The following is a 72,089-nucleotide window of genomic DNA, read 5'->3' as shown; positions in this document are numbered from 1 at the left end:
ACAGATAATCTAGAATATTTTGTGGGGTTTTTTTTAACCTGCATGTTTTAATTCTTACAAAAGTAAGAAACTCTCCAGGGCGATCTTTTGTATTTGATGTAGGGTTTGGATAATCAGCTCCCTCGAAATGAGGCTTCTGTAACTTACCGACTTAGTGGCTCTAGAAATGGGCAACATTTGTGTTTCTGCAAGTAATTTATAATTACAGTAACTTACAGTTAGAGTTATAGTAACTTATAGTTGCAAGGTCTCCTATGAAACTTTTCTGATTTTAATTTCCAAACAAAGAATCTAAAATCAGAACTGCAATTTAAGTCTAAATAATAAATGAACTAAAAATATAAATCAAATAATCTCAAGACAAACCTGATCTTGTCAATGTTTGATGAAGCCATATATCTACACTGAATCTGCCAGAGAACTTGCTAAAGGTTAAGGTGGTCAGAGAATGCTCACTGTTCTGATAGTACCATAGCACTAGAATACTTCCCCGTGCCAGTTGTTTATTTTTAAAAATTCTGTCCCCAAGAAATTCAATTTGATAAAATCTAAAAAATAAAGCATTGACTAAATTGCATGTCAATAATCAACACTTAATTTGGTGTGTGGATGATTTGCGTGAGACAAGGACTCGCTATATAGTCTAGGCTGGCCCAGAACTCAGTATGTAGACCAGGCTAGCCTCAATGTGCATGGATGATATTGACTGTATTGGGATCACCTTCATGTGGAGGTCACCTGACAAATTCCTTTACAGATATCTATTGGGTAGATAATCACTTAACTAGACCATGACTTATAATGCCTGATTGGGAACCTCTTGCTTTGCAGGTTCCCTAACTGACAGCTCAAGTCCAAGCATCCTGACTATAGAATGTTGGGAATAAAAAGGTTGGGCTAAAGGAACACATATAATTTCAGTGGAGGTAGATGACACTAGTACTGAAAAAGAAAACTTAGATTTATCCTCTGGAATGTGCTGAAGAAAATACACAGCATATAACACTGACCAATGGAGAGTCCATTCATAGAGACTGTTGCTGAAGTACAGAGGAAACAGAAGTGAGTCACTGTCACCCCTCACCTAACACCCACAACACCTTCCACATACTAGCCAAAGAGCCATTATGTACTCCATCCTGACCATCCTGGGTAGGAGGGTCAGAATGCTGCTGTAAGCACACTGGATGAAATTTTCACTTGTTCTTTATTGTGCTCAGTGACTCACCTGGGCTGTCTTTTATGAGAAAGAGAAGGGGGAAGACAGAGAGAGGGGGAAAAGAGGGACAATGGGAGAGAGACAGAAAATTTCATTCTCTAAAACAGGGAGAGGAAAGAGGGTATGAAGAAGGTTCACTATGGAAATAGACATCAGAGATTTTTAGTGACAATAGGAAAAATGATTATAAAATGAAAAAGCTGACGTATGTTCCCTTTGTGTTTTTGTATTGAACCTCAAGAAAAAGAGGACAACAAAATTAATAAGAAAAAAAACTATTGAGACAAGGTTTGTTCATGTAGTCCTGGCAGGCCTGGAACTCACTGTATAGACCAGGCTGATCTCCAACTCACAGAGATCCACCTTCTTCTGCATCCAGAGTGCTGGGATTGAAGTCATGCACCACCATACCCAGACCATAAAAAGATAATTGTACATATATATGCAGAAGAGAGGGAAAGGCTTGGTAGTCTCTAAGTCTACTCCTTTCTACTCACAGTTTGCAGATCAATGGAAGAAGCAAAACCAGTTCTGATGGAATGTTAAGAAAAGTAGGAATTGACGGTCGCTGAGGTATAAATAGTCCCTGCCACATTTTTCTTGGCCAATTACAAGTGTTCTTGAAAAGTAAAGTGAACTCAACCAGGACACGTTGGGTAAGATTGTGCTGGTAACTAGGAAAATCTTATCAGATGTTATTTGGAGAGTGAAATAAGTTACACATTAGGAGATTATAGTTAAATATTACAGAGATCTGGAAGAAATATTATGCAAACAGCAGGTTATATTTTACACCTACAGCTACAACTTGCTTGGATACATTCTGGAACATGGTGGTGATCAAATCCTTTTAAGACTATCTGAGTAGGTAGTTTCAATTTTTTAGGGCTTCATTATTACCCTTTTCTTTATCCCAGTTGATCCTGGTTATGGATTTTTCTGTTTGTTTTCATTTTGGTTTTGGCTTTTGTTGTTTTGTTGTTTTGTTTTCTTTTGTCCACTTGGTACATGATAGGCCATCTGTGAAAGGGGAACCTTGGTTGAGGCCTCATCAAAACTGCCTGTAGAGGAGTCTGTGTGGCATTTTCTTAATAAATGATTGGTGTAAGGAGCTGAGCCCACTGTGGGAAGCACCACCCCTGTAGAGATTGTGCTGGATTGTACAAAAGAGCACACTAAGCCAGCCATGTAAGTAAGCCTGTAAGCTGCAGTCTTCCATAGATTCTGCCTTAGGTCCTACCCCAGGTTCCTGCCTAGAGTTCCTATTCCAACTTTTGTTCATGATGAGGTATAAGTGGTAAAATAAAATAAACTCTTTCCTGCCCAAGCTGCTTTTGGTCATGATTTTATCACACCTACACAGAGAAAACTAAGTCACCATCTGTGCTGGCTAGTTTTATGTCAACTTGACACAAGCTAGAATTATCTGCAAGGAGGGATCCTCAATTGAGAAAATGCTTCCAAAAGGTCAGACTAGAAGCATTTTCTTAATTAGTGGTTTATGGGGAGGCCATTGTGAGTCATGCCATCTCTGGACTGGTGGTCCTGTGTTATATAAGAAAGCAGGCTAAGCAGGCCATGGAGAGCAAGCTAGAAAGCACCACCTCTCCATGGTCTCTGCACCAAATCCTGCCTCCAGGTTCCTGCTCTGTTTGAGTTTCTGTCCTGACTTCCATCCATGATGAACAGTGATGTGGACAGATAAACCAAATAAACCCTGTCCTTCCCAAGTTCCTTTGGTCATGGTCAACAGCAACAGTAGCCCTAAGACACCATCCTCCTGTAACTACACCTAGTCTGTTGCCACCATTGCAAAAAGCAGATCCTACCAATGAAGGTTTCAGTAGTTTTTATAAAATCATTGTATATATTAATTTATTTTCCAGTGCCTTCTTAGTGATATCCTTCCACCCCTTTCCTCTTCTTTGATGTAGATATTACCTGCCTTCAGCTTTCTACAATAATGGGCTTTTGTTCAAGGCCTGTTCTTCTCCCATCTCTCGGCCCATTTTTCAATCTTTTGTTTCCCACATGCACTTCTGGTAGGTAATGATTCTCAGGTTCCCATAAACACAGAATTTGACCGCGGGAGAGATTCTTATTCTGCTCATTGTACAAATCTTTCCTGGTAAGAGAATAGAACACAATCTAAGGGTAATTTAAGCTTCTAACATTGAGCTTGTCCCATTTTACATAATGCTTTAAACTAAGGAAATATTTGTAAAATATTCCAGGTTATGAGGCAAGCATACTATGAAACATGGATATCAATGGTAGAAAACTACTTACCAAAATAAACAGCTCAGCCAAGACTTTCTGGTCATGTTACTATGAATGTCATAGAAGTGGACAAGACTTTCTGGTCATGTTACTATGAATGTCATAGAAGTGGACAAGACTTTCTGGCCATGTTACTATGAATGTCATAGAAGTGGATGCTTTCAGGGTCATAGACGGATAGAGCTTACGAACATGGACAGGATGGGAGAGAGGGAGACACACCACTTGGAAGAAAATGCAAACAATCTATGATACTGTGATTGGCAGAAGGTACAACACAATCCTCCTTTCACTCATGGGATTTTTACTAAAGTTTAAAAATACACGGAGAGAGATGAATAGGTTTATCCCAGTTCATGAGAAAATATTTGCAATAAATACAAAAAAAAATTAAAAAACTGAGGTTCATTATTTATGAAGAATTTCTTCAAATGAGTAAGAAAAACAACTAACTCCATAAGAAGGAGCAAAACTTGTGACTAGGTAAATATACATAATAAATCTCAGTGAGTATTCAGATTTATGGTGATCTTTCTCTTTAAAGACCACTCCCATTGGGGTATTTAAGCTGCATCCCAAAAAACAAACACATGGCTTTCTGGTCTCTCCTCCATGTCTCCTCTCTGGGGAATCTGAAGAATCGCCCAGGAATGCTTTACCCACTAAATTGGGGCTTTTCTAATTCAGTTTGATTTGGTCTGATTTGGATTGCTACGTCAGTGGAGAGGCTTGTCAGGACACACAAAAAAACATCATCTGAGGGGGCATTGATTTTTTTCCCCACTGGCCCAGGGACACATGGTAGGAAAACACTCCTCTCCCCAACACCTGCTCTCTGCCAGACTAAGATCAGCTTTTGGCTGGGTAAGTTGCTCTTTTTAAGTCATTGCCTAAGAGGCCCTGGGCCTCTTCGATTTTTGGGGTGTCCTGCCAAATATGCAGCTGTGCCAGGCCCCTGACCCATTTTGGGGCAAAGGGCTGCCTTTGTTCCATGGACCCCTTCTCCAGAAGATGTTTTATTGAAGAGAATTTCCCACAACCTCCCGTTTTTTTTGATCCAAGACCTACCACAGTGGATGCATTGTGCTAGGCTTCGGGTCCCTGACACAGACCTGTGAAATGGGCACTTGCCATTCAAAGCCTGATCCCCAAATGCCCCTGTGATATCTTTTACAAAATCTGTTTGTATTGGGGCTATCTGATACCATTTGTCCTAATAGTTTGATTTAAAGGTGGCTTCCTGAGACAACCACCTTAGAATTTTCCATCCTCCGCGATCTTGAAAATTTTTGTAGGCTTGGAGGTAATTGGACAGGACTGCCCTACATCCATGTTTTTTTAGTTCTGTGTTCCTGCCCTCCCTCAGAGGCCAATGTCTCACAGTACTGTCTTGTTGGCTAGGGTCATGGCACCTCCAGATTCCCACCTACCTGGGAACTGGGATCCTGAAAATTATACTCCGACTATGCTGCCAGGGACATGGCCACCTCCCACACCTCCCCCAAACTCTGCCTACCCAACCCTCTCCTACTGGGTCACAAATGGAAGCCCAAATCCCTCCTCCTTACCCTCCTTCCTGTCCTCCCCTCCCTCACTACTCCCCCCATCTCTCAATGCCTCAACCTACACCCTGGTTCCCTTTTACATACTGGCCTAATACCCCCAAATGTTCCCCAGTTTCTTCTCATACTCAGTTTTGCCCTCCTCTGCCCTCTCCGAGAGGTAGCTGGAGCCAACAGAATTCTCCAAGTCCACGTGCCCTTCTCCTTTCAGGACCTCTCACAAATAGAAAAGCAATTGGGTTCCTTCTTTGCTAATCCTTCTGTTTATATCCAGGAGTTCAGTTATCTGTCCCAGGCCTACGATCTGACTTGGCAAGACCTTTATGTGATCCCGGCCTCCACCCTCACTCCCGAGGAATGAACTCGAGTTCAGGCAGCAGCTAGGCAGTGTGCAGACCAAACCCACCTAATAGACAACACAGTCCCTGTGGGCGATGTGGCAGAGCCAGCTACACAGCTTTACTGAGATTACCAATCAGGTCAAAATGGCCGCCAGAGAAGAGACCCCATGATTTGTTGCCTCCTCCAAGATATGGAAATGGTCTCATACCAAGTTGTGCATTTTGATAAGCTCCAAGAGATGACACAGCTTAGGTGACGAAACCCAGCCATTTTCCTGAACAGGTTACAAAAGACCATGGTTCAATATACTTGCCTTGACCCAGCTTCCCCAGCCAAAGCCATGGTCCTGGCCACCCTTTTCATTTCTCAGTCAGTGCCAGATATTAGAAAAAAAATTTTTTTAAAGGCTGAGGAGGGTCCCCAAACTCCCCTACCAAGAAATTGGTGAAAATGGCTTTTAACATTTTTAATGCTCAAAAAGAGACAGCTGAGTCTTCCCGACAGATGAGGCTGCCACAGAAGGCTATGCTCCAAGCCCAAGCCTTAGCAGCTGCTCTGAGGCCACCAGGGCCCCCACAAGGGGGATAAGGGAAGTCAACCATGAGGCTCCATCCCACCAGAACTCAACCCAAGTCAACTCTACCAGAAGCCTACCTTCAATGCGGCAAGCAGGGCCACTGGTCACAGCATTGCCCTGACCCCCAGCTGCCCAGGAGGCCATGCCCTGACTGCCGACAGCCTGGACACTGGAGATCTGAATGCCTCCATTCAGGCTCATCCTCTATGCCATGCCATGGAGGTTCAGCCTCACCAACATTGGCAATCCGAGACTCTTCTGGCCTTGGAACTCCTAAGTCTGGCAGAGAACCGACACAGCCCAGACCTGCTGACTCCCATTGCCCTCTCTGAGCCTATGGTGACGCTGCAGGTAACAGGTAAGTCCATTGACTTTCTTCTGGACACAGGAGCTACCTACCTATTCTGTTCTGACATCTCACTCAGGTCCTACAATTCCCTAGCCAATTTCTGTCACTGGGGTGGACAGGATCCCTCCCCTCCCATTTAAGACCCTGACACTTGCCTGCATTCTTGCAGGGCGATTCTTCTCACACTCTTTTCTGGTTATACATGTTTGCCCTGCACTTCTGCTTGGTCGCAATGTTCTCAGACACTTTGGGGCCACATTCACTTTGGCCACCACACTCTCCCCTGAGTATTTCACAGGAGGCCCTCCAGTTACGTCAGCCTCTGCACCAGCTTTGAGAATACAAACCCAGCGAGGATTGGCAGTGTCATGGAGCTCCTGTTGGAAGCTCTCAACATCTCCTAGAAGCTCCACATTCCCTGTCACCCACAATCCTCAGGAAAGGTTGAGAAGGCCGATGGACTCATCAAAGAGCCAATGGACTCATCATCAAACAACAGCTCTCCATTGAACTCTGGTTATCTTGGCCCTGCCTTCTCCCAATCACTCTTAACCTGTCAGTCCACCCCATGCTCTCCTACAGGCCTGAGCCCTTTTGATCTCCTTTATGGAAGGCCCTTCCTCCTCAATCATCATCTCCCAGCCCAAACTCCCCCACTGGCCAGGTACCTCCCCTACCTCTCCCTTCTGAGGTCCCCTTCTTTGTTCAGATACTGACAACTATCTCCCTGCCCCAACACCCACAGACCCAACTGCCCCTGAGCCTGTCCCACCCTCCCCAGGGGACAGAATACCCCTCAAACATCTAGCTCCTAAGTCTCTTGAGCCCAATGGACAGGACCTTATGCTGTGATCCTCACCACCCCCTAGGGCTGCAAGCTCCTGGAATGGATATCCATGTTGATACCATCTCTCTAGGCTCAAGCAGGCACCTATTCAGGATACATGGTCTGTCCAGCAGCTGAGAGTCCCAGGCCAGCCTGGTCTATACAGTGTGTTCTAGGACAGCCAGAGCTATTACACAGATATACCCTGTCTTGAATAACTGGCAGGGAAAAGGGATGCTGAAGAAAATAATCAAAAGAAGTTTTCACAACACAATTAAAAATAACCAAGGGTTATGTATCGTTTCTTCTGGCCGTCTTTAATCTACTTCCAAACAAATTATTTCATACAAGTCTTAGATCTCCACATCTGAAAGAGAATTACAAATAATCTGAGACTGCTATGGAACAAAGGAGAAGGAAGGAAGGAGCTGTAAACAAATTGCCCTTGGGGCTGGAGAGATGGCTCAACAGTTAAGAGCACTGGCTGCTCTTCCAGAGGTCCTGAGTTCAATTCCCAGCAACCACATGGTGGCTCACAATTATCTATAATAGGATATGATGCCCGCTTCTGGCCTGCAGGTATTAAAATCCATGACTAAGAGAAAGTTGCACATTTCTCTAGTCAAGGACACAGGCACAAGGAGAGACCACTACTTCCCCCAAACCTGGGGGAGTACATGAAGTTCTGGAGACACATCCAGACAAGGTGTGAAAGGCTGCTTGCTATTCAGGGATTAGAGTGAACCATTCAGTGCATTCCATCATAATTTATTTCTGTTCCCTTTCACTGGATACTCTATGTTGTGAGTGTAATTGATCAAATATAAAGAAGACTATTTTGGTTTGGACCTTAAACATCCCCAAGTCAAAGGCTTGGTTGCTGGGCTACTACACCATTGTGACATGGTGTAACCTTCAGAAGGTGGAGTCTGAAAGGAAATACCATCGTTGGAAGCAATGTTCTTGAAGAGTATTTTGGAACCTCCCAGTACTTCTTGCCCTTTTTTTAGCTTCTTGACCACCATAACGGAATAGCTTTATTCTTTTACATACATGATCTGTCTCATCATGGATCCAAAGTGAGGCCTAAGGACCAGAAACTGAAACAATGCACCAAAATAAATCTGTCTACTTCTTAAGTTGATTTTCTCGGTACCCCGCCACAGTGATAAAAAGATGGCTAATATGAGACAGTGATCCTTGGAGTGCTGTTGGTGGTCTTGGCAATATCTGATGATGGAGTTTAACTGTCTTCACAATTTCTCATGAGAGGAGTCTGGGGAAGTTTGGAGAAGAATATTGTAGAACTTAATAGGTACTTCTTGTGGATGCTCAGGGCATTTGAATAGGACAGAAATAAAATTTACTGGGCTTACTGCTAAGGGTTTGACTTTAGTCTCAGAGGGGACTTTGGACTTAGACCTCTGAGCAAAACTGGAACTGTTGACATAATGACTCTTGGAAATAGACTATTTGGATTTTGATTTAAGAGCTGGATATGAGTCTTTAACAGACTAGTGCCAAATGCTATGGCTTTTGATCTTGTTTTCTCCTTTTATTGAATAATTTTTTTTCTCACATAATAAATCCCCTCTCTGTTCCTCCCAGTTCCTCCCACCTCCCTACCCATACAGATCCACTCCCTTTCTATCTGTCATTAGAAAACAAACAGGCTTCTAAGGGATACTAATAAAACAGAATATAATAAGATAAAACAAAAACTAACACAATAGAAGTGGACAAAACAAAGAGAAGGAAAAGAGCCCAAGAGAAAGCACCAAAGTCAGAGACCCACTCATTTGCACACTCAGGAACCCTATAAAAACACTAAATTGGAAACCATACTGTATGCACAGAGGTGCAAAGGATATGGTTTTTTTAATTTTAAATGTCTCCCAAAGGTCTATATGCTGAGTGCAGTGGAGGCTTGAGCTGGCAGGGTGTGGAGCCTAGCAGAAGGAAGTTAGGTCACTAGGGGTGTGCCGTTGCAAGGAATATTGGGAACTATGGCCCCTTCTCCCTCTATTTTGCTTCATGTCCCCTATCAAATGAGCTGCTTTGCTCCACTAGTGACTCTTCAGTGTGATGTTCAAGTCCAAACCAAAGTACCAGCCAACCTTGCAGTAAAATCTGAGACCATGGGCCCAAATTCACACTTACTTTAGGTTGTCAATTGGGTAGCTCACCATTTTGCCACAGTGACAATACGATGATATGAATAAAAATGACCCCAATTATCTCATACATTTGAATGATTGGTCTCTAGTTGGTGAAACTACTTGGGAAGGAGTGGGATCTGTGGTTTTGTTGGAGGAAGTATGTCACTGGGCATGGGCTTTGAGGTTTCAATAGCTCATGCCATTCCATTAGTGCCCTCCCTGCCCTCATCCCCTGCTAACGCCTCATGCTTGCAGATCAAGATGTATCTCCCAGCTACTGCTCCAGCACCATACCTACCCGTCTGTTGTCATACTCCTTGCCATGGTGGTCATGGACCCACCCTCTGAAACTGTAAGCCCCAATAAATGCTTTCTTCGGTATACAGTAGCAAAAAAGGACTGTGACAGATGGAAAGCTTATGATCAGAAACATGGCATAAACCAGAATGAACCCAAGAACATTCCCCACTCAGTTACTGACAAGCTTACTGCAAATAAGGGGAGTTTCAGTGAATTGCAATCAGTATACACAAACAACTATCATAATTCATTTTCCTGTCCACAAACAGAATACAATACAGCTCCATCAGTCAAAACATAGTAAGATTAAAGCCTGGTTTTCTCTTTTGTGGCCCTCAAACTCCTGGGAACTGAGCAAGGGGCAAGTGACTCCTGAAAAGGGAAGAAAAACTGTGGTCGCCACTGTTTACACTGTGTTCAGTTCTATTCTTAGGCCTGATTGGTGTTTTCCAAATGATATGCTTAATTCCAGGATTGTCACATGAAATTAATGGCATGAGTAATTTTCATTTGTTTTACATAGATGATACACAAGTGGTTCATCCATTCAATCATTTCGAATTATAATAAATCTTAATTATATTTAAGTTAATAAAATAGTATCTGCTATGGAATTATAGATCATTATGTTTATGTAGTATTTATAATAAATGTATTTATATCTATCTAATAGAGATTTAAAATATAAGATTTGACAAATAAAATGTCTAAATATTTCCATTACCAGAAAAGGGAAGAGAAGGGAAATAGATTGATTACCTCCAAGACTGTGTCCACAATGGCAATCATCTATTAAATTTCATGTTATTAAGTATTTTTCTTTTCATTCACATGTCTGTATATTCACTGCAGTCACTCAATCATCATAGTAAAACAAAAAAAAGCAGAAACTTTGTTCCACAATGCTAAAAACATTTTGAGGTAATTTTTGTTCATTCATTTTACAAATATCTTAGAAAATCAGTAAAATCTCAAATAAATGTTACCTTTCAGTTACATGAAATGATTTGAATAAGTCATTAATAAAAATTAGTTTATACTTTCTTTTATGATGGAATCTATTCCTATATGTAAGGTGTATTTCCTTTTCATAATATATTTTTATTTGAGAATGGCATACACATACTTTGACCATAATCATACCCAACTCCTAACTCCGCTCAGGTCCACCCCAACTCCTTACAACCCCAACTTCATGCCCACCCCGCTTTTGTAATTTAATAACTCATTGACTCCAAATTGTATTGTTCAACTAGTCCTGGGTCTGGAGCCATTTATCAGGGAATGGCCTACCTACGGGGAGCCACACCTTTGGAGTGCACTATTGCCTACACACACTCTGGAAGCCATCAATTGTCCACAGCCCCTTCAGTTAGTGGTGGGGGCTTGTCGGTGACTTTCCTCTCCATGCTAGTGTTGACTGGCTTGAACTTGGGCAGGCAACCTCAGCTGATGTGAGGTCCTGACTGCAGCTTCACCCTGGTCCTCTCCCGGCTCACAGTCTTTCCGTCTCCTCTTGAGCCTTGATTCTATAATAAAGCTATCCCACTTGCAGGTGAGCGCTCTGCTGACACCTAAGTGTCTGCATTTCCACTAGCTTGAGTTTCTATATTAAACTTCTGCAAGAAGAAAAATCGTCTAGGACGTCTGAAAGCTGTACGGATCTATGGGTGAACCAGCTTTTTTTTTTCCCTAAGTGACTGCTCCTCTGTGTTTCTGTTCTCTTGGGGCTACCACCCTTATCCAGTGTGTGTCCAAGAAAACACCCTTTATCATATCTCAATTGCAATGAAGATAAAAAGGAGAAAAAAGTCCTTAAGACAAAACTTGTACCAATTACCATAAAAAGTATCCATATTTGTATCTTTTTTTCTATTTTGTGTGTGTGTGTGTGTGTGTGTGTGTGTGTGTGTGTGTGTGTGGTGTGAGAATGAGAGAGAAAGCAGGAGAGACCTGTGGCGGTCAGAGGAAAACTTGGAGCAGTCTGCTGCGCCACCCTGTGGCCATGTGATCACACCCAGGTCATCAGGCTCAGCAGTAGATGCCTGCCTCATCTCACTGGCCCACTTCTAACCTAACTTTCCATTTTACTTTTAAGATTCCAGACTTTGATACTCACCTTAGTTCCTTTTGCTGCTGAAGCTACCATGGATGAATGCTTTAACCGCTAGGTGGCACTCAAGAACACCGCACGCTGAAGACCATTTACTCCATTTGGTTGATAGATGGCGATAGTGTCTTTGTATGGTCAAAATATTGCATAGTCACATTACAATTACCATGAAGAATAGACCTTATGCTTAGAATGGGGGTCTCTATCATGAAAAAAAAAACCTAATACTGTATTTAATCATATGCTATCTCAGAGTGAAATTCAGATAGATCTCATTTCTGTTAGAATCTAACAGAAAAACAGACATCTTTATTTTCATCAAAATAATATAGATTAATAAAATGAAAAGAAACCCATATTCCATAGCTCCAATAGAAACAATGCTGTCTCTTTGATAGGTACCGATATCCTTGAAGCTTGGGGACCTGTGTGACTCGTGTGTTCACGGGTTTCTTTGTTAACAGAGGTGTCTTCTGTATCTGCTGTTTACTTGCTAATGTCCACAACACTCAGTTCACCTCTAAGGGAATACTAGATTGTTTATTCTGAGCCAAATATGAGTTATCATCACTCAAGAACAGGTTGTCACAAATGACATTCCAACACAGAAGCAGTTACATGAATTTTCTATAGTCACAGAACAAAAGAAAGTTACAGATTATTATCAAATACATTAGTGGGGTGCCAGGTAGGTAGGTTGCAGCAAAGCAGGGAGATGTTAAAAAGGTTTTAGGTCTTACCTGTAGGCAATTTTAGTGATCTGCTGATATAACATTCCCGAAGTTGTACCCTATGGAGATCCAGGAGGGGTGACAAATGGCTACTAAGATGACTAACAACAATCAAAGCAAGTTTGGCTTTGGATCTACAACGTTCCAGCTCTCCACAATTGCCAAGTTCTTATAAGTCAGTTGGTCTTGTAGAAGCTTTAATATAGGTGTGGGTTTTGTTTTTAGAAACCTCAGTTCCTACTAATTCTCACCCTAGGAGCCACTCCCAGAACTGAGTCCAACTTAAATCTAAGACTTCAGCTCTTTCATTGTATTTAATTTTTCCATAAACAGTAAAGACTGAAGCTCCATGATTACCACCATGGAGAAAGGAATTATTTTCTATCCAATCATCTGAGATTCTCAGCCCATCATAAAGACAGAGTATGCTAAACTTAAAAGCTGTCCAGTGTTAAACCTCCAATCAGTAAGCATCAACACAATTTCAGTTTCCCCTTCCTAATAAACCCATCTTCCTGGGTTCCATGAGGTCACAGGCCTCCAGGGGAAGTTTAGTGTCTGCATGTCAGCAGAGGCAGATCTTCCTCTCTGCCCTGACTTCTTGATCTTTGTTGACCTTTATTAATGTGCCTTATTCTACCTGGACAATCGCATAGTGTCTTAGATAACATTGACAACCACATGTAGCCATGGAGCTTGCCTGGTACTCTCATTCAACACGCTCAGTGGCCTCTTGATTCCGGTCATATTCTCTTGTAGATGCCCTTGACCTTTTTAATCATTTAAAAGAAACATGGGAGCTCTGGACTATGGAAAAACAGTTCTCAGCCATAGTGTATCTGCAACTCTATTATTTGGGCTTTTCTCTTTTACAATTGTGTGTGTGTGTGTGTGTGTGTGTGTGTGTGTGTGTGTGTGTAGTTGAGGATTGAACCCAGGGCCTTTCGCTTGCTAGGCAAGCACACTACCACTAAGCTAAATCCCCAACCCCCTTTTACAATTTTTAAATTGTTTAAGTTGGGGTCTAATTTACACACTATTCATGAGTGCTAACCACTGATAGAATTTGTAAAATATGTATTTGTCAACCCAGATTTCTAGTTAATTTCCTCTACCTCATAGGCAATATGTACTTTCATTTTAACATAGTATCTCCTGTTCTAAAACTTTATATAAATGGCATCATTTTGCTGCACATACTGTGGAGATCAATCTGTTTCTAAATGTGACCTAATGTGTTCCTTTCATAGTAGTATTCTACCCCATAAAAATAACACGGTTTCTTTGTTAACGCACCTGCTGATGACATTCAGCTTGTTTCCAGTTTGAACTTTTCTGAATAAATTTGCTGTGAATAGTCTTGAATTGAATTTAATTTGGGATTCCTAAGTCTCCTGCAAAAAGAAATACTTACCACTTGTGGCCCACAGAGTCGATGACTGGTCAGTTTCCATCCCACCGTGCTTCATGCCAGCGTCCTGCGGGCAGTCACTGCTGCTCCACACTCACCAACGTCAGGGCTGGCACTAGTCTAAATTATACATTTTCTAATGAAGGTGAATGTACATTATTTTCATTTCATCTGGATTCCTTCACTTTCCTGATACAGAAAGCCACAAGCAATATGACCTAACAATACTAGTAACTTGGGGAAAAAAACAACACACCAATATGCTGTCTTATACATATATATGAAACCAAAAGCAATAAAAGATATATCTGTATAGGAAATCCTTAAGTATTACTAACAATACATTTAAAAGGTGTTCCACATATAACAGAATTACTATAAATCCAATTATTATGAGTCTGTAAAGAATCCTTTGCCTAGGAAACTGATGAGACATGACAGCTATTTTATTAAATGCTGAAAACTCCTAACACATGTCTGAATATGACAAAGTGAAACCTTTCTTTTGGTTGTACAGTGATTATGTTCTAATGCTATCAGTAATTACTAAAACTGCAATGTAAGCTTGGGTACATATGGACATTCTGTGCTCAGCTACATATGGACTGTTCCCAGCAAGGAATACCCAGTACATTAGAAATCTGTGCAGGATTTGTGACTCCTAACCACCGTGCTTACACAAGGGGATGACCAGAAGTTGTTGGAAGCATTATCAATGCTGTCCAGATTCACTGGCTCCAGCACAGCTTGGGGTCAGAGAGAAGTCACTAAGGACACACACTGAGAACCATCCCAACGAACCTGCCCATTGGTTCTACCATCATTTCTTATTGATTTACCATGGCACTTTATTTTTGTAACTTTTCCTTACCTAAATTTTTAATACCACACTTAGTGAACTTATATGAAACAAAGATTAAAATGTTCCGAAGGACAGTTTTTCTTGAAAAATAGTTACACAAAACCCAACAGCTATAAATCATAATTCAAACAAAAAAGCAGGCTGGCCAGATGTGGTAGTACATTCTCTTATTCTCTCTGCATTCAGAGAACTGAGGCTGGAGGATTGCAAATTCTAAGCCATCCTGGGCTACACTATGAGATCCTACTTTAAGAACTAAGGTATCCACAATAAAAAATAAATAAATAAAATAAAAACTAATAATAAGAACTGGATTGCCTAAGTCTTGTTTTATAAAACATCTCAGTTTAGTGCTAGGTATATAGTCCAGAGGTGCAGCACCGCTCTACATGTAGAAGGCCCAGGGTTTGATTGCAAGGACCATTAAAAAATTACCTAATTCAGCCGGGCAGTGGTGGTGCACGCCTTTAATCCCAGCACTCGGGAGGCAGAGGCAGGCGTTTCTTTTGTGAGTTCGAGGCCAGCCTGGTCTACCAAGCGAGATCCAGGAAAGGCGCAAAGCTACACAGAGAAACCCTGTCTCAAAAAACAAAAAACAAAAAACAAACAAAAAAAAAATTACCTAATTCAAATTCCACATCCACTAAAACTTCTTTGCTTCTCAGAATTCTTGTAACTCACTTTCTATAATTTTTCACATACTGCTTGCCCTTATTGTTTATAAACAGAGAATTATATCCTAAGAAATTAGATGTGAAAGCAGACAATGAACTTGATTCATGACTTTATAGTATCTAGTAGCAGTTTACATAAACCATAACAAGCAAGCAGTAAGGACTGGTTGGCATGTACTTTTTAGGTGACATCTTTCCACAGTTCAGCTGCAGTGTGTAGGTGTTATCACTAATACTGTACAGACCAAACCTAGGAGGGGGGGATATATACTCATTATACACACAAAATCCATACCTAGCAGGCATATTATCAGGATTCATGGTTTATAGAGTTGGTTATTCCAAGGCAGTGCTCATACTGAATTCTTGCTCCCCAGACACCTGTTACTCTCCGATCTTCTCCTGTATTGTGCACAAGTTCTAAGCCACTGCAGAGTCCTTAGGATTCAGAATTTTGCAGATGTGCCGGGAGGGCTCAGCTGGGACATCAGAACTTTCCGCTGTATTCAGGTAAACAATATCCTCAAGGTCTTCAGACACTTTTTTCTGCTCAGCACCTATATCCTCTCTATACAGCAGATGAAGGCTGACTCTATTCCTTCAGACCCTGACAGGGTCAACAGATGCTTGTGTGTTTGCTGCTGAGCTAGGGGACTGCCCAATTCTTGCTCCAATCTTTTCTATTCCAAGAACTGACTTGGTTGGCCTAGTAAAAAAAAAAAAGTGTCTCTCTATATCTTGTTCCCTTTGTTCATCAGACTATCCAGTGGACCACTTATCACCACAGGAGTTACTACCAAATTAAGAGCCAGGTAATAGTAAAGAAAAAACATTGATTAAACCAGTGTTATAAATACTAGCTAAAGCCACCAGTAATCATGATAATGGGATTAGAGGCAACCGTGGTAGTGGTAGTTGCAGATGATGAGTTCCATGGCTATCATGGAGGACCATTTGACATTGCAGAAAACATCATGGTTCTTGAACTAACAGTGATGGCCACGACAGAACCAATCTTAGCTGCAGACAAACTCAATATAGACTACAAGGAAAGTGTGCAGGCCTCTGAGACTGCACAACACTGAAAAGAGTGGACCCATACCCTGACCTTCTCCATCAGGGAAGAAGTGAAGTCCTGGATGGAGAGCTGCTAGACTGCAGCAGCCTGCTTTAAGTCATGGCATTAGGTGTTTCAGATTGGGTGTAAATTGGAAACAGACTGGGGACTATTCAAACTGAGCAAGGGAGAGGTCAATGAGACAGAGGCCACGGTTGATGAGTTGGGTACCCAGGACATCTCCATTCTGTTTCTCAGTTATTCAGAATTGGGGCTTTGCAGCTACAGACAGGGATGAAGGGCAAGAGTTGTGCCAAGTGTGGCTGAAGGAGGAGCGCAGCACCCCCTGCTCGGCAGTCTTTCAGGGTTTGCCTAGGTTGGGTGGATTTTGATACAATGCTGGCAAAAAGGAGAAGGCATACACTTAATTCTTTATCGTAATTAAAGGTAAAGACCTGTGGAAATTTTCACTGCTAAGTACCCATCTTAGGGCAGTTGATCAGCTTTTATTTCTTTTGAATTCTGTAAGTATGTGTGGTGGGGGTGAGATCAGGATCTCCAATGATTGGACGAGGGTGGCAGACCCCCTGAAGCTGGATACAGGTGAGCTGCTGCAAGTGGGTACTGGGAACTGAACTCAGGTCCTCTGGAAGAGCAAACAAGAGTTCTTAACCACTGAGCTTTCTTTATAGGCTTCAGGTTTTTTTGAAAAATGAACTGTTCATTCTCTTCCCCTTCCAGAAAAACTCTAGAGGTCATTAATCCAGTTCTCACCATTTTCCACCATGAGACAACTATGGTTCCTTTTTAAAAACCTTCGCATGTGTATAGTGTGTATTATGTTGCAGAGTATTATTTTAACTGTGGAAAGGTGTGTTACATTGTTTCTGCTGCCTTTGTTCATGATGGAAAGATGTGTTACATTTGTTTGATTAAAAAAATTAACCTGGAATCAGGAGGCTGAGTCAGCAATTAGCTGACAGGAAGTGGTAGGGAGGAGCCAAGTGTAGTGAGGGTTCTTTGGTGAGGGCTGAGCAGGACAGCCCTTTTTTCAGGAGACACGAAGAAGCAGAGAAGGTTAGGTACTTGCTCTTCAGCCTGTCTGAGCTAGCAGATTCCACCTCAACCTGTGAGTTCTACAGAAGGACTGGGATTTAGATAGTTTCCTTTAGCAGCCATGACAGAGAAGGTGCCTGAGGGAACAGAGCTCCCACTGAGCCGCGGTGTGGCCCAACTGCTGCTGGGAGCTGTGGAGTTGCAAGAGCTGGTTGGGGCAGCAGCTGCTTAAGGTGCAGCCACTGTATTGAGTGCAAGGCAACAGTATTATTCGGATGTGCATGTTCATTGGGCATGCGAATGCCACAGCACATGTGGGGAAGCCAGAGAACAATCATGGCTGTTAGTCATCACCTCTACACTGAGAACTCCATACAATTAGCTGGTAACAGCAAGTGACTTTAACTGAAATGCAAAAACCACCCAGCGATCACTTTCTACTTTCCCACCACTGATTCTGATGCTGCTGCTGTTAAATCTAGATAGTATCAGTATACTGGTATACCATGAAGTAGTTTTGAAGCTCTGCTTTCTGTTCATATCTTAGTCCTAACCTTTTTAAGAAAAAATTAAAATTTCGAAGATGTTCTGATTACAGTGAATTCCACTGCATATTTGTTTCTCTAAGATTCTTTGTCTATGATTCAAAAGCCTGATGTTCCACACAAAGTATTTCCAACGCAAATGTTCTCTATGTCTTTGTGCAAGGAGACAAAATCAAGAACAGTAACACAAAGGAGTATCCAATAGAACACCCCTCTCCCCAGTTCTGGCAGACTCCTTTAGAAACAGCACTCACTACTTCTCCTAACTTGCTATTTTTGCAAGGCCACGCTTTTCCAATAGTAATTCTCAGTCTGCCCCTCTTACTCCCTCTACTTCCTTTCTACCTACCTCTCCTTTGGTTCAGTATTCCTGAAATAATTACCTGGAAACTTAATGGAGTTTAACATCGATGGTTCAGGACCATGGACAGTGCCACGGTGGCATCCTGTAATGGGCGCCAACTGAAAAGTTAGTGTATTATTAAACACATTTGTTGTGGTGCCTAAGAGTGGGTAAGGTTCTAGTCACAATAGTAAACTCCTGCATTATTTTGCTTCATCGACTAGAAAAACATTAACACTACCACAAAAGACAAATGGCTCACAGCAGTTCAGTGATTACTGAACAGATCTTTTAAGTGTCTGTCCCCAGTAAAAAATTGGAAAGCAAATCTGTGTGCTTTAAAACTGCACATTTACAGTGTCGATGCCATTACCAAAAGTTGGGTCAAGGATAAGAAGGGAATGTAACTTCACTCTTCTCACTGGAGAATGCAAAGTCAGTTCTAGATATAAAATGAAAATTAGCATAGGCCATTTTTCTTTGATGATAAAAATAAAATGCCCTTTGATGAGTGTGTCTTCACAAATGAACAATCCCTCTGGCCATCTTTTGATACTAGTGAACTGACAAGGGGGCAGCACCCTGACGACTCACTGTCTTTTTGGCAGTCAGTGTCCGCTGCTCCAACAGCGGCTAAGCGGCAGACAAGCTAATGCCACCCACTTGTGCACACACTGCATGCGCCGCTGCTTCTGAAAAGCTTTTCCCACAGTGCACGGCTTCTTCCCGTTACTCAGGGTAAGTGGTGGTCATCCTGACACATACTCCTGCCCTGCTTTACTCTCTACACAGAGTAGTTAGTTAAAGACAACCACTTCAAGTGACGCCAGGCAGCTCACTCCCTTCTATCTGCAGCCTGTAGCCGCAGCAACGGCTAACGTAACACACAGTAACAACCCACAGTCACCTTACTTCTAGAACTCATCTTTGGCTGCTTGACACACAGTTTGTGAAGTATAATGAGCTCCTCTTTTCAGTGAGATGACACCGACCCCGTCTTTGAGTCTAACCTCAACTGGAGAATGTTCAAGTAACCCTTTACGTGCTGCCTCAGATCACCACTTCCTCAGCTTACCCCTGAGGATTTTTGTGGCAAAGAGCATGAAGGGATGAGGACTCAGGAGCCTTCTTCAAGGATGTGGGTGGAAACAGAAAGCCGATTTGAACTCTCAAGAGAATTCTCATTCTTCCCATAAGTCAGACATTGCTCTTCTGTGTGGGTCCAGTCATGAATTTACCTTTTTATCCTACTGATATTGTTATATCACTTGGCACAAATAGAAAAATCAAACAGAAGTTTTCCCACATGTAAGTGGTCACATATTGCTTCCAATGCCACTGGTCAGGCTGCTGCACAAGTGGAATCATGGGCTCATTCCTAGAATATGAATCCAACTGTGATTTACATTCATGTGACTAATCTTGAAGTGTCATTAGAACTAGCCAGGCTGTCTTCTTATCAATCGCTTTTCCCTACAGTCCGGAATGACCAAGGTGGAAACCCACTTCAGAACCAAACAAAATATTGAACAGTCTTGTAAAGCACGTGAAGGGAGAGGGACGCCATGGCACATCCAGGTCAGGGACCTGACCTTGGCAAGGATTCTTTGTTGCTTTGCTAACCTTAATGGAACAGCTTCTTCCAGGTTCTTACTCATATAACACAAACTTTTGGCTCTCTCTGCATAGAAATTCTGAGTTATTGCTGCCAGCTGGCATCAGGGCCAACCAAAATATTCTCAAAAAGTATTAAATCCCATGATAGTTTTATTATAAATAGTTTGATTTTACTCATAAATCTCACTCCTAAAATACCTGTGAGATCGATACTCCATTTGTAGGTACACGACAGACATATTTTTGCTACTTGGAATAGCACAAATGATTTCCACTAGGGTCAAGTCAACCTTATAAAACTGTAGTGAACGGACAGCTTCCAGGAAGCCTGGCTCTCCTACCTGATACCCCCCCCCCAAACGATCTCAATTTAATATGAAGACGACATCCCATACACATGTATCTGGATGTATTTCTCTTCCAGTAACCAACAGTCCTAATAGACCCTTTGGACTAGTTAACTGGCAGGGGACACACTAGTCCTGGTAGGACAACCCAACAGCTCAGTGCTCAATCAGGAATGTATGTTAGAACACCTCTAGAACTGCTATAACAAGACATCTATTTTTAAATCAGATTGGGACCCAGTTTGTGGATCTAACTGGAGAAGGGCCCAGGGGTGCATGCCTCAAAACCCTCCGATTCTGACTCAAACACTGCCACCATTGTAATAAAGTCTATTTATTCCTCCCTACATGATATTTGAGCTCCTAATTTTGTTAAGACTCAAAATTATTGTGCCTTATTATTGTTACTGTTGTATTCACTGGAGTCTTCTTGTAAGACACTTGGAACCCAAACTAGCCATGGACTCCAACATAAAAATCCTGAGTTACTCCAATTCTTCATTTGTAAACCCACACATGTACAGCAGCAGCCTACGTGTTACAAGGGGAGGGCTCTCTCCATCACTAAATGATTTTAAATATCCAAACTGTTCATCAATAAGAGGAAGTAAACATTTTATATTTGAAATTTTATGGGCAGTTTATTAAGTTCAATGTTGAAAGCTATCAGAAGAATATTCTCCTGAAAAATATGTTTTTTTCTTAGAAAAAAATGAAAGGAAGATCCAAACCCTCTCAGCATAGCCACAGATGCTGTGGCAGTCATGCCTCTCCGGAGTCAGGGACAGTCTGTTAGTCTGAGTCGCTTCCTGGGGCCACAGGATTGTAGTCAGGATCGTCCTCAGCATCCTCCAGTTCCAAGTCATCCATTTCCTGGAACAAGGACTCATCCACCTCCACATTGTTCCCGGCTGTGAAAAGCAAGACAGTCTCCCCTTACACTCCAGAACACACAACCATGGTGTATGTGTGTATGTGTGTGTGTGTGTGGGGGGGGGGTGAGTGGTGATTTCCAGGCTCCTAGTGCGAATCTTTCCTAAGTTCATCAGCAGAGACTCTGACAACCCTAGAGCAACTCCAGTCTCCATGTTCATTGTGTAAAGTCTCGCTATTTTAAAAAAAGGCTCACAGAACACTTCAATGTAGCATGTTTCAGCAGAAAACAAGGCTCACTGTCTTCTACACAGTGGACCATCACTGAGCCCAGCCCCCCAGATCATCTCATCTAGTGGTGGCAGATACACATATCTGCTGCACTTCTTAACTTTCTGTCAGATACCTGTATACTTGCCTAGTTCCCTTTACACACAACAGAGGGCAAAGGTTCTAATGTGGAACCCTATAAGCAGCACTGGCCAGGCTCTGCCTCAGCATCACTACCCTGAGACGGCCTGAGGAAGATACAGTACGATACACAGCACTCCCCGATCTGTACAAATGTTATCTTCCTTTCCTCTCAGAGTCTAGCTTACTGACATTCAATCCAGAAGAATATAGCCTGCCTTGAGCAGTTCAGAACTAAAACTATAATGTACCAAGTCCAGGCCAAAGAACAACTGACTGACTTAGGAGGAAAGCTTCTCAAATGTCTTCAGGGAACACCTAACTCCACCAAGAATGAAGCAATTCTAGACGTCTAGAAAAAGCAGAAGAAAAAGTAAGATCTTCATACTTCTACGAAGAAGACAAGATTCTCGAGGGAAAATACCTGGAGGTGACTGACACAGGCAAGGCCAGACTGAGAGACACTGGCGAGTCTTTTTCCCCTAGCGAAGAACTTCAAAGTTTTATGATTAAATAGGAGAAAAAGATTCAGAGGCTGGAGAGATGGTAAGAGCAACTGGCTGCTCTTCCAGAGGACCCAGATTCAAGCCTCAGCACCCACATTGTGGCTTACAACCATGTGTAACTCCAGTTTCAGCAGCAGGACTGGCCTCTTCTGGCCTCCATGGCAACTAAGCACACATGCAGTGCCACACACATACATGCAGTCAAACACTCATACACACAAAATAAATCTTTTTAAAAAAGGAGAGAAGTTCACAGAAATGATTAGAAGGCTACAATAAAAGTTCAGGCAAAAATAATAAAGCCTTCAAATAAGAGGAAGAGATTGCTAGGAGACATTTCCGAGGCAGACTCGGCAGGTCTCTTTGGGAAATCTAGAGATAAAGAGCTACCTTGACCTAAGAGAAGAAGAAAGGAGTCAAGAATAAGTGAAGCCAAGCACGGTGGAGCACACCGATAATTCCAGCACTTGAAGTGCAGAGGCAGGAGGATCTCTCCAAGTTCAAGGCTTATCTACACAGCAAGTTCCAAGCCAGTCACTGCTATACAGTGAGACACTATGAAAGGGAGGGAGGAGGGAAGGGGGTTCAGTTCCTAACACCACAAAGGAAGGGCGAGGGTAAGGGCCAGTGAGTGCCCGTGTGAGGTCTAGAGGAATGGTTTAGTAGTGAGCCCCATCAACAGTGCCTACCCTTCTCCAGCAGATAACCAGGGCACGTCTGAGAAGCCAAATAGACAACTCCAAAGGACAGGGTAGACATGAGAGAAGGTTAGGGAGACCTACAACCCTAAGAAAGTGCGACTGTGACCAGGCGTGACTAAGCATGGCGGCCAGTCTGAAAGCACAAGCAGGCCAACAGTGGGGAGGCAGGCAGTGGTCCCTGCTACCCTCTGTTGGGCACTGTGGAAGCCGGGAAGGGCAGTCCTGTAAGCATCTGTGGATGGATGGGCAGCTGGAGATGCAGAAAGAACAGAGGAGGTAAGGGAGGAGCACAGGACAAGATGTCCCTACAACTGCACACACCGGAGGAAGGGCCGGCTGCCCAGCAGGGGATGCTGGGAGTTCCACACCCGAGGCTCCTCTAAACCCAGAGCAGATTGTGGATTCAGTTCTCCAACGTCTCATACAGACTTGAGGAAAATGTCACCTGAGCTATGCTGTCCCAGTTTTCCAGCTGACAAAGGCTCGTGTATTATATATAACCGCCACCCTGAGAACACTTAAGTCATCAGAAAACGTAAAAAACACACATCGCTATACAATTTAAACATTTAGATAGTGTATAAATTGATCATCTATTAGAACTTATCTTCAAAATGCCATTTTTAACAGGTTTGAAAGGATAAATTTCCTCTCCATAGGTTAAAAGACAACACGTTATACCCACGAGGAAGTCTAACAGTATCTTACCGTCCTCCAGGAACTGGATATCAGATGTGTCAAGATTATGATCTGTTTCAAATAACTGTTTCCCTAAAAGAAATAAATATGCTTAATTCAAATGGCACAGCATCCCTTCATCCCCTGCAATCACTTCAAAGGGTAAGGGCTCAATAAAACAAATCTGAACATCTGTATTTCGGGGAATTTCAATAAATTTATGAATTTTGCAGTAGCTTAGAAGTTAAGACCTGTATTCACACTAAAACAGAAAAAATGAAAAACCTAGGCTCCTCGGGCCTGGAAAACTATGGGTTTGATTCTCTCACTCTGAAGGCTTTTGATCCTCAATATTCTTATTCCAGGATCCAGAATACAAATCAAGACTCACCAATAGAAAACAAAGATGCCGCACACACAGTTACTACGATTTGTGTGTGAAGAGATGCTTGTGTACTACGGCAATCTGTCCTGGTCACCTTTGCGGTCAGGGACAGGCATGGGGTGCCCCGGGGTGAAGGAGTGAGTGACTATACCAGAGAAGCAGCCATACCACTAAGTTTATTTTTCCCGGCTTGTTCTTCTTCTTTCATCCGTTTCTTTTTAATTTCCAGGAGTTCTGCATCAAACTTGGCCTTCCAACTCAAGAAATTCTCAATCGTAACAGGAGTGCCATGGAAGAGTTTCTTAGAAAATAAAGGACACAAGCACCCTGTCAATGAGGCAGCAATTTAACAAACAAAGCAGGGGGAGGGGGGTGTTTGTCTTTCAGATACACACAGCCACGGAGGTGGGGAGCACTACTCATTCCTGCCTGGACCAGTTCTCTTTAGATACACACAGCCACGGAGGTGAGGACACTGCTCATCTCTGCCTGGACCAGTTCTCTTTAGATATACACAGCCACGGAGGTGAGGACACTACTCATTCCTGCCTGGACCAGTTCTCTTTAGATATACACAGCCACGGAGGTGAGGACACTACTCATTCCTGCCTGGACCAGTTCTCTTTAGATACACACAACCACGGAGGTGAGGACACTACTCATCCCTGCCTGGACCAGTTCTCTTTAGATACACACAGCCACGGAGGTGAGGACACTACTCATCCCTGCCTGGATCAGTTCTCTTTAGATACACACAGCCACGGAGGTGAGGACACTACTCATTCCTGCCTGGATCAGTTCTCTTTAGATATACACAGCCACGGAGGTGGGGACACTACTCATTCCTGCCTGGATCAGTTCTCTTTAGATATACACAGCCACGGAGGTGGGGAGCACTACTCATCTCTGCCTGGACCAGTTCTCTTTAGATATACACAGCCACGGAGGTGAGGACACTACTCATCCCTGCCTGGATCAGTTCCCTTTCTGCTTACTCTGCAGAAGTCAAATTTTAAAAATATTCCTCTTCTAAAAATTAAAAAATAAAGACACTATGCAATGCACTTCCTGAACTCGCCATCATTATTTATCATTGAGAAAGTTCTTGGTTGTATTATGTTTGGGCTACACATCAGCTTACAACACTGCCACCCATCACTCTTACTTTACTTGGCGTTGGTCTCTGTATAAGTCGGAGCTCCCTGTGCCAGGGCTTGATAGTTCAATACTACACCCTGGCGGCTCAAGTGGTTGACAATTCTTGGTCTCAGTGAGTGAGCTTTATCAGTCTCTCACTTGTTACTCACAATATGTCACCAACCAAAATCTCACTCCTAGTAAAATTTACTTATTACTTTCACTATTGTGATTTCCAAAAGCAGGTTGCTAAAATTATCAGAAAAAAAGAAAAGATAAATATCAAATAAGCCAACAAAGAGATGTGAAGAAAATGAAAAGATTTTCAAGTATACCTTCTCTGCTTCTTCTGCTTCCTTTTCTTTCTGTTTCTTTTCTTCCTCTCGTCTGGTTTTTATCTGATCGACAATCTCATTTAACTTTTCCTGAACGGCCGTCACGAGAGTGAAGATCATCACCATGCCAAGATTTTCCTCAGCCTACATAAAACAAAGAGCGGTGTGGAGAAACACACTCCCCGGGAAATAAAAGCTGCCCAAAGAACCAAAGTCTAGTATAATTACTGAACCCCGTGTTTAGAACATGATTCCTCACTCAGTTATACCATATAGTTGGATAAGCGAACATTGAAATTTGAGTGCAATCCCAGCACTTGTGAGATGGAAACAAAGGATCAGAAAACCTTGGCTACATAGGGAGTTCAGGGCCAACCTGGGCTACATGTGCCCCTGTCTTTAATGACTAAGACGTGGTCACAGGAAACAAGGAGGTATTGTTGTTCTAAAATCTGACAATATAGACTTCAAACCAAAGCTAGTGGGAAAGATAAAAAAGGGTCATTTCTTAATGATGAAGAGAATTTCAAGAGGGCATGTATGTCCAGAACACGGATGGGTACATGCAGTTTTATAAAAACAACTACTACTAGATGTAACATCAAAGACTAATCCCAGCACCACAGAGTGGAAGACTTCAAAACCCAAAAAGAGTTGCGGGGTGCCTTGTGGGTGCTAAGAACCAAACCCACGTTCTCTGCAAAGATCCAATTCTTGTTTTGTCGGTTCTATGTATTTTGTTTTCACTTCATTTATTGTGGCCCTACATGTAATGACTTCTTTCAGTCTACTGATTTGGGGTTTGGGTTCTTCGGTTTCTATAGCTTTGAGGTATCTTTTACATTATTTGAGATCTTGCTTATTTCTTAATGTAGATAAAGCTATAAACTTCCATCTTAGGACTGTTCTCATATTCTATAGGGTCTGGTAGGTGTTTTAATTTTCATTTGTCTCTAGGAATGTTTGTATTTCCCTCAATTTCTTCAAGGGCCTATTAATCACTCAATAGTATATTGTTTAATCTCTATGCATTTGTGTGTGCTCTAGAGTTTCTCTTGCTGGAATTATTTCAGTTTTCTGGTGTATTTTGAGACTTGATCTATGTGCAAATGAATGATCTGTTTTAGAGACAGTTCCACAGGATGCTAAGAAAACGTATATTCTTCAGTGTTTGGATAGAATGTTATAGAGATATCCTTTAAGTCTATTTGATCTATGATATCATTTAATTTAAATATTTCTCTGTAACTCCAGCTCCAGAGGGTCCACTACCCACTGCTGGTTTTCATAGGCACAGGTATACACACAGTGCAAATACATATATACAGTGTAGTGCTGTAAACCTGGTCTAAAGCCCATGACTAGGGAGGTCACAGATCCTAATGGAGAACCTACTCAGCTAAAGTTAAACAGTCTTCTAAGTATTTATGTTTGTACTTATAGACTAATGCTGTTCCCAATCTTGGAGAGAATCATAACTGCCCAAAGTGCTGAAAATAAGTGACTGCTGACTCCTCATCTCTAAATGGCACATGTATATCAGCCCATTCTATCAAAGTTCAGGGACCATCATGGAAAAAGTTGTGGAAAGAGTAAGAGCCAGAGGATAGAGAGGTGTTCTGTGTCTTCTGAACATGCCATGCCATTGAGCTCACGAACTCATGACAGCTGTAGAGACATACACAAAATCTGTACTAGATCAAACCTGTCAAAATCCCAACATTGAAGGTAGAGGACACAAGGCCCCACCCTCAGCTGAGGAGCTGATAACTTCTAGGAGAAAGAGTCATTTTTCTTCGGGGTATGGCCAATGGTGGGTTGCCCATACTCCGGTGAACAGCCCCTAGCCAGGTGAACAGATAACACTAACTGGTCTTTGTGAATTCTTTGAAGGAAGGGCTAGAGAGTTGGTTCAGTGAGGTTAAAAGCAAACTCCTCTTCCAGAAGACCAGAGTGTAGTTCGACACCCCTACATCAGACAGTCACAACTGCCTCTAACTCTAGCTCCAGGGGGACCCAACACCTCTGCAGGCACCTGCACTCCACGCACAGGGACACACATACATACACATAATTAAAAATAAATCTTTAAAACAAGGAAAAATGAAGAACGGGATGTGAAGGTTGGAGGGTTTTGGTAAGAGAGGGTCTGGGGTAGCATTATATACATGCATGAACTTCTCAAAGAATAAAAATTTTGTCTTTCATAAAGATGCTTTGTGGTTGTATATCATGAATTCTGATTGGTCAATGTACTATTTACATACATTTACAAACATTTTCTAGCCAACATTTAATACTAAGGCCAATAAAATATGCTACTATAAAGCAAAATTATTACCTTACCTGCAATGCCAGTAATTTTAAAATGTCGGAGACATCATTATCTTCTAGATTTTCCTGGGAGAATATTTCATAAAGGGGAGCTTCATCAGGGTATTTTTCACTATATGTAAACTTGAGAGTAGTCTGGACAGCTAAGGCACAAGATAAAAGTTTAATGGAAATACATTAAAAGTATATAAAAGTAATCAGTGTTTCTACTGTCAATAATTTATAAAAATCAGTAAAAAGTAGTACAATAGAATTACTAATTTAAACAACAACCTCAAAGAAATGAGTGAAACAGATCAAGGAAAGGCAGAAATCCCTTCCTGCCCACAAAACATATTTACCACCTAGTGGCATTTAACTATACTGCATTTCAGAGGACAGACAAGATCATTTTGTAAAAAAATCCTGGCAAACAAAAACTTAAGTAAAAATAATATTAGCACATGTTTTGTTTTGTTTTGTTTTTGAGACAGGGTTTCTCTGTGTCGGCTTGGCTGTCCTGGAACTCAAACTAGTCTCTCATTCAGACTTTACTAGGGGAAGTTCCTGACTGCAGAGGACTTGGCGGTAGACTGATTCATATTCAAATACGCGCAATGACAGCAGGATGCTGCTAACTGGGTGGCTAGTGACACATTTTTATACTGGGCACTTTGAGAGGTTAGCTGGGAATTTTTCAACTAGACTCATCTACACTAATCGTCTTAACTTTATGCCATTTAAAAGTACAATTCTTATGAGCACACTAATGCAAGATAAATGCTGCAGCGCAGTATGAAGGCAGTCAAAAATGATAACCCTTTGTAATTCAATCTATGATCTTTTATTTAGAGTTTATCATTTCTGTTATTCACATTTTTATTACTAAAACCTAGTAATTAACAAATATATTTCTTTGCTTTGTAAGAGGGGGCATGCCATAAAGCTCATGCGGAGATCAGAGAACTACAGATGTTGATTTCCCCACCACGTAGGTTCTGAGAATCAAACTCAGGTTACAAGTACCTTTCCCCACTGATCAGCCCCATAACCCACTAATTCAAATCCACGTTGCTCTCAATTAGAAGGCCAAAGCCTACACGACTGATACTGTTTTAATTTTCCTGTTAAATTTCAGTAAGTATTTGTACGGGCCTCTTGTGGTGGTGCAACTCTATAAGCTGAGCACTCAGGATGCTGACCTATGCGGATCATGAACTCCAGAACAGCCGCTGGGAATTTTTTTTAACATTAATCAAATTAGATGCATTTTTAAAAGCACTAATGAACCAAAGCTGGGAACACAGGCAGAGTGCTTGCCTGTGTGTTCAAGGCCTTCATTCAATTGCAGTACTGTAAAATAAAAAAGCACTTGAGAGGCAGGCACAGGCACAGGGCTGAGTGTGCAAGGCCGCCCTGGGTTATACAGGGAGATCCCATTGGACCTAGATGCAAGGTTTCGTGTGTACTAGGTAAATTCTTAACACTGTGCTACAGCCCTCAGCCAATAACAACAAACGAAAACCAGTAACCGCCAAGACATTACTATCACAAAAAGTAAATTTAACACAAAAAATTCACCACCGTCGGCATATTAGTATCTACCTCTACTCTCTGGAGTTCTAGAATTTATTGTTTTCATGTTCATATTTTTTAAAGACACAGTGTAAACAACTGCTATGAATTTTGTCTTGCAGATACATTAAAATGCACATAACTACTTTAAGTAGTTAAATTTTTTGTTTGTTTTTAAGTAGGTATTTTTGTTGCTACTGTGTGTGTTATAGTTTCACTGCATAGCTCAGGCTGACCTTGAATTGAAAATTGCCTTGCCTCAGTCTCCTAAATGATGGGACTATAAGCATGTATTACTATATCTAGTAAAAAGCATAAGCTTTGAAAAAAAAACAACAAAAAGCAAAAGAAACAAAAAAACAAAAAACTTAATGCTTCTACTATAAGCACCAGGTACTCATTACAGAAAAGTAATGATAGCCATGATACTATGCATATGATTGAATCATTTCACTATATGCAAATTTACCAAATCAAAACACTATAGCATGTCTACAACTATTTACTAATTCAAATAGTGAAAGGCTGGAGAGAGAGTCCGTGGGTAAAGCACTTGCCATACAAGTGAGACAATCTAAATTCGAGTCCCCAGAACCCTCATAAAAGCAGGGTGAAATATAGCACACATGGAATTCCAGTGACAAGACGGCAGGTAGACACAGGACAAGCCCCCAAAGCTTGCGGGCAGGCAAAGCAAAGACTGACATCTAAGATTGTCTTCTGACCTCCACACATGGCAAGCAAATAATCTCTCTCTCTCTCTGTTCTACATACATACATACACACACACACACACACACACACACACACACACACACACACACACACACACACACACACACACACACCAGGGGCTGGAGAGATGGCTCAGCAGTTATGAGCACTGTCTGCTCTTCCAGAGGACCCAGGTTCAGTTCCCAGCACCCACATGGTGGTTCACAACCATTTATAACTCTAGTTCCAGGAGATCTGGTCCCTTCTTCTAACCTCTACAGGAAGCAAGCATGTACACTTACATATAAGAAGGGAAACACGCATGCATATAAAATAAAAATAAATCTTAAAAACATAAAAACCCAAAAAAGGGAATTAAGATTGAAGAAACAAAATATATAAAGACATGCCTACAATCTCAAACCTAACAGGTACATCATTCCAACTGCTTCAATATTAAAAATAAGGAAACTTCCTGAAGTATGTCACCATTTACTGGTTAAGACAGAACCAGTATGATTATTATGATTATTATAACAACCCATGTATCATTTCCTTTCCTTACAATAATATCCCATAAGTAGAAATGCACAGAGGGTTATTTTCTTATATCCCTTGTTCCATGATCTAACAAGGTTAATTCTTCAGTCACTGCTCCATGATCTTACACATGTAAGTTTCTACACCCCTTGCTCCACAATCTAACAAGGGTAAATTTTTACATCCCCTGCTCCATGACCTAACAGCATCTCCTGTACTAATCTAAACTCAAAACAGCATATTTCTCTATTCGCCAACACTGAAAATCTACTGGATAAGATGAAATATCTTCATTTTAATTTGCCTTAAGTACTAGTGACTAGTTTTTAAGTAATTATTTATAACTCCATGTCTAGAAACTATGCATCAATTTCCTGTCTACTCTTTTACTAATGGGTTCATTAAGATGAAGTACAGGCCCAGCACTCAGGAGGCAGAGGCAGAGGCAGGAGGATCTCTGTGAGTTCGAGGCCAGCCTGGTCTACAGAGTGAGTTCCAGGACAGCCAGCGTTGTTACATAAAAAAAACCCTGTCTTGGAAAAAAATTAAAAAATAATAAAGTGAAATGAAGTATAGGAACAAAACCAGCACGCCCTGGGTTCTGCTTTAAACACAGTTAAAAAGCATTTCTTCAATTAAGGATGAACTGTTCACAACTACTATTACAGGAGTGTTGTTAGCTCCCAGCGAAGGTACTGTTCAGAATATGGGAATGATCTCCAGAAAGTTTAATAAGAAAATTAATTCTGTCTCAATGAGTGCTGCCATGCCACTCTGCATACATACATAACATACTGGTTTCACATAGCCAACTGATGCTGAAGAGCTGTGGGGGCAGAGTGAGAGCAAGATTTATTTGGAATTTTAATATACTAACACTGTAGAAACTTACCTATAAAAGTACAGAAGAAGTAACTTTAAAAGTTTTTTCATTGAGATTGCAAAATATGTCAATGTGAAGCTCATTTTCCATAACATAATAGTCTTTAAGTGATACCACTAAAACTGACTGATTCCTCCTGACAGAATGTGTTACCACCTGAGAAAAACATTCTTGAGACTGTCAACTTACATGTAACTTTTAAAATGATTAACTGACTTAGACCAAAAATAGATAACCTTCATATTCTCACTAACTTTAACTTATTTAGCTTACTAGTTTTAAAGCTATTTTATTGAGGGGTAGGGAGACAACCATAAGCAGATAGGTGTACATCCCTCCTGTTTATAACAGCAAATGCTCAATAAATAATCTACACTTCCAAAGAAAATAGCAGCATTTGAAAAGTTGTAGTCACTTGACAAATGCTTTGAACAAAAATCTCCACCTTCTCTTCATCTGCTGTACTATTAACCTAAATTCTTCATTTTTAAACACCCAGCATACTGGCCGGTCTACAGAGCCTGGACTGCCTCTGTCCCCAGGAGTCACACCTCCACAGTAAACAGAGATGTCAAACACAACAGTAGCAGCGCCTCTGCACCTCCACACCTGCGATGCCCTGCACAATGGCTGCAGAAGGAGCAAAAGTCCTAAGAAGCCTAGAAAAATCAGAGGAATTTCAGTGTGCTTACTTTCGTCATTTTCTCCAGCCTCTGACGTCACAGTAATGGTGAAGCTGGGCGGATTTTCTGATAATACTGCAAGAAAATATACACAGCAGTTATTAGGATGCTTCCTACAGCAGACACTCCCAGTGATTTACTGGTGCTCAGCACTAGAAATTCATACCTCACCTGTGCTTTCATTTCAACCAATACAGACTAACAGAACACTGAATTGAGAAAGCCACCATTTCAAAAGAGAGGAATCTTAATCTGCAAAGAAGTACCTTTAGTTAAACAACTCTCTAATCAATTAAATATTAGGTCATTTATATTTTATTCCTAAATCTACCAGCATATGAAATGCATTCCAAAAAATCCCAAACAGAATGGTAAACAAAAACTTTGGCATTTTTTTCACCAGCCACACCCACTGATATATTCATGTTATGATGGATTATTATATTATCTTGTTTTTTTTTTAATATATGTTTAAGTGAAGTCAAATATAATCTTTCCAAAAGTCTGGGCCTTTACCATTTTTCACACAATTAGAAAAGAAGTTAGATAATAATCTAAACATCAAATTACTTAAAACTTGTGAAGCCAGACATGTAAGTCAACATTTACATAGACAAGGAAGCTTCAGAGCCCACTTTAGAGCATGTCCAACAACATCTGTCCATCATCTACTCTCATACAAGAGTATTACAAAATGCTTGAGGAAGCACAAACCAGTGCCCAGTGGAGTCTGGAAAGTGAGCAAATACTGACTTAATGGACGAAATGGAAAAGGTAACAAAGGAAACACTAAAAGCCAAGTGAGAAGTAACCAGGAAGCCTCTAGCTGCAGGGGTGGCCACAGAGTAAGCTTTGCTCCGCCCCTGGGAAGCATGGCCTCAAGGCTGGCAGCAGCTTTGTCAGGGCTCTGGAAGAGCTCAGGACACTCAAGAAGCCGCTGTGGAGACTGCGTGCCTTCATACTGCCCAGGCACCTTCTGAAACCACCACAGACACGTGTTACCAGTAATGTTTTTAGGATGGAGACCCTCACTGTAACTCGGGTTTAAAACACAATGATGAGCTGGACTGTGGTGGTGGTGCACGCCTTTAATCCCAGCACTGGGGAGGCAGAGGCAGGCAGATCTCTGTGAGTTCGAGGTCAGCCTGGGCTACAGAGAGAGTTCCAGGAAAGGCGCAAAGTTACACAGAGAAACCCTGTCTTGAAAAAACAAACACACAAACAAACAAAAATAAGCAAACAAAAAAAACCCCACAATGATGCCCCAAAGATGAAGCACTCTCCCTGGACTCAAACTGTCCATCACAGTCCCAGACAATACACCCCTTGCTGAAAAGGCATTGGAAGCTTCTTAAAAGCTCCCAAATAGGTTGTCATTACCGATTTTAAATGTTTATTACAATACATGACGTATGTTTCATTATTCTTCCTTAGCATTAACATATCACAAAATGTAAATACTGTGACACAGAAATAAATGACATACCAACCAACAAGGACTCCAGGAGGCTATTAGCCTAGCAAACACAGCCGTGCTGACTGAGCACCACAATGTACTTGTGCTGTGCCCTGCAGTTTAACAAAAACCCTTTAAACCCATACCAAGATCATGGGTTTATACTCCTAATACAGTCCACCTAATTTAAGCTATTAAATACAAAATAATTTGCCTTATATACCACTAAAAAAGATGCCAATTAAACCATGATACATAAGTTCTTATGTTAATCATGTTCAAATATCCGACATGCATCTCAGAAACATCCATCATCACCTCAAGGCCACAGATGAGGACACTGAACTGCAGAGCGCTCACATCAATTACCTACATGCGGTCCTGCAGTTGTAAGTGGTAGTACTATATGAATCACACAGGGCTCCGTGTTAAAAGGACAAGAACATTTCCAGCTGATAAATTTCACACTATTATTTGAATAAGGCTGAAGGCCATGAATGGCATGTTAGTAAGCAAAGGGGAAGGAGGAGGATGTGTGTGAGGGTGGCAGATCACAATGGCTGGGAAGCTGAGGAACGTTTAGAGAACTGTTTCCCGCAGGATGGACAAACGTTAAGTGGTGTAGTGCAAGGACATTTCATGGTGCAAGCCCAGACAGTAACAGTTTCTGTCCTGTCGCTGCTCAGGACAGAACATCGAGCGGGAGTACACAGGAGAGGAGGCAGACAAAACTAGGCAACTTGTACAATCAATCAGGCAAGGCTAATGAGGTTCTGAACTGGGATGGGAGCCATGGGAACAGCAGGAAATTGTGATGACAGCTGGAGCTGGCAGCTGCGAATATGGTGCCACTAAACCTAGCAGGAGTGCAGAAGGAATCGGACAGGATATGTTTGAATAGAGGGGGACCTGGAGTGAGGGGCTGGCAATCAAAAACCAGCCAACAGGAGAACCAAACAAGGCCTCAGCTCAATTTGCATCTTCCAGTAATAGCTGAAGCTATCAGACCAAGGAGATCATTAGAATTAGATAATGAGAGCATGAGAGAACACGGTCAAAGACAAAGGCCAACAATTTGGAGAAAAAAGTGAGAGAAAAAAACCAAACTGCTGGAGAGTAAAAGCAGCAGCCACAGAAGACAGTAACAAACCATAAAGAAGCATTACACAAATCACAGGGCAGGAGTCAGGGTGCAGGACAGCCCCGTTCTCCCACCCCATCCCACCCCCGCTTCCTAGCATGGAGGTTTTATCACATTACCCGCCTTTATAAGCAGTTCTCAGGACAGTCTGGTGGCACCTGCCAGCAAGTCCAGCACTTAGGAGGTGGAGGGAGGACAGTCAGGAATGCAAAGATGTCCTCAGCTACAGAGGGCACTGGGGGCTAGCCTGAGCTATGCAAAGCCCTGACAAAGGTAGGGAGGGGGCAGACAACAAAAACTAAAAGCAGCTCTCTATCTGTCCTCAGAGCGTTAGGAGAGAGGGGGCTACAGAGTCCAAACACTAGAAACCCTCGTCCTGGTGAAAACACCGGGTTTGACAGGAGTCTCTAGAGTGTGCACTGTACAGTTTGTGCACGGAGGACCTACTGACAGATCAGATCTAACCCGGCTGGGCTCATCTGGTTCCTGCTCACCTGTCAGTGCCCTCTCATCTCCTTATTTCCCACTTCTGACCTCACGCTCTAGCAATGCCATCCCTGGTATTCAGCACAGTGTGTCTGCTGCGGAATGTTTAACTAGGCAAAGGTGTGTTACATATGTTTATGCTGCATTTGTTTAACGATGTAAAGAAGTGTTGCCTTGCCTGCCTAAGGCACCCGATTGATCTAATAAAAAGCTGAATGGCCAATAGTTAGTCAGTAGAGGAGTGAGGGGGCTGGCAGAGAGAAGAAGTCAGAGGAGGAATCTAGGAGAGAGAGAGAGAGAGAGAGAGAGAGAGAGAGAGAGAGAGAGAGAACGAGGGAGAAAGAGGCCTGGGGACATCCAGACATGAGCAGGGCAGGCAGAATGATTGGTAAAAAGCCCTGGGGCAATGTAGATGCTGAGAAACAGGTTAACCCAAGCTGTAAGAGCTAGTGGGGCACGCGCAAACTAAGGCCAAGCGTTCATAACTAATCATAAGTCTCCCTAAGTCTCCACGTCATGATTTGGGAGCTGGTGGTGGCCAAAAAGAAAGCCAGCTACATGTGTCAAGGCAGAGTCCCGCTTCTGTACATCACATCCCTGGGAAAGACTGTTTCCCCAGTTCCACTTAACTACTCAGATCTCAGTTGTCCAAAACTCTCCTTCCCTACTGCCCTAGAAGACTGGGTTCTTTAATGTGTGACTACCAAATACTTAGTAAATGAAGATGCCGGAGGGACACAGAGAAGCTAGCAAGAATGACACAGAACAGCTAACCTCCGAGAACAGACTAGGGAGGAAAGGCGGAGCAAAGGAAGAAAAATTCCAACCATGAAAAACCACAAGAGTAAGGGCTGGGAACAAAAAAAAACCAAAAAACAAAAAACCCAGGACCACAAAGGTCACAGAGGCAGGAATCTACCTGGCAGTTCTAAGGTGTGCTCATGTCCACATGCAGCAAGAAATCAAAATCATTAGCTAATGCAGAAAGAGGAGGATGAGGCCCCGTTACCTGAAGGAGCAGAAACTTAAGTGGTCTGTTTCTAATAAGGAATATCTTATGCTTACTGAACTGTTACAAAGTATTTACATTTATATTACTTCCCATCAAACACTTGAAGAAATCCAGGCTTGCAAAAGACACCACACCAAGCTGCCACTTTGGGGGGGGGGGGGGGGCTAAGAAAGAGAAATGCCAGAAACCTCTTCTATGTGATGAGGTAAGTTCCTACTATAAAAATGAAGGCAGATATGCCTTCTGACAGCTACCAGGAAATTTCCTTAAAAAACTGCTAGCTCCCCACCCTAACCCACCCTCAACCCTTTATCTATGCTGCTGCTGCTACCGACTTGACCAAGATGGTGAGACCACCTTAGGGATGACAAGTCTAGAAGCCCCTTCCGGAAGGAACTTTCCTGAATGGGTGCCGCCATAAGACTTTTATGTACAATGAAAATAAACTTTTACTTCTAAAACCTATTGTCTGTCACAGCTGAATCTACAATAAATAAATAATAAAAATAAATTAAATTAAATAAAATGAAGGGAATCAAGGGATAGTGCCAATGTGGGGATGGAAAAATTACTCAATTGTATTTGCAAAAACTAACAATCCTTAAATTCTGTTTTGTTTAACATGAGATTTCGCCATGAAACCCAGGCTGGCCTGAAATTTCCAATCCTCCTGATTCAGGCTTCCAAGTGCTTGGATTATATGCATGTACCACACCTGGTGGGTTCTTGAGTTCTGCTGATGGAGCAATCCCATTCTAATGCACTGCTTGTTCTAATGCACAGCTGTGGGTTAGGATAAGCCACAGGTACCAGACTTCTACCACTGTGAAAAGAACACAATACTTTTGAAGTTTATTGCTGTGTGTGTGTGTGCTTGTGTGTACTTATGAGTATATGGTGTACACATGTGTGTGGTGTGTAGTGTGCGTGAGTGTGTCCCAGGTGTGAAGAAACCTGCAGAGACAAGAAGGGATATTGGATCCCAAGAGTTGGAGTTACAGGCAGGTGTGGGGCATCTGATATGGGTTCCTAGACACTGCAGAAGTGTTCTTAACCCCTGAGCATCTCTCTAGCCCAAGATCAAAGTACTTTTGAGAAAAGCAGTGGGTTTCTGGGCATAGTGGAAGGAATTAATGAATAAACAGAGGAGATGCTAGGTGATACAGAGAACATGAAATAGATGGAATTGAGGATTTTGTTTAAAACATAATGGAGATGATGTCTAAAAGCTATGCCAACAGGCAATATACAAACAACCTTGGTTTTACACACACACACACACACACACACACACACACGGAAAAAAAAAAAAAAGAAAAAGAAAAAACCCAGAAGCTCCTATTAAAATAGGTTCTCTTTTTAGGGGGTACCTAATCTTTCAGAAAGTATTTCTCAAAAAGTCTGCTTTCACATACACTCTCTACTCTTCCTTTATAATACCACCGCAACTACTGAGTGCTAATGAGTTCTATCAAAGGAGAACAACAGAAGATATAGAGGATTATGTCCTCTCTTGGTAAAGCAAACAGAATTAAGGGAACTTGGTTTTGGTTAGCTGAAGGTCAACCACTGACTTCCAAACCTCCCCCACTATCATATATTCTAATACAGAAACGGAAATAACTAACTTCTACTAGCTTAGCAGATCCCTGTCAAGCAAAGCACCAACTGATGGAGAATGGTATCTAGAGAGTATTTATACTTTGCAAAGCTACTTGTTAGGAGGGTGGGTTAAAGTGCAGCCAAGCTACAGAACAGGCACAAGGAAGAAACTGTAGCGTGGTGATGGTTCACAACAAAGGCAACACTGGACCAAAAGGTCATCGCAAATATAACATCCCCAGATTCTAAGTTTCAGCGAGGTCTGTGGGCCAGAAGTTGCCTTTCTGATATCACACAAGGTCAGGTGTTCCTAACAAATGCTTCTCTCCTAGTTCACAAATATCCATTACAGAGAGGGTAGGGTGAGGCAGGGTGAGATCCAATTCCTTCACCAGATGGAGCATTTGCCAAATCCAGTACTAAATGTGATTCAAAACGAGGTGAGAAATCTGCAAACTAGTGTTCTTGGCAAACTGACATAGGGTAACTTTCTTAAACCTAAATATAAGTATGGAAACATAAATCCAACACACCACAAAACAAACCTTAGAAATCCTCACAATTTCCAAGATCAAGCACAGAAATATTTTATTTCAAAGTCCTACCGTTTCCCTAAAAGGTTTCATAATGATCAAAAGCAATCCAAAAATCCCTAACAGGTATAAATCAAGATGTTTTATTTATTGCAAAATGTGTACGGATGCTAAACAGGAATTACAAGCAGGATCAACTGGTAACTATGGAAGCGTTGAATACATCACAATAGTCACAAATTGTCATCTGTTACCCTGGCTCGGGCTCCTCAGGCACTTATGCGTCTGACAAGAATTTCAAATACTACAGTTATTGGGACCTAGTAAAGTTTGACACAATACTGCTTTAGGACTTACAGTATATGACCTTGTAAGACACATATGAACAGTATTTAGCAAAGGGTACCTTTACATCAAAGACAAGAATATTATATACCACATGCATGCATTTTTGCTTCTGCCTACAAAAAGTTCGTACCTATTATATTTTGAAAGTACTAGAAAGGTCTAAACATCGTGATTAAGACGATCTGACAACTGACCCTATTTTAGTTTGACATCGACATATAAGCAAGGATAGAGAAGGGAGCCAGACTCCATACACACTCACCCAGGTAACGACACTCTCAAACCCCTCTTCACTCATCCCCTTAACATCCTCAGCACAGCTGTATTGCTGGTGAGAGAACATGAACACCACAGGAGCTACACAGGGGTAGCTGAGAGACATCTGCCTGTTGGCAAAGCAGAACAAAATTTGCTACCGTTGCAAGCGGTTGATCAAAAGGTGAAGCCAAGGGGGGGGGGGGGACTAAACAATGAGAAGGTGGGTTTGGAGTTCAGGAGTTAAAGCAATACCCCTTAGGCTCTTAATCCAGACAATCGGTGATATTGGCAACATTTGGAGGAAGGGCTGTGGGATGTAAATCCCACCAAACTGGAGCCTACTCATTCAAACTGGCTTCACCTCGACTGCTCTCCAATCTTGAAAAACCATAGACAGGCTATCCAAGAAAACATAGGCTCACGCGGAAGAATTCTCCTAATAAATTAATTTCTCACGCTTCTTCCTTTAGTCCAAATCTGCTCTTCCTTCACCTCAGCTGAAGCTGGATCCCAAACCTAAGTCTGCAGGGTGAAAGAACAAATAAGAACTGGGGACCTCTGGCAGGAGGACCCAGAGCACAAGCCACTTGCCTTCCTGAGCCTCCAGAACCTCGACGAAGTCTAAGACACCGTGCAATCTTAACACCTAAGATCCTCGGCAGCCACATCGTACGCCAGGCATTCTGCAGAATGCCCCATCATTCTTATACTTAAATAAAATAGACAAGCCCGAGTGCTCTGCTCTCAAAACTCAGCATGTCAACCACCACTGCAGGAAAAACAGCTGCTACTTCATAAGAGGGTAAAACCGGGAGAGAGGGGAAGGAAAAAAAAAAAAAAGACACTCCGCGGCGCAGGCGAAACTCATCGCACTCCGAGAGTTTCTTTCCTCGTGCTTCAGTGATTCTCGGGTGGCTGCGGTTACGTGAAACCAAAGCGCTCGGGATCGATTCCAGGGGCTCCGCCGGGCCACCCGGACCTTCAGATTTCAGGGCAGTGGAGAAGGGAGCCGGCAGGGTGCTGGAAACAGACTGGGGAGCCTGGGCAGAGGGGCGGCAGGGAGGGCCGCGCGGCCCCGGCCTCCGCCCCAGCGCGGGCGGCGGCCAAAGTCACCTGTGAAGGAGTCAGGATAGATGGACTCCAGAGCCTCCAACTCGTTGCGTTGCTCCTCGCCGTAATCTGTCATCGTGGCCCGCGCTGCTGCCCGTGCATCGGCGCGACACCCTGGCGGCAGGCTGCAGCGGACACCGCGGCCGCCGGCTGCCGGGCGGGCGCACGCGCAGAGTCCGGGTAGGGGGAAAAGGCCTGGACCCACGCCTGGACCCGGCCTGCAGGGGGAGGGGGGGGCTTCCCGATGCCCGTGTCGGAGTTCGACTCGTCGCGCCTGGAGTGCGGGCCGCTGATTGGTTGCCTGCCCACGGCCGCTCGGGATTGGCTGGAGCGTGACGGCAGCCCGTCGGGCGTTCGGGAAGGCCGGCCAGGGCCTGCGGCTGGGCTGTGCGGGCTTCGAAAGGAGAGGCCGGGCGGAGCGGCATCTTCATTCTGCGCTCGATGAGTCTGGCCTGAAAGTCTGGGTCTCGCGTAGGGCGCGGGGGCGTCACCGAGGGCGGGGCTTGGAGGTCCGCCGGCTTCCGCCTTTCCGGGTTCCCAGCCCAGGTCCTGGGCCTGAGCCGCTTGGGGTTCGCTGCTGGCCGGATTCTGGGGTCACTGGAGGACTAGATCAGGGCGGACTCTTGTAAGCCGAGCTGGGAGGTCTGGGGAGCCGCGGGGCGCGTCCGGGGTCTGCCCGGGTTGCTGGGGAAGCAGGAGATCCCGGGTCGAACCGGAGGCTGGACGTCGAGCCCCGGGTTCAGCAGATCTTGGGCTTCACGTTAAAGCTACAAAATAAACGAGGCGGGAAATTGGCCTCAAGATGTCTGCAGTTGTGTTTCAGCGAACAGATGAGGGTGCGGGTTTTAGTCACGGTTTTGACATTCTAAAAATTGCGGTGAAATGCCGAGAAAAGTACCCAATGTTTGATCTAGTTCCACTTCTGCTAATAGACTGGTCAGCTTCAAGTTCATGACAACAATCAAAATGTCAGTAACCGTAGCAGCAAAAAACTAGGAAAACAGTTTACATACGTTTTTGTGAAATAACTACTCAACAGTTAGTTGGGTTAATATTTGTTTATATTAAAAGAGCACCTGTTAGCTTAAACAAAATGTGGGGAAATGTGCCTCAGGGAAAATAACCCAACATACTAAAAATATTCCCTCATAATTTCTTTGCCTTTCTTGTGTATTAAAGCTCACTTTCTTGTTTAGTGTTCTTTTGCTAAATTATGATGGATCCATTTTTAGGTTGTCTAGGTTTTGACTGTGGTCGTTGCTTGGATTGATCTTGCTGACTAGCCTGGGATTGCAAGAATTTGTGATACCCCTAATCTGGCCTCAGTAGTGCCATGATTGTAGGTTTGAGTTACAGTGCTCCACTTGCACATATGATTTTGGTTTGGTTTGGTTTGTTTATTAGCAAGTATTGCTTACTTACAGCAGAGGAATACATTGTAGCCAATGTATTCAGGCACATTGTACTTCTGACTTCTTGTTTCAGATACATTAAGGGTTGGTTTTTATCTCCTTTTAAACTTTAAAGGAGGGGAAAGGAAACTCCTGTGATACTGAGTATCAAAGTCCACGAAGTAACATTTCAATTATAAACTGTTTGTTTGCTGATTCAAAGGAATTCCAATGATTTGCTACCAGATGGACCTTGGAGAGTAGCTACTTCACAGTTTTTGGGGTTTTTTGTTTGTTTGTTTTGTTTTTGTTTTCTTTTCGAGACAAGGTTTTTCTGAATAGCCCTGGCTGCCCTGGAACTCGTTCTGTAGACCAGGTTGGCTTTGAACTCAGTGGTCAGCCTATTGAGTGTTGGGATTAAAGGCATGTGCCACCACCGCCGGGCTGCTGCACAGTTCTTAAGGAAACAGTTCACTTGGCAGGTTGGAGGCCAGTGGGGAGCATGCGCAGTGATCTGCGTGCATATTGTGAGGAATTCTTCAAGTGTTCGAAAAGTGGTTCAGACTTGGTATTTGAGACATGCTGCTGTGGCTACTCCATGACACAAATCTGAAAGTATAGACGATGCTATGGCGATAAGCCAAGCAAATCTGTGCTGATTTGAACAAACATAAGGATTGAAGTATATTTTGAAAATAAAAGTGTCAGGATTTGGTGGTGGTGAGTAAGGGAAGAGTCAAGACAACTAACTTGGAAGATAAAGTTCTGATGATCAGAAATGTCAGGTGAAGAAGACAGCGTTCATTTGACAAAGACGATGACACATGCATGTTTCAATGACCCATGAGTCAAAGGACAAGGCAAACAAATCCTAACAGACTAACAATGAAAACAACCTGTCAAAATAGGTGAGGTACAAACAACCAGCGTAAAATTCACAGAATGGCTACTGTTTGCATGTTTCCGTCTTGTAAGTGGAATGGCCCGTTGTTTGATCACCACTTCATGAAGTGAAATTGTGGGTGGTACATCCCTAACTTGTCTACCCAGCTTAGAGACACAGATAGGTATAGTCCTCACCCCTCATCAAAGAAGCTGCTTTCCAAAGCAGACTGAGAAACAGAAACCACAATTCATCCAAATGCAGAGAACAACTGACTGGGGGGTATCCAGCCCCAACTGATACATCTTGCACACAGCCCATACACCCAAGGCCAGGGAAACATAGCAGAAAAGGGAGGGGAAACTGAAAGAGCCAAAGGACCAGGAAGTCTGCTGCAAGATTGTCTTCTAGATAGGACAAGTATCTATGCCCATGAAATCTCAAAAATATGATGGCTTAAACAAAACCTGAACAATGACAAAACTAATTGACAAGGCAGTATGGAAGGGGGAAAATCCATAGGGCCTCACCACTTGATGAAGAGCCACAGACAATTACCAGCTGCTGAGAATTAGTCTTCCCCACAGATAGACCTTGAATGGTTATCCAATCCCAAGTGGTCAGCCCTCAAAAGTACACATATAAGCAACACTAAATAGACTCAGCAGATTGCATTTTTGTACATATTCCCATATATATATGAAACAATAAAGAATAAGAGGTCATTGATTTTAAAGGGTGGTGTGAGGCATTAGAGAGGGGGACATGAGGTAATTGTGTTTTAATAAAATTTTAAGAACTACAATTAGCAAAAATTAAAAGGAATTCTGGGTAAACTTTTTCATGCCTATTATTATATGTCAGCAAACTAAAGGTTTTATGAATACTGTGTGTGTGTGTGTGTGTGTGTGTGTGTGTGTGTGTGTGTGTGTGTCTTGCTAGAGATCAAACCCAGGGATTTGCACAGACTTGGCAACTCTCTACCACTCAGTCATGTCCCCAGTCCCTGAGTGAAACAGGAGAGTTCCAGGGCTGCTCTTATGAAGAAACATGCAACCCTTACTGGGCCCTACATGAATGGGGATTATTGAGCATGTTCTGTTGATCTCCTGATTTCATTCTGCAGTAACAGGTGCTTGTAGGACAGGAAGCCCTTAGCTATAATTGTAGAAAATTGTCGAAGGAGAAATGATCCTTTGAGTGTGTCTGTTTTAACTTGCCTATTTGTTTCACTGGTTAGGAGTAGGCCTATTTCAGGCTCTGCCAGGCGACAAGCGGTGTAATGAGAGTGACCCTCATGACTCGGGACAGAATCAAGGGCTCTCCACTTAGTCACTTACAGCTACATAAGCTTGTAAGATTGCAGAAAGTCCATCAAGTACTGTGCATTAAAGTATGCTGCAAACTCAAAAATACAATACCAGCTTTATTAACAATTTTTAAAAATACAATATTGACCAGAAACGGCAGGAATGAGGGGCCTGAGGTGTTGAGAGGACCAAGGATGATGGACAGGTAAAGATGAAAAACGAAGAGAAAAGCAACAGCTGGGAGCAGGAAGGACTGCACGTGCTGATGACTCACGCTAAGCAAGTTTATGAAGAGGTGCAACATCCTATTGTTTTTCATCTGCAGTACAGCAGCCACACCTGATCCTGTCGCTGTCTCAGCTGCTGACTGGGCCTGCACAGCCACCTGTGGCCACCACCTCAGCTGCCTCCACTTAGGGAGACAAATATTGTTTTAACTAAGTCTTTATCTTCTTATTTTACCAATAAAGACTCGGGAGCCAGATGCTGGAGTGAAGACCTGCTGGCTCAGAGAGGCAGAGAAAGCAGCCAGCTGACCTTCCTCTTCTGCCCTCACCCTAGAAAGAGCTCTCTTCTAGGCCATCTGAAACAAAACTCCTCCAACCAGATGTCCCTCTCCTTCTACTTCCTGTGTGTCTCTCTCTCTCTCCTCTCTCTCTCTCTCTCTGACTCCCAGACTCCCCCTCACTCTCTATGTTCACTTCCAGTCAACTGGTTGCTTGCTCCACCTCTCAAACTATGGTTGATTTTATTTAAATAGTGCAACCTTGGGGTTCACAGTGTGATCAAATATCCCACAACATCACATATACTATTTGCAGAGGAGAAATGGCCAAGGTCAACAGAAAGCTAAGTCAGACAATGTTGGCAAAGAGAACATGGGATCCCTCAGACACAGCTGCCTAAGGAGCAATAACCACAGACCATGGGGTAGAGTCAGGTCCCCAGACATGGTAACCGACTCCTGCAAGGCACTAGCCTGAGCATCAGATGGGCCTTGCCAAGTCCTTCCTAGACAAGAACACAGAACTAAAGTTCCCTTTGTCCTTTCAGCAGAGCCTCTAAGAAAGGCCTGGGTCATTTCATTGTTAGTATTTAAGTTTCTTCTCTAAGTACTAGAAAGTTACAGTGGCTGTTTCTTAGTTGTTATTACTGTTATTGTTCTTGTTGCTGCAGCCCAGAACCTAACAAGGAACAGATCAGTGAAGAATTTCACAGTCACAAGGACATATGGAATATAGATATAGATAGATAGATATAGATATATGGGATATTTAGAATATATTCTCACAGTTCATAGGGATATAGGAATATGGCTTACAGTTAATAGGGATATATAGAATATATATGATATATATGGGATATATACATACGGATATGTAAGATATATATGGGATGTATTCTCAAAGTTCATAGGTATATACTTCCATTGTGGCAAGGAAGGCTGGACTGTGGGGAGCGTAATGAAGGGAGGAGGAGCAGGCTACAGCTATCTGCTCACTTCTCCATGCATCTGGAAGGAAATGTGTTGCTCCTGTCTCCCTTCTTACTCATCCTGAGCCCGCAGGATGGTAATGCCCACACTCAGGCTAGTTCTTCCCTGCTCAATTAGTCTTTTGTGGCAACACCTCACAAACATATCCCAGAGCGCTAATAATGCTCTAGTTGTTTCTTAATCCAATCTAAACACCAATCCGAGTTGGTGTTTCTTTTTGCTTTGTGGCTGTTGAGGTTCCAAGTCAACCTTAGTGCTCACAAATCCAGAACTGAGCATTGTCTTTTCAAGTGTTTCATTTACGAGGTGTCTCCAAGGCCCATCACTAATCACAACCACATGACATTTCATTTCAGTGTCAGCCCCTGGAAAGGTGGTGTCATCAGTCATCTGGTCTACCATACCTGGCCTCTCTGCTTCCAGTTGTAGTAGAATTGTTAGAAGTTCTTATTAATAAAATCAAATCTGAGGCAGGTTATTGGGGTGAATGCTGGAAAGTCAGAGAAACAGAACAAGCCACAGTTTCCTCACCTCGCCAGTTCCTCAGCTGGTCTTGTTTCCTCAGACTGTAAGCTTCTGTGTCCTCATCCCAATGGGTCTCAGCTGAACTGTGCTGCTCCAAAGCCTGAATGCAAAACCAGCTAAATGCTTAACTAACTCAGTTCCTGGTCCTCACGCCTTATATACCTTTCTGCTTACTGCTATCACTCCCTGGGATTAAAGGCTGGATTTCTGGGATTAAAGGCATGTGTCACCAAGCCTGGCTGTTTCTAATGTGGCTTTGAACTCAGAGATCCGGCTAGCTCTGCCTCCAAAGTGCTGGGATTAAAGGCATGCACCACCACCGCCCAACTTCTGCTATGGCTTGCTCTGACCCATTTTCTAGCCACCATTTCTGGCTCTGTTCTAGTGCCTGTCTGTTCTCTGACCCCAGATAAATTTATTAGGGTGCATAATATTTTGGGGAACACAATACCACTACATCCAGTCTTACCCTAAGTCTGTGACACAGTACAGTGTAGTGGGTAACCATTCCAGCTTTGACCTGGATATTTCAACCCCCTTTGAGGCTTCAATAATGGTCACGCCTAAAAGGCGGGGCTGAGAGAGGATGCTGAAGACCCGGGATCCAGATGCAGGGGCTCTCTTGGTTCCTGAACCCTGGACGCTGAAGGTAGACCAAGCAGAGTTCTCCAGAGAACACTGCTGGACTGTGCAATACCTTTCCCAGACCCTGTAAACTATCCTTTCACTTGTAAGTTACCCCACAAAATAAACCTCCCTTTTAACTTCGTGGAGTGGCCTTAATCATTTCACTAGTACAGCTGCCCCATGGTGCTGTTACAATCTAACTCCTTTGCTCTGTATTTCCCTGCTTGCTGTAGATTACAGGTTTTATCAGCATATGCCATAGAGACTGTGGCTCCCTGACATTCATGTACAACAGGTCTCCTTTCTCACTTTGTTGCCCCCTCCAGTCACATTAGTCTCTGCTGTGGCTGAGACACGTGAAAGTGTCTCCAAGGGTTTACATGACGGGTCCTCTCTGTTGTGTTGTGACACCATAACCAGATGAGTCTCCCTCACCCCCTCGTCTACCCTCAAAGGCAGGGCATTTTGTTGACGTCTGTGTTTCAGGACATACAACAGTACTTAGAACAGTGTGGATACTAAACAAATACTAGATGGCTCAGCTCATGAGGGTATTTGCTACCAAGCCTGGCCCCCTGAGTTTGATCCCCAGGACCAACTGCAATAAGTTGTCCTGTGACCATGATGAACCATGGCACACACACAAATATAATAATTTTATATAATCTTGAATGAAAGGATATGACCCCAAAGGAATGGTCATGATATGGTTGTAAAATGACAGGATGGGTGCTTAATTGAAGTATAGGTCTTCCGTATAGTTATTTACCATATAAATTTGGGTAAGACACAGCCTCTCTGTGGCTCAGCCCCTCTGTCTAGAACATGTGGGCTTTGAGTTGTTTTCAAGTCTGTAGGTGTAAGGGCCTGTGGTTCATCAAAAGGGCCTGTGGTTCATCAAGACTTTGCTTATGTTGGAGTTGGTTGTGTGCAAGAAGACCTCCGAGTTAGGTAAAAGAATAGTGTTTCTGTTGGTGGCCTTGTTAGTCACCTACCAGCCAAATGCTGATATTATTTTAATTTTTCCTTGTATTGAGAATAGATATTCTCTCACACACTGTATCATGATTCGTTCCCTCTTTCTACTCTCAGCTTGTCCCCCACTTCCCTCCCACTCAGATCGACCCCCTTTCTGTCTTCCACTAGAAAACAAACAGGCTTCTACGGGAATGTAGTAATATAATATAATACAATACAATACAATACAATACAATACAATACAATACAATACAATATAATATAATACAATACAATACAATACAATATAATACAATACAATATAATATAATAAATACAATATAATATAATGTAATATAATGTAATATAATATAATACAATATAATATAATATAAACAATTAACATAACATAATATAATATAATGTAATAAATATAATATAATGTAATACAATATAATATAATAAATATAATGTAATATAATATAATATAAACAATATAATTAACATAATACAATATAATGTAATACAAAGACAAAATAAAACCTAGCCCATCAGAATAGGACAAAACAAATAGGGGAAAAAAGAGTACAATAAAAAGAAACCAGAGTCACCACTGGTTCACATACTCAGGAATCCCATTAAAAAAACAACAAAATAAAATGCTAAACTGTAACCCATAATATATAGGCAAAGGATCTGCAGGGTAAAAAAGATATGAGAAAAAAATACATAGAAATAAGATAAATTTTAAAAAGGAAAAGCCTGACATGTTATTGTGAGATAAGGAACCTATCTCCAAAGATGTCATTGAGTTCATTTTCTGTTGGCCATCTACTCTGGTCATGCAGCCTGCCCGTAGAATAGTTTGTTCCCCCAGTGAGACTCCCTTCAAAAAAACTAATTTTCATTTGCAAGAGGTTCTCAGTAGGAGATTGCTTCTGGGTTAGGGATGGGGGCATGTGTCCACTTCTCCTTTCAGCTCTAGGACCCCGTCTGGTGCAGACCCATGCAGGCCCTGTACATGCTGCCTCGGTCTCTGTGAGTTCATATATGCATTGATCCTTTGATTTATAGGGATGGAGACTTTTTTTTTTTAATGTAGGCACTTGCTGGTATGAACTTGCCTCTTAGAACCATCTTCATCATGTCCCATAAGTTTGGGTATGTTGTGTATTCATTTTCACTGAATTCTAGAAAGTCTTTAATTCCTCTCTTAATGTTGGCCTTGACCCATTTTTCATTTAGAGTTGATGTTTCGAGATCCCTCAGCCTCTCCATATTGTCTGGCTGTGGATCTCTGTATTTGTTCCCATCTGATTCACCAGGAGCTTCTCTGATGATGGCTGAGCAAGGCACTCATCTATGAGGATAGCAGGATGGCATTGAAAGTCATTTGGTTTTGCCCCAGGTCCCTGGGCTATTTAGTTTCAGGTCCTTGGTCACCCAAGGACCCAAGCAGTTTGGGGTATGGGTTCCACCTTGTGTAGTGGGCCTTAAATCAAATCAAATATTGATTGGTTACTCCCATAAGCTTGGTACCACCATTACAATAGCATATCTTACAGTCAGGACACTATTGTAGATCAAAAGGTTTGAGATTGGGTTGGTGGTTACTTATTTCCTTCGGTGGTATGCAGAGTACCTGTTAGAATTCTGCCCTCACTCCAGCTGCATGACCACACATGCGCAGTTAAGGAGTTAAGCAAAGGGTCTTGCGTCTTATGTCATCAATGTGAAAGGCATGGTCACACAGTCAGTGCATGCATGGTGTAGCTCCATAAACCCACCTACACATATTCACCAGGAACCCTTAAAAAGCCAGATGCAGAGCCGGGCGGTGGTGGCACAGGCCTTTAATCTCAGCACTTGGGAGGCAGAGGCAGGTGGATCTCTGTGAGTTCAAGGCCAGCCTGGGCTACAAAGTGAGATCCAGGAAAGGTGCAAAACTACACAGAGAAACCCTGTCTCAAAAAAAAAAGAAAGAAAGAAAATAAAACAAACAAACAAACAAACAAAAAACCTGTTCAAAAAAAAAAAAAGCCAGACACAGACCCCCACCCCTGTCTCCCTCCCACCATCTTCCCCTCTCTCTGCACATGCTTTCCTCCCCAGGCCTGTTCTCTTGTCTCCCCACACCCCCTCCTCCTAATAAAGCTCTGAAACCTATACTGGGTTCTGTCATGACAGTGACCTTTCCACGCAGAAACCAGTGCCAGCAAACAGCGCTGTACCAGACTCTAGCACATAGGTGTGAAGGTTCTCTACATGCACCAGCTCGACCTCTTCATATTCCATGAGTCGTGTGGGTGTTGTCTTCAGCAATGGGAGCCTTGCTGTCAGTTTATGGAGAGCAACCTACAGTCTTGGCAACAGCCTGGGTTGTTTGGGGGTTCCTGTGGGACCCCTCTGGCCAAAAACTCAAATAAATATAACCAAATCCAAGTACAGGAAGCTTCATTTAGTGACGAGAGATGATCAGTTGGAACTCTGTCTCCCCGTTATTTGGCTGCTGTGGAATAATCCTTCTGTACATTATGAAAATGTGTTGCTCTCATTGTTAATAAAAAACAGATTGGCCAGTAACTAGGATTTTGGGGGCAGAGAGGATGCTGGAAAGAAGAAGGGTGGAGTCTGAGGAGTCTTGAGCCAGCTGTGAAAGAAGCAACATGGAAAGATCATAGATGAGGTAAACGAGCCTCGGGGCAGCACATAGATCAATAGAAACAGACACGTCTCCTGGTTAATGTAAGTTGTTAGAGATGTGTTTCTTCACTGCAGCTGGCATGAGACTGAGTCTAGGAAGCCATGCTTGGCTCTGTTTTTGTGTGTTCCAAACCATTTTTTGACCTTTCTCAGGTTTTATGAGGATCTCCACATTGGATGCCACATGCCCTTTCTGTCCCTCCAGCCAGTTCCCAAATAATGGCACAGAGACTCATTATTAATTATAAATGCTCAGCTGATAGCTTAGGCTTGTCTTCAGCTTGACTACCTACTTCACAGGCCTCCTTGCATTTCTGGCAGGCTTGACTGGTGGGTTCCCAGGGAATGCCTGTTGGAGGTGGGGACTGGGGTAACAGGATGAGTGGGGAGAAGTGTTGGAGGAGAAAATATGATCAATGGAAATGGGTCAGAGAGGAGGGGGAGGCGGCAGCATGTGGTTTACTACAGAGTTCAGAGTGACACTGTGGAGGATTAGATTTGGAGGGAAGGTGGGAGAGGTGAAGATCTGGTTAGGCTACTTGCTTCTCTGGTTGGAGTGCTTGAGGATTCCTAGGGAATGCCTGCTGGAGTCTGGAGTCTGGGGTGGGGGTTGGGTGCTGTGGATATTGATCTGTATAAATAAAATGCTAATTGGCCAGTAGCCAGGCAGGAAGTATAGGCGGGACAAGGAGAGAGGAGAATTCTGGGAAGTGGAAGGCAAAGGAGAGAGATACGGCCAGCCGCTGCCATGACAAGATGTAAGGTACTGGTAAGCCACGAGCCACATGGCAACTTATAGATTAATAGAAATGGGTTAATTTAAGATAGAAGAAGTAGATAACAAGAAGCCTGCCACAGCCATACAGTTTGTAAACAATATAAGCTTCTGTGTGTTTACTTGGTTGGGTCTGAGTGTCTATGGGCCTGGCGGGTGAGAGAGATTTGTCCTGACTGTGGGCAGGAAAACTCTAGCTACAGTTGGGGGAGGTGAATAAAGCAATGAGGGTGGGGGTGGGGAAAGGGTGTGACCTACTGGAGCTGGGAGCTAGGGCCCTGTGTGGAGAGGCCACAGCAGGTGGTCTGCTACAGAGCTGGGATGAGACTTGGAGGAGAGGAGGGAGGGGTGAAGATCTGAAGTTAGGCTACTTCCTTCCCTGGCTAGAGTGCCCAAGGTGGGGTGGGGTGGGGTGGGGAGCTTGGATAAAGCAATGAGTGGGGAAGGGAAATTGGAGGATAAGACCTGTGCAATCCATGCCCTGGAGCTGGGGCCAGGTTGCTGTGGAGGAGAGGCCAGGGCAGCTGGTCTGCGACAGAGCTGGGGTGAGACTGGGGGTTGGCTTTGGAGGACAGGATGGAGAGTGGAGATCTAGCTGAGTCCCTGGACGAAGCCAAATGCCACTTTATTTTTGAATCATATAGACGATGGGGACCTCTCCATTCTAGGCAGCAAAGCAAGGGCCACGGTTGTGTACGAACAGGAGTGAGGCAGGCAGACAAGGAGTAAAATGTGCACATATTACTTCTCTCCTGCCTGCAAGGGACAACTTCCATATCCTCTCTGACCTTCTTTCCCAACCACCCCCCACCCTTCTCCCCCGCACCCCAGTCTCTGGTTAAAGCTGTGTTTCAAATTCTGGTGCTTAAGAGGTCTATAAATCAAAAATGCCTGTGACCTGTGAGCCCCAAAGGGCTATTGTTCATGTAAGCTAACAAGCCACATGTTTTTGCTTCTGTAAACAAGCTTGATTGCCCAACTGTACAGGATGTGCTTGATCACATATAAGCAGGAAGTACGTCAAGATGTATGCTTGCCCATGATTGGACAAAGGCAGGAAGGCCTTGTGAGTTTTTCCTAAGTCTCTGACTAATGTAATTCATACATTAATATGTATATGTATAAATATGTAATACCATTCTCTGGGAACCCCAGGGATGGACCTGGGCAGTGTCCATTGTCCTGGCCAGTATTTAATAAAGCTTGCTTCAAATTTGGTTCAAAAATTGTGGTAGTGGTCTTAGTCTCACTTGATGGGATTAACATATTTCTCTCTCTCTCTCTCTCTCTCTCTCTCTTTCTCTCTCTCTCTCTCTCTCAAAAACAAAGGAGCAAAAGAATAGGACAGGATTCATGAAACACAAGTAGCTTCAAATGCACAGAATGAAGGCAACTAGAGTTGAAATGAAAACTTAAATAGTCAGCCCTTCCTGTGAGGAAAGTGAAGGGTCTAGGCAAGCTCATGCCTGAGGCATATAATATAGCTCCAGCCGGAGCATCAGCGTGGTGGAGAAACACACACACCCTCCTGCTTGACTTGCTCTTAGTTACTTCGGTTTTAGTTGGTTTTAAATGCTACTCATTTGGAAGGTCTCAAAGCTGACTATGTTACAGCGGCCACGAGGTTCCCTGTTGGTGGGGCCTCTGGCTTGTGGGAACAGGAGCCTGAGTCATGTTTCAGGAGCATTGAGGCCATTTGATTGAAACTACTGACCCTTCGGTTGGGCCTGAACAAGTGTAAAATAGCCCCACCAAATCTTACTAACACGTTCACCGTCTGTACAGGCACCCTTTCAAGGGCCATAAAACTGCCTACTTCTTATCCTGTAAATGTATTCAAGCTCTGTCTTGGGGAGAAAGACTTGAGGCTTCTATCTCCATGCTTGGCCCCTTACAAATAAACTCCTTTTCACTTCTCTTATCACTAAAGGGTATTTGGATTTGGTTCAAGTTTACAGCCTGAAAACAAACAAACAAACAAACAAACAACCCACAAAAAACTACTGCAGCCAGGTGTGGTGGCACATGCCTTTAATCCCAGCACTCAGGAGACAGAGGCAGGGCAACCTCTGTGAGTCAGAGGCCAGCTTGGTCAGGATAAGCAAGTTCAGATCAACCAGGACTATGTAATAAGACCCTGTCTCAAAAAAACAAAAGAAAGGCAGAGAGGTGGTGATGCATGCCTTTAATCCCAGCACTTGGGAGGCAGAGCCAGGCGGATCTCTGTGAGTTCAAGGCCAGCCTGGGCTACCAAGTGAGTTCCAGGAAAGGCGCAAAGCTACACAGAGAAACCCTGTCTCGAAAAAAAGAAAAAAAAAAGAAAAAACAAAACAAGCAAACAAACAAACAAAAAACATAACAAACAAGAAAGAAAGAAAAGAAAAGAAAATGGCATGGTGGTATACAAAATTACAGATGAACAATTGACATTTAAGAACAGGAAGAGGTGGCTGCTTAGCCTGAATTGGAAGATAGGGCATAGACAACGTGTGTGTGTGTGTGTGTGTGTGTGTGTGTGTGTGTGTGTGTGTGTGTGTGTGTGCCGCACGCGCGCATGAGGGGATATTGCATACATGGAAGGGGGCAGATTATGAGGGTTGGAGATTTTCTCCTTTTTAAAGTGGTCTGCAGAGATAAAAATCTTTCACTGTAGGTTCCAGGGATCCCGCAAGTGCCATCTCTCAGGCTATAGAGTGTGGCGGGGTTGTTTTGTTGTTGTTTGGTTGGTCCTCCCTCCCTCCCTCCCTCTCTCCCTCCTTCCCTCCCTCCCTCCCTTCCTTCCTTTCCTTTTCGAGACAGGGTTTCTAGAACTCACTTTGTAGACCAGGCTAGCCTCAAACTCTGAGAATCCACCTGCCTCTACCTCTAGAGTGCTGGGATGTGCTTTCTTGATGGCAGCAAATAAAAATCTTACCCATTATGCAGGGAAATGTGAGCAACCATCTATTCAAAATATGCAAGAAAATGCAAGCGACCATCTATTTTCCAAATCGGCCAGGTTTGCTACGCTTCTCCCAAACACTTTGCTCAAGCCATGCTCATTGCATCTGGAACAGGGGCTCTTTTGATGTTGGTTGCAGGCACCTAACACACTGAGCCAGCTAGGAGGACCTGGGTCAGACCAGCTTAAGGAAGTCCTTGATCCACCCCCATTGCATTCCAAATTGACCCGCGGCCAGAAAAGACGGCGATCTGACTCGAAGACTCTTAAGAAAGCCCCATCCCGGGCCACTGGCGGCTGGCACAGCCCACCCTGGGTGCCGGGGTGCAGAGGAACGGGGTGCTGGGGATACAGGCCAGGCCGGAGTTGGCATCTGAAAGGGGAGCACCCGGGAATCTCTGACCACAAGGTGGCGTAGAGTCCTCATCCAAGCTGCTGTCTGTGCCACCGGGCTTCACTTGCGTGGTTCACCCTGGTACCCACGATGTCGCTTCAGAGAAAGTTCAAAGGCCAGGATGCTCAGATGGGAGTGGGATAGAATTCTATAATAATCATTACCTCGTATTCTGACTGCAGTAACCTGTTTTTTTGGTTTTAGGGACAGAGGAGAGATGCTTTGGGCTTTATTTTTAGAAAATAAAATAAAATAAAACCTTTCTCAAAGTATTTTGATTAGTCTACTAAGGATGCTTGTTTCGCCGGTGGCTCTCTTCAAAGGAAAGGACGACAGTGTAGTCTTTGCAATAGCAAGCCAGTTTAATGTATGAAACACATACTCCATAAAGTCCCACAGAACTGAGATTCCTTTACATTCCTTTCTTTCTTTCCTTCCTTCCTTCCTTCCTTCCTTCCTTCCTTCTTTCTTTCTTTTTCTTCTTCTTCCTCTTCCTCTTCCTCTTCCTCTTCCTCTTCCTCTTCTTCTTCTTTTTCTTCTTCTTCTTCTTCTTCCTCTTCTTCTAATTTTAGCTAGGCGTCATGTCACATACCTTTAATCCTGGCACTTGGGAGGCAGCGGCAGAAGCAGCCAGCTCTCTGAGATTGAGACCAGCCTGGTCTACTGAGAAGCTCCAAGACAGCCAGGACTACACAGTGAAGCTCTGTCTCAAAAAACCTGTGTGTGTGTGTGTGGGGGGGGTTGTATGGTGTACATGTATACATGCATTTGGCATGGCATTTACTTTTCTACATGAAATATATATGATGAAATTAACTTATAGTACACAGTTCTGTTGATGCTAACTGCCAATTAAAAGAAAAAATATTTTTAATTATATTTGTAGTTTACAAATGGAGCCTGTAGGCTAGGAGTGATATATTTCTGTAATCCCGGTATTCAGTCAGCTGAGGCAGGAGAATCATTATTTCAGGCTACTGTATAGCCTGGGCTCCATAGTGAGTTTGAGACAAGCCTTAGCTTCACAGTGAGATCTTGCCTGAAAAAGAGAGAGAGAGAGAGAGAGAGAGAGAGAGAGAGAGAGAACACACATCTATGAATCCAATAAAGCTAACATGAGCTCTTCTTTTTGCAGTTTTCAACCTTAAAGTTGAATTAGATTGTATTTTAATTCTTTACAAACCTTTATAGAGATAGATGATGAATAGATGATTGACAGAAAGATAGGAAATTGATAGGTGGGTAGGTGATAGATTCTAGGAGCAACAATTTTGCCTAAGCAGACTGCCAGGGCAGACACAATATTGTGCTAGAAACAGCCTTGAAGAGAATCCATAGCTTGTGGATTCCTAAGCTCTTGAGATGTGTCACCGTTATACCACACTATCACCACTAGAATAAATTCCTAGAGACTCCATGGTTTTAAGAAATACAAGTTTATTATCCTGTAGTTTGTAAGAACTCTATAAAATTCTTGCCACTCTGACACAGGTGCCCTCTGGTCAAGATGTCAGCAGGGCTGTGTTCCCTCTGCTGACTCTCAGAAAGCATCTACCTATTTGCCTATTTGTAGAGGATGCCCACATCCTTTAGCTCACGACACTCTTCCTCTGCGATGCTGGACACTCAGTGATGACTTTTCCTTTTCCAGTGTGGAAATGTACTCCAGACTGAAACATTTGCTCCAGGAAGGAGGTTCCTCAAGTCTCAGGAATAGAACATTTCAAGAGTCCCTGGCAGCCTCAAAACTGACCTGATTCACAAGACTTCTCCTTCTCCAAAGGTGTATCAACAGTGAAGATGGTGCAGAGAACCCCAAGGGTCTACCTCCTCTGAGTTGTAACCCGTGTATGGTCGGGCTTGGGGTGATGCACAGTCTTTGAGTCACCCTTCTCCTGTAAGCACCCCCTCGCTTGTACTCCTATGAATGATTCCAGTCAATTCCTTGGCTTGCCAAGTTGCACGTGGTAGAATTTGAATCTTTGCTCTGTTTATTGTTAGTTCCCTATCGGTGATGAGTAAGTATTGTTTGTGATTCCCTAGGAATAGCCACGTGCTTCAATTGATTCCTACTGTGGGGAAATGGCTTATGACTACATGGGAATAGATCCTCATCTAAAAACATTTAACTTGGCCACATCTGCAAAGTGTCTCATTTCATAAAAAAAAAAAATTACACTGACAAGTTGCAAGGGCTAGGATTTGGAGGTCTTTGAGTATAAATTCTGTGGCATGTGAAAGTATAACTACACTTTACAGGGTATTTGTTCAAAATAGGTTTCTCCAGAACTACTCTTCAAATAAGTCTGTGATCCTAATGGTTTACTCAACCATTCCTACAACTTAATCATCCTCTCCTAGCTCATACAAAGGAAAATTAAGGTTCCAGAGAGACTGACATCCATAATGTCTTATGAGTCATGAGAGACAGTTTCCCTGACCTCTGCTTCAACCCTTCATAACCATGGCCTCCTGAAAACAAATCAGTTCATAGTGCTGGCCTGCCTGGGTCCTTCGTGTGTGTGTGTGTGTGTGTGTGTGTGTGTGTGTGTGTGTGTGTGTGTGTGAGAGAGAGAGAGAGAGAGACAGAGACAGAGACAGAGAGACAGAGAGAGAACTTGGGACTCTAGGACAGGCTTGTGATTACTTTGGGAATGGTGGAATTATTGTTGCTAGCTACTGTGTAGTCCACACTGAGTCGCCAGCAGGTACGAATAAGTCACTTTGGGAAAAACAAAAAAACAAAACAAACAAACAAACAAAAACCACAATGCCTTGGCAGTGAACCTTTATGTTTGCAGGTGAGGTTTGGGTGGAAAGGGGGTGTTGGTTCAAATGTGATATTGCACCTTCTTCTTGGAGCCAACTGTGAGTATGAGGTGACTGGGCACACCTAGAAGACTTGAGAAGGACCAATGAGCTTTGTCCCAGGGCTGCACAGCTCAGCACTACAGAATGCAGGACTGGAAGTCAGAGAGCTGGGCTGCATTCTGCCTTCCCCGCATAAAGTGATCTGACCTTCTGCACAATTTCTAGACCTCTGAGTGTCTCAACTGTTTCATTAATAAAATAGAGAAAGTTACACTGTGAGTGTCAACCAAGCTGGATTCAGAGGACTGATGAGTTAATTACTTGTAACCTAGTAAAATAATTGTACATATAGGAAGTACTCTGTTCGTGTAAGACTTTTAAAAAAAAGTCTGTCAACCCTCACATTATTTAATGTCGTTTTGTGAAGCTGTTCCCTAATATGTGACTCTATTTGCCATAGTTATAAGTCACTGGCACGTGGTGAATGTCTTGATCTCCTTAAGTTGGGCCAGCGAGTATTCAGAATGCTTGAGATCTGAGGAGCTTCAGATGTCAGAGATTTTTTTTTTTTCAGGTTTGGAATATTTATGTAGAATTGCTGACTGGGCATTCCTCATCCATCATATTGCTGTTTTAAATGTTTCAAATTTTGGAGCACTTCAGGGTTTTCTTGTTTGTTTTGTTTTGTTTTGTTTTAACGCTCAGTTTGTACTGCCGCCACCCACTACAGATAGGTGCATATGCTCATGTAAACCACTAGATGGCAACAGAGGAAACCATACGTGAACGCTGTAGCCTCCTATACACTGAATTTAGAGAGGTTTTATCAGTCTTGAGCTTAGCACACACAAAATGATTTAGACCAAGAATACTGTGGCTTGTCTATCTAGGACCACCATCCGTTTTCCGTTCAGAAGTCCCACTTGTGCGCTTGGTGCCATCCAGGTCACCTTCTGCTCACACAACTTGTTTGAAATCTGTCTTCCCCCAAGCCTGCCACTCCTTTATGATCATATCTAAATTTTGATATGCTGCATTTTGAAACTAAAATTGTGTCTCTATACCTGACATGTTTTGAGATAACAAATGTATATGCACTCTGCATTCAGAAAGCCTTTAATCGGTCATGTTATTTCAAAATGTGAATGCTAATGTGCTCGCCTTCTAGTACAAACTGGAGGAACAGCAAACTCTCACACGTGTTTCTTTTTTCTTATTTTTTTAAAACTATTCGTGTGTGTGTGTGTGTGTGTGTGTGTGTGTGTGTGTGTGTCCACGTGCACACGTGGGTCATATTTGTACAGGAGCGAGAGGAGAGCAGCAGAGGGTGATGGATCATCCCCTAGGTTAAGTAGTTATAAACCACCACGTTTAGGTGCTGGGAACAGAATGCCGATCCTCCGAAGGAGCACCGAGCACTCCTCAGGGCTGAGCCTCCACACTGCTGTTTCTAATTACAACTATTAGTTTGAATTTTTAAACAAAAATACAGCTGGAAATGAGCACAGAGCACAGAAACAGGAGGATGACAGCGTGTACGTAAGTTCCGTACAGATCAGCGTCGATGACGTAAAGGAAGCAGGGTCCGCCGTCGCTGGGCTTGGGGAAGGAGGCGATCTGAATCCTGGTGGAGTAGCAAGTGGGGCTGACAGAGCAGAATCAGCAAGTCTCTCTCTGCCAAGCCAGAGTCACTTGGCAGCAAAATACAAGGTGTGTTAGCACATATAATTGATTTTAATTACGTGTTTTATAATTACATAAATCCATTAAGCATAAAGGGGAGGAAGTGCCGTGTTCTTAATGAAAAAAAGTTTTCCCTAACTAGCTATGGAACAAAAGAATACACCAAAAGTGTGTGTGTGTGGTGTGTGTATGGGGGGGGGGTCGTCAATTTATTTTACTTGAAGTGGATGATACACAGTACAATGTAATCCCAAGAATACATACTGTTCTTCAAATGTTCATATAGATGCTAAGAGTTCTTTGAAGCTGTGTAGATGAGGATTTCTCCATCTCCTTTTACCAAAAAGCCATGATCACGCTTAACTGACTCAGAAGGTAGACCTTCTATGTCATGCTCTGAGTTTGATGTAGAAAGGGCTTCAGAAGGCAGCCCAGGCTGTTTCCTGGTGCTGTCATAGGCAACTGTTAATCTTCCTGGTGATGTAACACTATAACTTCATACAGTCCTTGGTTGTGCTGTTAATTGAAAACCTTACTGAAGAGTCTCTTTTCAAGGTAAAGGTCCTGAAAGCTAATAGACTAGTCCTGAATATGGTGAAAATGATTCATTTTCTAGGAAGTCCCAGAACAGAGGAAGTTCAAAAGCTCTTGTATCCGTGGAGACTGGGAATTCTAGAGCTTTGAGAGAATCTTGAGAATAAAATAGATAACGTCTTCCACATTTACTAACTCTGGCATTAGAGGGAACTAGAACCTGCATGGCCTTTCCCAACATATATCGTCTCTGTTTCCAATATTGCTTTTGTAACATTGTATCATCACTGAGTACACAGTTAGTTGATAAAGTAGAGTCAGCTTTCCCAGAGCCCCTGAAATACTCTTTCAAAAGTAGAATGCTAGTAGATGTTTTTAGAGAACACTAAAGATTCAACTCGGTGAAGAAGCAACCTGAGTCTACTATCATTCCAGAAAACTCTATACACATTAATTCCCCTGTATAACAATGAACATAAACATTCTATCAGATGAGGAAGGGACTTCAGTAGTTCATTTGGTTCAGATCCTTGTCTTCCAGAAGGTAGGGTAGAAACAACTAAAAGTTGTACTTCACGCTTTAGTTCCTCAAATATATTTTGAGCATAAAGGAAAAAATTGGCAAGGAAAGGACTCAGCTGGGACCCCTGGTGTGGAGCAGAGAGGGGATGCTTTTAGGATAAACTTTGTAAGAAGTTGTCTTACAGACACCTCTGCTGTGATGCTGAGGATAGCATAACACTAATGATAACGTGATGGTGTGTCCTCTTCCCTGAGCACAGACGACACTCCAAACCTTCCTCACCCTTACCACTTCAGAAATGCCATCTTGGTCTACCCTCCCCTCTAGTCAGCTACATATCCAGATGTGAGGAAAGAGGAGAAGGAAATAAAAAGTATCATCTAAATGAAGACGAGGAGTAAACCAAAAATTAGTGTGAGGGAAGACAGTGAGAGAAGACATAATTCAGAGAGGAAGGAGGGAAGTGACTTTGGCTTGCGTTCATCGTATGAAACGCATAGTTTAAGTGTTTCCCGACCTTCTCAACAGCTCTCTGAGGTAGTTAATATGGACACTTGACAAAATAACACTCAGAAATATTGATTTTCACACAGATACCCAGTAACATAACTGAATTCCAATTTGACATGACTTAAAATCCTGCACCAATTTAAAACGGACCAACATGACACACTAGTCGTTATGAACACATGTTGAGACTTCATAAGTATGGGGAGGTTGTCTCTCTATAAATGGATGTTGGAAATAAGATTTTGGATGGACTTCTGTAAGTAAGTGTCAGAGAGATAGCAAAGGAAGAGGTTGCCCCCTGAAACTCTAGCATCAGGAAATCAAGCACCCTGACCTTTGAAAGGCGTAGCTAGTTATCAAGGCTTCATTTCAATACCTTCTTGTCTGTCTTCCTCATGTTCCTCAACCACCCTGTCTCCGAGGAAGCTATAGGGACCCTGGGAGGTGTCACCCACACATAGAATATTGGGTATGGAAATATCTCTCCAGTCCTGGCACGAAGGGATACGGATATGCTTGATGTCTTCACTCCCAGGAATGAACCCAAACACTTTCTTGATGCGATGTCTGATGAGAAGGCGCGAGTGCTCCTCGGCAGCTTGTTCAAAGAGCGCCCTCTCGTTCTGGAGGTGGTTGGCCCAATAGTGATGCTGCATAGAGGTGAGGGGAGAGCAACATCTTGCCAGGCAGCTGGAGGCCAGAAGAGCAATGGTTGCCACAATGATCAAAATCCAGCCCAGCATCTACACATAATTAGTAGGGATATAATTAGTAGACGCAAGCATCAATCAATACAGCAAATATGCAAGAAACAGTCATGGTAAGAGGGAGTCCTACAAACCTCAGAACTAAAATGTGGGTCTTTGCTTCCGGTTTTTAATAAATATAATATACAGTGATGGTCATCTGATGTGGAAATAGCCATGATGGAAGGACAAGTCAGGTCATTTCAGTGTAGCTTTCATATTACAAAGGAATTTGACCTGTTCATGTGGGATGGATTCTAAGTACTGTCCTTGAAGTGATAGACGCTATGAACCACCAATTACCCTTATATAAAATGGTAAAACCTTGTCCTTTGCTTATAACCCAATCTTGCTTCTCAATCATTAGGTACAGACCCAGGCATTTGTTGGGGGCTTAATTAATATTTGATAATGATGCTGTCATAGGCACTAATGGTAGCCTCCCAAGATGTCTTCAACAATCTGCTACCAAGTACTTATAGACATGTCTTCCTGCATTCCCCTTATCTTTTGTAACCAAAGAAGTCAGCAAACAATTATAGGCTATACCTTGAAGTTCCTTATTGTTTTCCTTTTTAGATGAATTAGCTTTATTTTGACTACTTAGTAACTGCTTTTGAAACACTGACTTTTTTGTTTGTATTAGAATCTTTTTGTTCCCTTCCATATCATTCTTTAAAATAACATTTAGTGCTGGGCGGTGGTGGCCCACTTCTTTAATCCCAGCACTCAGGAGGTAGAGCTAGGTGGATGTACGTGAGTTCGAGGCCAGCCTGGGCTACAGAGTGAGATCCAGGAAAGGCACAAAGCTACACAGAGAAACCCTGTCTTGAAAAACCAAAAACCAACCAAACAACAACAAAAAAAATCATTTGGCAACTGGTAGGTAAAATAAAGAAGGTGAACTTTTTAGGTATGCTAACAGGCGCTTTTAGGAATGCTAACAGGATCCAGTCACAGGTGGGCAGTCCAACTGTCCTCTGCATCTGACCTTTCTCCTACAAGCTTTCTTAAGCTCCTCTGGCTGAGCTGGGTTTTTGTGACTAGTCAAAATAAACAAACAACAGCAAGAGAAACTCCAAAACAAAACAAACAAACAAAAAAACCCAACTTGACAAAGTATATCTTAATGGACATTTTCTGATTTTTCTTCAATTGAATATTATTGCAGCATTTCAGGATTCCATGTCTTGACTGTGATATTTCTAACTGAACAGTATCTAAATAACTGAAGGATAGCAGGCCAAAAGCCACGGAAGCCTTTGCAATTAGGACTTTAAGACAGAAGATGCTTTTATGATACGTGCTTTGAAAATATGTTTTAACTCATCCCTTTGCCAAAATGAAAAATTACACTTCTGAAATTGAACCTATTGCAGGCTCGAGTGTTCCTCCTATCCCATCCCACTCCCTGACACTAATTTGTCCATGAAAATTATATTTAGAGCCATCATTGGAGATTTTAAAAACACAATTGAGCTTCCTGTGACTTCAGAAGAGATTCTTAATATAGAAGAGCATAAAGGTGAAAACACAGAAAAACGTAGCACTATTCTGGTAATACTTACGATATTTATAATAATACTGTCCATCATTATTTTAACCGAGTCTAGGCTCAGTCGTGAGCTCTTTGAATGTATTAGTTAATTTTCTCATTCACAACCATTTAAGTGACAGATTCTATTATTGTCTTCCTTTCCCAGCTCAGGAAAGTGAAGCACAGAGCAGTTGTACAACTTAATAACAAACTTACTAAATGGTAAAGCACCAGGAGATAAGCAGGCCTACTGACTCCCAGCATCCTAACTGTGTGCAGGCAGCTATCCAGTAGAATTCATCCAGATGCATGGGATCTAACCCGTGCTCTGTAGTCAGATAATACGAGAGACAGCGGACATGTAGTATGTTCACAGGAACTTTAATGAGTTTGGAATAGTACGACAGAAAAAAATAAACTTACTTGTGACTGGTACCTGTGCAGAAGAGCCACTTCATCTCTTACTGGAATGACATCAGAAGGAGCTGACGTGTAGCATGGAAATCCAGCTAGGATCTCCTCCCGTTTGCTGGCAGTGACATTAGCAAACATTGGGTACTGGTCCACAGAGGCAAATTCACTCGCCGCACATTCATAGTAGGTGCCTGTCAGCAGGGTCACTGTCAGCCATGTCAGTGGAGCAACCAGCGCCCTCCTGGTGATGTTGAAGAACATGAGGCAGGCCAGCCTCCTCTCCAGAGGGCTGCTTCTCCGGTATGGAGGGGTACAGCTGCAGCAGCAGTATTCGCTGGCAACTGTCCACATCTGGCCTCTTAGAGCATAGCCCGCGATCAGAAGGATCAAGGCCGGAACCAAGAGAAAAGCTGAACCGTAATAGAAATTTTTCCCGACTTGACACGGACAACTGAATGTATAGGAGGAGAACAGTTGCTGCCCACAAATAGTCAAAATCGCAATCAGAGAATTGGTGCACGCTCCACCTCTCTGCAGAGACGAGAGAATACAATTGAGATTTGGTCTCATCGTGGAAGCTCTGACCCAGCCAGCTGGTGGCCCCTTCTGATCTCTGGACTCCACCAGCCGTGACCATTTTATAGGCTTGCGCTGGTTTAACTGGTTGTGTCAAGTGACCCGACATCCTTATATGTTGAAAGGATCCTGGAGTCCTCTCATGTGCGTTGTGAGTCCTGAGCTCATAAATTCACACCAGAGAAAGAGAAGGGGGTCTCAGTTTTGTCTGAAAGAGAGAACTTTTCAACATCCAGTCGTGGATGACCACAGCACATTTGTCAGGCAAATGCCCTCCATCTAGCTCCACACCACTTTGTACAACAAGAAATGTTAAGCATCAACCAATGCTGCCTAGGAAGCAAAACAGAGACACTTTTACCTCAGTGACAAACAGATTCCATGGCCAAAGCATTACAAAACGCCTAGAAATAGAAACTAATATTAGAAGAATCCAAAGTTTCTAGGAGGTCCCAAAACATTTTCTGAAAGAGAGGGGGCTGGGCACAACAAAGCCTCATCAAAACAAAGATGTTTGTTGACAGATTATTGCTATATGCTGATTTAAAAGTCAAATTTCAAACATATAGTTTTAAGTAAGAATGAAGTGATCAAACATGTGAGCTATTTGTGCTATTTAATTAGGAAACATTTACCATACAATTTCTATGGACCGAGTACTGGACAAGGGTTGGTTGGATTTTAAAAATCTTTGATCTTAGATTCTAGGATGGGTGTGGTGAAACGCATCAGTAGTGAACTGAGACAGGATGATGAGAAATTCATGCAAAGTGCAACACAGAAAGATAAACAATACAGTTCACAAAGCACATGAGGACACAGAAGACAGACCAGGCCAACCCTGGTGTGAAACAGGAATTCCAAAAGAAAAAGGAAAGGCTGGGCAGAGAAGCAATACTTGAAAAAAAAAAAAAAAGAGAATCAAGGTTCTCACATAGTAGAAGGTTGGTAAAGATAAAATCAGATCGAAGCTACAGAATGTGAAAACAGGCACAGTCTTAAAAGGTACCACACAGAAAAAGTAGATATTGCACCAAAATACAAGACACTCGATCTGGAGTGGAGTTCACATCAATGACAAAAGTGAGTGGAAGACATATATCTTCGGGGGTGTTAGAAGCAGCAAGGCATCATTCAAGACAGAGCAAAATCAAAACAAAGATGAAGAGAGCTCGTGCGTTAAGAGGATTAGGAAAAGTTGTATTTCAGCAAGAGGCAGATGAAGCCTGAGGGCAGACCTTTAGAGCAGATAGTGATGAGTCCAAAATGCTAAGCGATTCTCTGTTAGGTGTTGAAGCTATTACTTTATATTAATACAAATTAATATATAACAATATATTATTATAGCATTCTATCACTACGTGTCTACCAAAAATACTGAAAGTAAGATGACTAACTGGCCAGATGTTGCTGAGGATGTACAGCGGCTGGAGTTCTCACACGCTGGTGGCAGGAATGTCAGGTAGGACATCTCCCTCTGGAAAATTGTGGTTTTCTTAAAAGTAAATCCATTCCCACCATACAACGGTCACATCTGTTAGTTATTTGTAACAGATAAAGGAAAGCATATGTTTACGCGAACATTTACACCTGAATATACATAGGAGCTTCCTTCATAAAAGCTGTAAACTAAAAATAACCCAAATGTCCATCACCATATGACAAGCTGGTATATATCCATTATTACTGCTCTCAGAAGAATCAAAATGAAAAAAACAACTTGATATATATAACAACAGAAATGAATTAAGAATAATTTTCTAGATGAAATAATTGGAAAAAATAGATATGTATGATGTTCTTTATATACAACTCTCGAAAATATAACTAGGCATGTGGTATGTGCCTTGAATTCCAGTACTTGGGATGCAGAGGCAGGTGAATCCCTGTGAGTTCAAAGCCAGCCTGGTCTGTGTAGTTAAGTTTTGGGACATCCAGTGCTACATGTAGAGACCCCATCTCAAAACAACAAGAAAATAAACGCTAGAAATAAAAATGTGCACGAACAGAAAGCAGACCTGTGCTTGCTGAGACAGTAGGAAAGGGGGGATACAAAGAGAGGTCAAGAGCCATGAGAAATCCTTTTGGAGTTATACATTTCTATGCCAGTGTTTGGATTTGTGGAAGAAATACCAACACTATCAAAAGATTTATTCTTTTTCTTTCCCCAGGAAACTAGGTCAGAGAATGCCAAGCAGGGTCACACCAGGAAGCAGCAGCCTGGGTCAGAAGGTGGGAGAAGGAAGAGAAAGCCTGGGCCGGAACCTTTACTGGGGGATCTGTAGGGAACATAAGGCAGGGCAGGGAATCACCTAAGATCAGTTTTTAAACAAATCTAGTGGGCTTTGGGGCATAGAGATTACCCCTATATGTCTGCAACCTGGCAATGGTTGATTTAGGGCAGGACAATATTAAGTCAGTATGTGAGCATTCGATAAGGTGATGGCCCTGGCATTTGACCTCTGGCTCACAGGGGAAATACAAATAGCTTATTATCTGGCCTTGTAATTAATGGATACCAAATAGATAAACATAGAACAGGGTGATAGCAATGTTAATTACATTGATTAAAAACTTGGTCTATATACTTATCAAACTGTGTATCAAACACATCTTGATAAACCATAAACGTTTTAAGTGTGACCACTGAAAGACTAGAGATATGCCATCTATAGATCATTTAAAACATAGAGGGAGTAAAAAGGGAATCTTCATAGGGAAGGAGAGAGTAAACAAAGACAAAAGAATGTTGAAGAGAAAAGACAAAACCACAGTATAAGTGAGACCAGGCACATCAACAACAACAATCAAATAACTAACAACGACTGAGCACTTACTATCTGCTAGGCCCTGTGTTAAGAACACCGAATCTCCTCAATAATCCAGTCTTGAGATATGACAAGATTAAAGAACTTCCCTAGCACCACACACAGATGAATGGAGGAGTCAAGACTAGGACCCAGGTAGCCTGGCACATGTCTTTAACCACCATAGCAGAACTGGTTTAAACCTGCCCATGCAGTGTTTTTAAAACAGCCATGCTGCTTGTAAGTGACACTCCCCAAAGTATACCACACACGAAGCTTGAAAAGAAAGACATGGAATCATGGACCACTGGGAATAATAAATGGTATTAGGAGAAGGCAAGGCTGGCTACAGGTAAAGAGGTAAAGGGCTAATTGCACACTCCATAATAATAATAATAACAATAAAAAAAGCATTATGAAGACATGAAAGTGTCAGTTTGTACATCCATGACTGCATAACTTTAAAATATATGAAAGGAAGATCTGGCCGAATAAGAAGGAAGAAATCCTTCACAGAGAGATTTTTAAAGTAACACTAACAAATGTGTTGATCAAATAAACAAAGGTAGATAAAAGATAAAATAAATCTAGCAAGTTTTGCCCAAGTCAGATTGTTAAAGATGCATGGCATTTTATGACCTAAAAGTAGAGGACAAATACCTTATTTTATAAGTTCCACAAATAATTTCCCTTTAAATAGTGTGGGTGATGCAAAGGATCACCAAGGAAATCTCAGTATTGGCATCTAGTAACAAGGAAGTGGATTCAGAAACCATGAGGGCAGTGTACTTTAGTGGTGGGTTAGTAAAGTATGGTATAAAAGCCAAAGTGCCCACTGCTTATTTTGTCTGGCTTAGGAGTTAAGAATGACCTCTGCATTTTAAAATGGTTGAAAAAAATCTAATATGTGACATGAAAATGAAATTAAGTTCAAATGTCAGTGTTTATTAATAAAGTTTTAATTGGAAAAAAGGCATATCTGCTTGGGGATGGCTGCTTTTGAATTGACAGCAGGATGAAGTCATTACTACAGAATCTGTATGGCTGCAAAACCTAACTTACTGTCTGGTCCTTTACAGAAAGTTTTGCTAACCTGATGTTAATCTGTATAAATAAATTATCTACAATGGCAGGTATCATTGTGGATAAACCTCAACAAACAACCTTGAGGGAAAAGTTCTGGCCATGACTTGCGAGCTGTATGGCACCACTCTAATATAAAGTTACAAGTACTATTTCATATTCTGTGTGGATGGTAATATATGTGGAGCTTTAACGCATGCATAGGAATGATAAATACAAGGTCCACAGACTGGCGACCACTAAGCAGGAAAGGAAGACGGGGGCTGAAAGGATCCTGGATATTTTAGCTGGTTCAGCCTGAAGCATATATAGCAAAGCTTGGTAACACATACCACATCCTTCTTCTGTGTTTATTATCTCATATCTTAAAATACATTCATTACAGTATCTGGCACATGAGGAAATCAGGAAGAACATTATAGAGCATTCCCACTGGGAGCTATGTAGGACACAGTAGAGCACTGGTTGAACCCTACTGGAGTAAGGGCTTCGTTGATACAGATCTGTAAGGATTTGCTTTGTAGATTTCTTTATGGCATAGCCACCTGTGCTAGCTTGGGTTAACACTCCCCTTGCCCCTTCCCCACCTACACTTAAGCTTTTCTGCCTCTGTGTTCTCACTTTTATATCCTATGTGTTCTATTACTCCACCAGGGCCTCTCCTAGATGCCTCAGGTGACCACACACACCCATTTTTCCAAAAATGCACATGTATGAAAATCTGAGCTAAAACCCACATAGAGAAGGAACATGCTTGTCATTCTGACCCTAAGTGTCCTCACTTAATACAATATATTCCAGACCTAATGCATTCTATAAATGTTTTAATTTTAGTTTTCTTTATTGTTTACTTTGATAAAAATGAATCCCAAAGTTAGTTTGCTGTTGTCTGTCCTTCTTGTAGTTTTCCCATGTATACTACTTGGCGGGATCCAGTTTCACAATCTCTCTCACAGAGCACAACCAAGTGTATGACTGGGAAAATCAGATCTGAGCATTACACCTGTCCTTAGGGGGCCGGCAGGGTCACAGGACAAATCATACATTAATTTTATATAAGGAAAGCAGGTTAAAATAAACACAAAGATTAGCTTAAAGTAGAAATGAGTGGTGTGTGTGTGTGTGTGTGTGTGTGTGTGTGCATGTATTTGTGCACATACATATAGAGGCCAGGTCTTCCTCTGTCACTCCTTATTTTTACTAAACTGGATTTTCATTGGTTCAGCTAGGCTGGCTAACCCATGAGCTTGCAGAATCTGCCTGTCTTAGCCTGCTGGGGTTATAGGCACAATCTGTAGCTGCAAAGTTTCTCTCTGGGTCCTGCCAAGCCCCGGCAGTCCCACAGCCCACTTATAAAATAATCACTCAGAAGCTTATATTATTTAAACTGTTTCGTCTAATGGCTCAGGCTTCTTGCTAGCTAGATCCAACATTTTAAATTAACCCATTTCTATAAATCTATACCTTGCCACGTGGCTTGTGGCTTACTGGTATCTTACATGTTGCTTCGGATGGCAGCAGCTGGCAGCATCTCCTGACTCAGTCTTCCTGTTCTCAGAATTCTCCTCTCTCTTTGTCCAGCCTGTACTTTCTGTCTAGCTACTGGCCAATCAGCACTTTATTTATTAACCAATCAGAGCAACACATTCAGAGCATACAGAACATCCCACAGCACTAAGTAGCCAAGCCTGACTTTTTAGGATGCTGGGGATTTGAACTCAAGTCCTCTTGCTTTTACACTGTTATCCAGTGAACCATCTCCCTGGATCCTAGAGAAGATCTGTAGGAAGACATGAGACTCCATACAGGTGCTTTGGTAGCTGGGGTTGCTACTGTCTTCTGTTAGGATTTTCCCAATTCTTTACTCAGTTGTCCAGCTGCCTCTCAAAGGACCCTGGGTAGAGGTGTGGTCTGAGACACTGTTTACTCGTGGTGACTGACAGCTGAGTAAATTTGACAAGATTGAAGAATGCTCCTTTCTCTCAATCCCAGCTCCAAATTCTGTTCTAGCCATCTTAACGATTCTTAGTAAAAGTAGAATCACAGCACTTGGACATGAGTTTGAACCAATTCTCCTCCTCTTGATCTAGTGTCAGGGCAAACATGGGTCATTTACGTTCAGAAGTACCAAACTATGTTTTTTCCCCCCTCTTTAAGAGTGGGGTGTTTTTACATAAAAAAGAAAGGGCCCAGGAAACGCAAGGTGTACTTAACATCTGTACTCAGATGTTAAGAAGTGTTGAAGGATGCTGAGTTTCATAGTCTGAAAAAGAGCAAACCAGTGTCCAAGTGACAGAGGCCATGGTTGTGTTTGCTCGCCAATGTCTGCCAGGCACCCAGGTCCTGGGTCTGATCTGGAGGGCCATTGGCTGGCCAACAGCCTTGTCAGCCTGGAGGAAGGTGTCACCTTTTCTAAGGTACCCCCATGACGGCTTGAAGCTTTGTAGTGGCCTTGATAGGACCACCACACAGCCATGGGTGGGTATTGTCGATTACAGTGCCACCTTTCCCTCACTACAATCACATAGGTCTTTCCTGTTTATCTCAGGGATCTCTTACCCTGAGGGCCAAATTACCGCCAAATTGACAACGTGCTGTCAACTGCACAATCGTAGCTGTTTAATGTCTGCTTCTAAAGTTTTTCATCAACCATGTTGGAATGTATACGATAGATGGAGGGGGGGGTGGTGGTATTTGGAATCTGCAAATGTAGTTCTGTTCCCTGCCATTTAGGTCAGATTGAAGAGCTTTATCAGTCTTTTTATTTTTATGTTCCTAACCTGTAAAATGGCAACAAGTACCGTAATGACTATTTCACTGACTGTCGCTGAATTAAAATCATATGGACAGCGAAAACCATGCTGTAAACTGTGAACTTGCAAGTGTAAGTTGTTGGTCTGCCCCTAAAAAAGCCGTCAAATCCCCAAACCCCGTATTACTGATTTCCCTGAGACCATGGTTTCATGGAACACAAATAGGTGTGGGACTGCTTCACCTGGTACAGAATTCCATCCCATATATCCACCCGTAAGAAGAGCCTGCAGTAATTAGTTTTTATACCGTGCATTATAATGTGTTTTACGGTGCACATCATCTCTTTGATAGTCAAATTACTTTGTGAGGTAGGTATTACTATTGCCATTTCACAGATGTGAAAACTGAGCCGCAGAGCAATAAAGTGGCTTGTCCAAGGCCACACAGCCAGTAATCAGGAGACTTGCCACTGAATCGGAGCCTCACCAACCATCCTAGGCTCTTTCAACCGTGCCACACTTTTCTTCAAAGTGCTTGCCCGTCTTCACTTTACGGGAGGGGTGCTCCAGAACCAATAGGACTAATTGTCTCAAGCTGTAAGAAGCGAAGACTGCCTTCTCAACTGAATTTTCCATGTCTATTTCTAGAACAGCTTTGAACTCCCGCACCCTGCATCTGTCACGATGAGACTCATTTGAACTTTAAATATATGTACTTTTGCATAAATAAGGAAAGTCTCCAGTAGCTCAGGAACTATCAAAAGAAAGCTAAGGGCTTACTCTCTGCCAGAATCATTATACATTATTAAACTGCAGAGCACCCATTCTGAGCAACAGCTCTGTAAGAAAATATCATCTGCTTTATGACTCCTTAAAATTGCTGATTGCTGCTATGAAAACTTATCTTTTCAAAACAAGATGCTAGGTATATTCGAGTGCTATAAACACACACAGTGAGGGCAGGAAGTGTTCTGGGGACAATGTGAAACTCATTTGTTTCATCAGATTTAAACTCAGGATTTAGTGCCCAAAGATTGCTGATCCTGTCTCTGTAATTCATAGAACAATCAATACAAGAGTGAATAATGCTAACATTTAGATCTGTCTTGGATTGCAAAGGTTTCTGTTTGTGATTTTAAAACAATACCTTGGCATCTGAACAAAACACCACTCATCAACTCCCTGGGGCTAGAGAGTTTTTAGTGGCTTGATGCTTTGGGTTTGTCTTCACACGCACTGTGAGCTTTTATGGGTCTGTATTACAAGTGAAGTTGTTCCTTGAGCAGGTTACGGAGGTATAAGACAGCGCTGTTGTTCCTGAATTTGGGTGGTTTTGTTTGTTTGTTTGTTTTTTCTCTTCCATCCAGCAAAGAGCAAAGGCAGTGGAGAAGACTTCTGCATCAAAGCAAGGAGGAACTTGCTAAGACAAAAGACTGGTGGACTACTGGTGCTTGTCTAAGTCGCAGACTGAAGAAAGAACTGCAGATTATTCTTCACATACCAAGAGAGATGTCTCGCCCTGCACACAAAAAGCCAGCGTATCACAAAATAGTAAGACCTTTTTTTTCAAAGAACCTTGCTTCTACTTCCCAGCCAATGTTTTCTTGAGGGACGTTTTATGTATTTTGGGAAATGATGCTAAAAGTAGAAGGTTTCAGTAAGGCAAAGACGGTGTTTAGTGTGTAGTGAATGACCCTTCTGGGAATAGTTACAAGTATCTTTTAATAGTGTAGCAAAATAATCAATTCTTTATACAGATTTTTAGGATCTGCTTTTCTGATGGATGACTTGAATACAGGTATCAAATATTCCTTTTGCCTCTAAGATAAAATATGAAAACATCAATCAATTCTTTGTATAGCATGTTATATTAAATAGCAAATGAAATGTGTGATCAATTATGTGTAAAATTAAGTAGGGAAAGACCATCAAAACACTAGGAATCAAAAGATTGTCATGAAAAACACATTCCCCAGTCTTAAATGTATTCGTATTTGGTGTGTGCTATTGTCCTTTTTACATCTTCCAAGTTTGCTTATTTCTAAAGCCTTTTTGGTTTTT

General features: G+C 42.5%; 2 protein-coding genes across 3 annotated transcripts; both read right to left on the bottom strand.

The window, feature by feature from the left end:
* Nucleotides 1–19,646: 19,646 nt before the first annotated feature.
* Rwdd1 (RWD domain containing 1) lies at nucleotides 19,647–40,305 on the bottom strand. 2 transcript variants are annotated; one of them, XM_036169388.1, is made up of 7 exons: nucleotides 39,532–39,582; nucleotides 32,114–32,179; nucleotides 27,743–27,873; nucleotides 25,397–25,540; nucleotides 24,093–24,225; nucleotides 23,570–23,632; nucleotides 19,647–21,281 (listed from the first exon to the last, which is right to left on the bottom strand). In XM_036169388.1, exons 4-7 carry the CDS (start codon nucleotides 25,520–25,522, stop codon nucleotides 21,163–21,165), a joined length of 441 nt encoding a protein of 146 aa, XP_036025281.1. In that variant the 5' UTR covers nucleotides 25,523–25,540; nucleotides 27,743–27,873; nucleotides 32,114–32,179; nucleotides 39,532–39,582; the 3' UTR covers nucleotides 19,647–21,162. The 2 variants fall into 2 exon arrangements, with proteins under 2 accessions (XP_036025281.1, XP_036025280.1); XM_036169387.1 differs by lacking the exon at nucleotides 39,532–39,582 and adding an exon at nucleotides 40,054–40,305 and having other exon boundaries at nucleotides 19,782–21,281.
* Nucleotides 40,306–60,468: 20,163 nt separating this feature from the next.
* Calhm4 (calcium homeostasis modulator family member 4) lies at nucleotides 60,469–63,379 on the bottom strand. Its single transcript, XM_036168641.1, has 2 exons — nucleotides 62,819–63,379; nucleotides 60,469–60,855 (listed from the first exon to the last, which is right to left on the bottom strand). The coding sequence occupies exons 1-2, from the start codon at nucleotides 63,377–63,379 to the stop codon at nucleotides 60,469–60,471; spliced, it is 948 nt and encodes a 315-aa protein (XP_036024534.1).
* Nucleotides 63,380–72,089: the final 8,710 nt, after the last annotated feature.

The sequence above is a fragment of the Onychomys torridus genome, chromosome 19 (assembly GCF_903995425.1).
Source record: "Onychomys torridus chromosome 19, mOncTor1.1, whole genome shotgun sequence".
Lineage (NCBI taxonomy): Eukaryota > Metazoa > Chordata > Mammalia > Rodentia > Cricetidae > Onychomys > Onychomys torridus.
This window is presented reverse-complemented; position numbering and strand designations above follow the sequence as displayed.

Coding starts and splice junctions, on each gene's coding strand:
- Rwdd1 (XM_036169387.1), bottom strand. CDS start 40,126: ATGACAGATTACGGCGAGGAGCAACGCAACGAGTTGGAGGCTCTGGAG. Junction 27,874..32,113: donor GGCTGGAGAAAATGACGAAA/GTAAGCACACTG, acceptor CTTGTGCCTTAG/CTGTCCAGACTACTCTCAAG. Junction 25,541..27,742: donor TAAAATTACTGGCATTGCAG/GTAAGGTAATAA, acceptor TGTTTTATGTAG/GCTGAGGAAAATCTTGGCAT.
- Calhm4 (XM_036168641.1), bottom strand. CDS start 63,379: ATGAGACCAAATCTCAATTGTATTCTCTCGTCTCTGCAGAGAGGTGGA. Junction 60,856..62,818: donor TGCACAGGTACCAGTCACAA/GTAAGTTTATTT, acceptor AATTATGTGTAG/ATGCTGGGCTGGATTTTGAT.